Source organism: Arachis ipaensis, chromosome B5, assembly GCF_059453495.1.
Source record: "Arachis ipaensis isolate K30076 ecotype BB chromosome B5, ASM5945349v1, whole genome shotgun sequence".
In the NCBI taxonomy this organism is placed as follows: Eukaryota; Viridiplantae; Streptophyta; class Magnoliopsida; order Fabales; family Fabaceae; genus Arachis; species Arachis ipaensis.
Window position 1 is genome coordinate 64,861,264 of NC_142440.1, and position 72,089 is coordinate 64,933,352.

The window sequence follows — 72,089 nt, forward strand, 5'->3', positions numbered from 1 at the left end:
GCAACCATGTCAATGAGTTCTTGAGCTTCTGCAGGCGTTTTCTTTAGGTGAATGGATCCACCTGCAGAAGTATCCAATGACATCTTAGCTAATTCAGACAGACCATCATAGAATATATCTAGGATGGTCCATTCTGAAAGCATGTCAGAAGGACACTTTTTGGTCAGTTTCTTGTATCTCTCCCAAGCTTCATAGAGGGATTCACCTTCTTTTTGTCTGAAGGTTTGAACATCCACTCTAAGCTTACTCAGCTTTTGAGGAGGAAAGAACTTGGCTAAGAAAGCCTGACCAGCTTATCCCAAGAGTTCAGGCTATCTTTGGGTTGAGAATCCAACCACACTCTAGCTCTGTCTCTTACAGCAAACGGGAAAAGCATGAGCCTGTAGACTTCAGGATCTACTCTATTAGTCTTAACAGTATCACATATCTGCAAGAATTTAGTTAAGAACTGAAAAGGATCTTCAGATGAAAGTCCATGAAACTTGCAGTTTTGTTGCATCAGAGAAACTAATTGAGGCTTAAGCTCAAAATTGTTTGCTCCAATGGTAGGGATGGAGATGCTTCTTCCATGTAAGTTGGAATTTGGTGTAGTAAAGTCACCAAGCATCCTCCTTGCATTATTATTATTTTCGGCTGCCATCTCCTCTTCCTGTTCGAAAATTCCTGTAAGGTTGTCTCTGGATTGTTGTATTTTAGCTTCTCTTATTTTCCTTTTTAGAGTCCTTTCAGGTTCAGGATCTGCTTCAACAAGAATGTTCTTGTCCTTGCTCCTACTCATATGACAAAGAAGGGAATAACAAAGAAAATATGGAATCCTCTATGTCACAGTATAGAAATCCCTTTGTGTCAGTAGAAGAAGAAAAGAATGTAATGTAAGGAAAGAGAAGGGAGGAGAATCCAAACACAAGGGTGAGGAGAGCAGAGATATGAGAGGAAGAGAAGTGTTAGTAAGTAATTAAATAAATATAAGAAGATGAGGGAGAGGGAATTTCGAAAATTTATTTTGAAAAAGAGTTAATGATTTTTGAAAATTAAGATAAAGTTAAAAATAAAATTCAAAATTGAAATAATTAATTAATTAAAAAGAATTTTTGAAAAAGAGGAAGGTATTTTCAAAAATTAAAGGTAAAAAGTTAGTTGGACAGTTTTACTAAAAATAAAAATTAAATAAGAAGTTAAGTGGTTAGTTGAAAAAGATTTGAAAATCAATTTTGAAAAGATAAGAAGATAAGAAGTTAGAAAAGATATTTTAAAATCAAATTTTTGAAAAAGATATGCTTTAAAAAGATATGATAGAAAGATATGATAAAAAATAGTTTTGAAAAAGATTTGATTTTTAAAAATCAAAATTAATTACTTGACTCACAAGTAATCACAAGATATGATTCTAGAACTTAAAGTTTGAATCTTTCTTAACAAGCAAGTAACAAACTTAAAATTTTTGAATCAAAACATTCATTGTTGATGATATTTTCGAAAATATGATATAAAATTAAGAAAAGATTTTTGAAAAATATTTTTAAAATTTTCGAAAATAAATAAGAAAAACGAAAAAGATATTATTTTTGAAAAGGATTTTGAAAAAGATAAGATTTTTAAATTGAAAATTTGATTTGACTCATAAGAAACAACTAAATTTTAAAAAGTTTTGAAAAAGTCAACTCAAATTTTTGAGAATTTATGAGTGAAAAAGGGAAATATATTTTTTTTTTATTTTTGAATTTTTAATGATGAAAGAGAAAAAATGAAAAAGACTCAATGCATGAAAATTTTGGATTAAAACAATGAATGCATGCAAGAATGCTATGAATGTCAAGATGAACACCAAGAACACTTTGAAGATCATGATGAACATCAAGAACATATTTTTGAAAATTTTTATATGCAAAGAAAACATGCAAGACACCAAACTTAGAAATTTTTCATGTATAGACACTATGAATGCAAGAATGCATATGAAAAACAACATACAACACAAAACAATATAATATGAAGATCAATCAAGAAGGGTTATCAAGAACAACTTGAAGATCATGATGAATGCAATGCATGAATGCATTTTTCGAAAAGTGCAAATGGAGATGAAATTGACACCAAACTTACAATTTGACACAAGATTCAAACAAGAAACACAAAATATTTTTGATTTTTATGATTTTAGAATTTTTTTTTTGAATTTTTCGAAAATTATTTGAAAAAGAAAATAAGGATTTCAAAAAATCATCATGAAACACTAGAATTCATTCTTAAAAATTTTGAATAATTTATGAAAACAAAAGGAAATATTTTTTTTTAAAAAGAAAACGAAAAGAAAGTTACCTAATCTGAGCAACAAGATGAACCGTCAGTTGTCCAAACTCAAACAATCCCCGGCATCGGCGCTAAACACTTGGTATGCGAAATTGTTACTCAGAGGTTGTAAAATTTGTTGTTCGTTCTCTCCCTGGCAATGGCGCCAACAACTGGTGCACAATACCATGGTCCAAACATAACTTCACAACTTCGCACAACTAACCAGCAAGTGCACTGGGTCGTCCAAGTAATAAAACCTTACGTGAGTAAGGGTCTATCCCACGGAGATTGTTGGTATGAAGCAAGCTATGGTCACCTTGTAAATCTCAGTCAGGCAGATATCAAATGGTTATAGAGTTTTCGAATAATAATAATAAATAAACAGAAAGTAAAGATAAGAATACTTATGCATATCATTGATGAGAATTTCAGATAAGCGTACAGAGATGCTTTCGTTCCTCTGAATCTCTGCTTTCCTGCTGTCTTCATCCAATCAGTCTTACTCCTTTCCATGGCAAGCTTTCTGTAAGAGCATCACCGTTGTCAATGGCTACATCACATCCTCTCTGTGAAAATGGTCCAAATGCTCTGTCACGGCATGGCTAATCATCTGGAGGTTCTCGATCATACTGGAATAGGATTTACTATCCTTTTGCGTCTGTCACTACGCCCAGCACTCGCGAGTTTGAAGTTCCTCATAGCCATCCCTTCCCAGATCCTACTCGGTATACCACAGACAAGGTTTAGACTTTCCGGATCTCAGGAATGGCCATCCATGGGTTCTAACTTATACCACGAAGATTCTGATTAAGGAATTCAAGAGATACTCATTCAATCTAAGGTAGAACGGAAGTGATTGTCAGGCACGTGTTCATAGGGAATGATGATGACTGTCACGATAATCACATTCATGTTGAAGTGTGAATGGATATCTTAGAAGCGGAATAAGTTGAATTGAATAGAAAAACAGTGGTACTTTGTATTAATTCATGAGGAACAGTAGAGCTCCACACCTTAATCTATGGAGTGCAGAAACTCTACCATTTGAAAATACATAAGTGATAATGGTTCAGGCATGGCCGAATGGCCAGCCCCCATGAAGGTCTAAGATAGCATAAAACTGATCAAATATGATCCCTAGATGAAAATACAATAGTAAAAAGTCCTATTTATACTAAACTAGTTACTAGGGTTTACAAAAGTAAGTAATTGATGCATAAATCCACTTCCGGGGCTCACTTGGTGTGTTCTTGGGCTGAGCTAGAAGTTTACACGTGCAGAGGCTTCTTTTGGAGTTGAACGCCAAGTTGTAACGTGTTTTTGGCGTTCAACTCTGGTTCGTGACGTGTTTCTGGCGTTTAACTCCAGACTGTAGCGTAGAACTGGCGTTCAACGCCCTTTTGCGCCGTCTAAACTCGGCCAAAGTATAGACTATTATATATTTCTGGAAAGCCCTGGATGTCTACTTTCCAACGCAATTAGAAGCGCGCCATGTTGAGTTCTGTAGCTCCAGAAAATCCACTTTGAGTGCAAGGAGGTCAGAATCCAACAGCATCAGCAGTCCTTCTTCTACCTCTGAATCTGATTTTTGCTCAAGTCCCTCAATTTCAGCCAGAAAATACCTGAAATCACAGAAAAACACACAAACTCATAGTAAAGTCCAAAAATGTGAATTTAACATAAAAACTAATAAAAACATCCCTAAAAGTAACTAGATCCTACTAAAAACATACTAAAAACAATGCCAAAAAGTGTATAAATTATCCGCTCATCACGCACGCATAGGTGCCCTGTTTCACAAAAATTTTTTCCTTTCAAAACTAAGGTCCCCTCCTTTAGCATACCAACATACCAACCCCAAATCATATAAACAAGCATAAATTCATGATCCACAAGTAATTCAACTTATTCAGTTAAAAAATACCAAATCAAAACTAAGCTAATCATCATATCACAAGAAGGTAACTAATTCAAAAAAAGTATAAAGAAAAGATAAAGTTGGAATAATGTTACAACGGTGGGGTGTTTCCCACCAAGCACTTTGGTTTATAGTCCTTAAGTTGGACTTTGCATGGCTTCATTGCTCAATTTGAGACCTCTCCAAGGAGGAAAATCTCCAATTCCTTGGCATTCTTTTGTTGATTGTGATCTCTTGAATTAGACTTCTTAGCAGCCTTCTCTTCTTCTTGTTCCTTGCCAACCTTGATCACTTCATCTTCGATTATATCACAGCCAATGATAGAATAGATTTTGAGGATGGGTTTCTTGGATTCCTCCAACGTGAACCATGCTACCTTGCCATCATCCTCAAAAGAATAAACTCCCGAATGTGCATCTAGCTTGAACCGGGATGTCTTTAAAAATGGCCTTCCAAGTAGAATGGATGATGGCTTTTGTCTGAGTCAATGGGAGGAGTCTCCAAGATATGGAAATCTACCAGGAAGAGTAAACCTTGGATGTCAACTAGGACATTTTCTGCAATCTCCACAACTGATACAATGCTCTTATCGGCCAACACGAATCTCGCCCTGGACCTCTTTAGGGGTGACAAGTTCAATCTCTCATAAATGGGGAGTGGCATAATGCTTACGTACGCTCCTAAGTCAGTCCGTGAACTTTATCCCACCAATCAAGCAAGTAACCAAACATGGGCCGGGATCATTGCATTTTTTAGGAATTAAAGAAGAGATAAAATCATCTACCAGCCTTTTGTTGAGTTTGCCAATTTTTTCCTTGTGTGTACAAATATCTTTGAGGAACTTGGCATACTTGGGCACTTGATAAATGGCTTGAAAGAGAGGGCCGGTGACTTCAATATTCTTAAAAATTTCCACCATGTTGGGGTCAATTTTTTCTTGCTTCTTAGCCTTCTTAGCCAAAGTTGGAAATGGGATTGGCCTAGGCTCTTCAAGCGGATTCTTCCTCTTTGGCTCCTCGGCCTTGAGCGGTTCCTCCTCTTCTTTTTCAACATTTTTCTCTTCATCCTTCATCACTCCCACATCATCTCCCACCTCTTCCTTGTGGGCTTCCTCGCTCAAACTTGTAGGTACAATACTAATTTCATCCAACTTGGTGCCGCTTGATGACATGTCACCATGTCATATTTTTCTATGCTTTTTCCTTTGTTTTCAATAGGTTTTATGCACTTTCTTGAGCCTTAAGTAAGCCAATTGGGTAGAATTTCATATTTCCTTTGATTCAATCAACCATGGATGAATTAATACAAGTTCATGAGATTTTGTGCTATAATTGTCATATATTATGAAAGAAACACAATCTCATGATTTGGAGCATAGCTTTGATTGTTTTGATTGATTGATGATAGGTGAAAAGAGTTTTGAAGAAGGTTGAAGAAAGAAGGAATGGCTAGGAGCAAGAGAGAACAAAAGGTTTGAGCTAAAGTTTGCCTCAAACTTTAGCTCAAACTTTTGAAAGAGTTTAAAACACCCTAGAGGAAAAAAGCTTGAGCCAAAGTTTGCCTCAAACTTTCGCTCAAACTTTTGGAAGAATTGAAAACACCCTGGAGGAGAAAAGCTTGCGCCAACGTTTGCCTCAAGCTTTTTGGTAAACGTTGGCGCCACACTTGCACACCCTGGAGTAAAAAGCTTGCGCCAACGTTTGCCTCAAGCTTTTTGGCAAACGTTGGCGCCACACGCCACAACAGCCTGAAGGGGTATACTTCCAACATGAATAACTTGAGCTACAGATCTCCAAATGAGGTGATTCAAAAAGCAATGGAAAGTAGGAATCGAGAGCTTTCCAAGCATATATGGCACTAAAATTGAGGGAGAAAACTGCCCCGAAATGTGCATAAACGAACATGGTGGCAACTTGCAGTGAGACCAACTGACCTCTGCACCTTCGACAGAGTATAACTCGAGCTGTGGAACTCCAAATGATGCGCTTCCAACGGTATTGGAAAGTAGACATTTAGGGCTTTCCAACAATGTATAATAGTATGGGGTGAACAATGTGTTTGAGTCTCCAAAATCTGGCATTTTCGACCACGTTTGAGGCAAACGTCGCCTCAAACGCTGCACACCAAAGCCAGCGACCTTGTCCTCTTCAAAGGAGCATAACTTGAGTTGTAAATGTCCAATTGGGGTGATTCTAAATGGGTTAGAAAGCTGACATTCAGAGATTTCCAACCATATATAATAGTCTATAGTTGGCATAAAATTGGCAACGTTGACAAGAGGACAAAGTAGCGCCACAAGACATGCAAGGGAGGATCCACGTTTGAGCTAAAGTTTGACCTCAAACTTTAAGCCAAACGTGGATGACAGCAAAAGAGCAAGCTTCTACAAAAAGCTTGAGTCAAAGTTTGCCTCAAACTTTGACTCAAACTTTTTTTGGTTCATGGTCCGGTTCAAAGCTTAAATATTTCCCAAGGTCAAGAGCAATCAACAGAGGCTATTTTCAACCCAATTCCATCAAGGCCAAAAGCCCAATTGACATTACTCAAAGGCACAAGAAATAATTTGATTAGGAATCTCATTTTCTTTGTAATTTGCTTTTCGATTTCATTTTCATTTGTCAAGTTTGTAAAAGCCTATAAAAGGGCATCTTTTTCATTTTAGAAGGAAGGCTCGAATAGGGAGAATAGAGGCTGGCTCCACGAGGGAGCATTAGGAATAGAGAACACTCTCTTTAGTTTTTCTCTTTGTTTTGAATCTTGGGTTGAGAATTGAAGGAATTCTGTTTCATTCTCACTTTGAGATTTCTCTTGTTCTTCTTCTACAAAAATTTCAGTGAATTAAGGATTTGAATTCAACACTCTGTTTACTGCTTTCATCTTCATTTCTTTTGCAAATTGTTCTTTATTGGATCAAGGAAGGACTTGAGATATATAATTTTTTTCTAGTCTCATTGAGCCCATGAGATCTTCAATTTCTCATTGAGATTTTGAAATTGAGCCAAGATGCTCTCTGTTTTGATTTTAAAGTGATTTTCCAAATCTATTGAACTTGCTGCATCTTTTACTTCTCTGTTTGATTGTTATTTACACTTCTGTGTTTGATTTCATGAATCCCAGTACCCAATTTCCTTTATTCTTCTTGCAATTTAACTTTCCAGTTACTTGATCTACTGCTTTCTTTTAATTTCTAGCATCCACTCCCCTTTAATTTCATGCAATTTAAGTTTCAGCTATTTTACTTTCTTACTCTTTAAGTTACTTGCAATTTTACTTTCTGCACTTTATAATTCCTGCAAATTTACATTCTGTTGGCTTCAATTGTCACCCAAATCACTCAATGTTAGCTTGACTAAACTAATCACCCACTAAAGTTGCTTGATCCATCAATCCTCGTGGGATCGACCTCACTCACATGAGTTTTACTACTTGATGTGACCCGGTGCACTTGCCGGTTAGTTTTGTGTGTTTGGGATTCGTTTTTTGTTTTCCGAAAATACACATCACCGCTCCTAAGGGTGATAGCATTGATGCTTCTCTTAGGATTTGGTTGAGGTTGTGAGGGCAAGCCACTAGAAGTTGAGGCTTGTTGGGGATTTTGTGTAGTCGGAGGAGAAAGAGTCAAATGGGAGAGAGCCTCGGCAATAGTAGCCATGTATGTTTCTTGTTTCTTGTGAAACTCCCGTTGCTCTTGCATAAAGGTTTGGAGTGTGTCATTCATGTAGGGTTGATTAGGAGGAGGGCCTTGATTGCCTTGAGAGGGGTTAGGTCTACTATGTGGATGTTGATACCTCTCTTGAGGTTGAGATTGTGGTGGTTGTTGGTAGGATTGTTGGTATTTTGGTTGACCTTGAGGAGCTTGATGATAGTAGGCTTGTTGGCTTGGGTAAGGCTGAGCTTGCGGGGCTTGATTCCATCTTTGATTAGAATTATCCCTCCATCCTTGGTTTTGATTTCCTCCATGTTGATTGTAGTTAGGTCTTTGTGGGTATGGACTGGCTACCGCTAATGTAGTGTACTCTTGGAGTTGAGGGCACTCATCAGTGTAATGGTTGTTACAAGCACAAATACCGCATGATTTTGGTGGTCCTTCAATTCTTAGAGGTTGAGGTAGAGGAGATAGCAAGGCTTAGGGAATTTGTTGCCCTTGGGTGATTTGTCTAAACAAAATTGTCATCTCACCGAGGGTCTTTGTCAAAATGGCATCTACGGAAGGAGAAACTTCACTTAAAGCCTTAGGTTGTGAATTTCTTGCCCTTGAGTGTTGAGTGGAGTCCGCCAAGTCCGCTATAATCTCCCAAGCTTCCTCGGCGGTCTTGTTTTTGGTGAGGGATCCTCCACTAGAGGCATCTAGGAGAAGCTTATCTTGGGGGTTCATCCCTTGACGAAAATAGCTAATAAGCACCAACTCGTCAATACGGTGGTGGGGGCAAGCTTCCAACAACTTCTTGAATCTCTCGCAATACTCAGAAAGAGTCTCCCCATCTCTTTGCATAATGCAAGAGATTTCCTTTCGCAGCTTATCTGTTTTCTGTGGTGGATAGAACTTTTCCAGAAATTTCTTACGCAGCAAGTCCCAATTGGAAATCACATCTCCTGGTTGAGTATAAAACCATTCTTTCGCTTTTTCCTCCAAAGAGAAAGGGAAAGCGAACACCAAAACTGCTACTTTATCTGCACCATGTCTTCTCGCAGTGGAGCATACAACTTAAAAAGAATAGGTGGATGTCTCATATCATATCACATCATATCAGAAGATAGAATGGTCCTCCGATGGATGTCTCATGGCTTCATCAATATTAAAGCTCACTTCTCTTCCATCAATATCAAAAGAATATGTGCCCAAAAAAGTATCTAATTTGAACCGGGAGGTCTTCAAAATGGCCTTCCAAGCAAGATAGATGATGTTCTCCCAGAATCACTAGGGGGCATCTCAAGAATATGAAAATCAATCGGAAAGACCAACCCCTTTATACTCACTAGAACATCCTCTGCAATGCCAACTACAGAAATTATGCTTTTATCCGCCAAAACAAACCGGACAGCCGACCGTTTCAATGGTGAAAGCTTCAAGACCTCATAAACAGACAAAGGCATAATGCTCACACAAGCACCTAGATCACACATGCAATCACCAAATTGTACCCCGTCAATAGTGCAAGTGACTAGGCAAGGACCGGGGTCACCACACTTCTTCGGTATATCACCCATTAAAGCAGAAATTGAGCTTCCCAATGGAATAGTTTCTAAATCATGGATATTCTCTTTGTTCATGCATAAATCCTTTAGAAACTTGGCATATTTAGGGACTTGGTGGATAGCATCAAAGAGAGGAATGGTTACCTCAACTTTCTTGAATATCTCCACCATCTTGGGATCTAGCTCCACTTGCTTCTTGGGCTTCCTTGCCAATGTGGAAAATGGAATTGGAGTAGCTTCTTTCAAGACATTTCCATCCTTAGGAATTCCGTCCCTTGGTTGAGCAATTACTTCTTCAACTATCTCTTGTACCTCATGCTCTTCTTCGACTTCTTCTACCTCAACAACATCCTCGTCTTGAGTGACTTCTATTGAGCTTGGCTCTTCGAGACTCCTCTCTTGCAATTTAGTGCTGGACCTCAAGGTGATGGCATTGATGCCATCCTTGGGGTTGGGTAAAAGTTCAGAAGGTAGTGCACTAGAGCTTGAGGGTTGAACATTAGGGGTAGAGGTTGGTTCCATACGGGAAAGAAGGACTTGGATGGTAGAGGTAAGACCATTGATGCTAGAGTTAAGCGAATCTTGAAACTCTTTTTGTCCTTGAAGAATAGAACGGAGTGTCTCGTCTTGGTTGGAGGAAGAAGAAGGGTAAGTAATTTGGGGGATTGTGGTTGGTTGAGTTGAGGTGCTTGCCTTTGATGAGGTGCTTGGTAGGTTTGATAGGTTTTTCCTTGGTTTTGGTGTTGGTATGGAGGGTTTTGTTGGTACCGGTTTTGTTGGTAGTTGTTATTCCACCTTTGGTTCCCACTATTGTCCCTTCCTCCTTGATTATAGTTATCCCTCCATCCTTGGTTGGAATTGTCTTACCAACCTTGATTCTAGTTACCCCCTTGATTATAGTTGCCTCCTTGTTGGTAATACCCTTGGTTTGGACGATTGTAATAGGCATTATTAGCCACCAAGGTATTATCCTCTTGGAGACTTGGACATTCATCGGTGTAATGGGAGTAACAAGAGCAAATTTCGCACACTCGTTGAGGGACCAAGTATTGACATTGTTGTTGTTGAGGAGGTGGAGGTTGTTGTTGATTGAGTTGAAGTTGCTTGAGGATGTTGGTCATCTCTCCCAAGGTCTTGGTAAGGGCAGCAGTCTCACCACTAGAAGAAACTTCATTTATGGCTCTTGGATGATTGTTTTCTTGTCTAGCATGTTGGGTGGACTCAGTCAAATAGGTGATTAGCTGCCATGCTTCCTCCGCCGTTCTATACTTTGTCAAGGAACCATTACTTGAGGCATCCAAAAGGATATTGTCTTGAGGTTTCATTCCTCGGCAAAAGTAGCTAATAAACACTAGAGTGTCAATCACGTGGTGAGGGCATGAGTCAAGAAGCCTCTGAAAATGTTCCTAATACTCGTAAAGAGTTTCCAATTCACCTTGGACAATGCATGAAATCTCTTTCCTTAACCTATCTGTCACCTCTGTAGGAAAGAATTTATCTCAAAACTCCCTTCTAAGCAAATTCCAATCACTAACAATCTCATCGGGCAAAGTGTAGAACCACTCTTTGGCTCTTCCTTCAAGAGAGAATGGAAAAGCAAATAGCCAAATATCAACCTCATCGGAACCCTCCCGCCTTGTTATTGAGAATACACCTTGAAAGTCTCGAAGGCTTTTAATAGGATCTTGAGTGGAAAGTCCATGAAACTTGGGTAGAAGATTAATTAAGGCGGTTTTGAGCTCAAAATTAGCATTCAACTCCGGATGACGCACTTGAAACGGTTGAAGAACAAAGTCCGGAGCACCGACCTCCTTAAGAGTAACTCTTCTTGGAGCGGCCATAGTATCGGTACCTAAATCAATGGAAGAGGTATTAGTAGTATCAATGGAAGAGTAGATAGTTCCTTCCTCAAATGACGCTTCTGATTCAACCTCGGATACGGTTGGTGAAGTGGTAGAAACCCTTTCACCACCTCCAAAGGCTAACCGATGCCGAGCTTGCCTAATATGGAGTAAGGTCCTCTCAATTTCAGGATCAAATGTAGCTAAGCTTGGATCCGGTAGTGAACAGAATCAAGGAAAATGCACTAAACATATTTACACTAACCAACAACATGGCACACATATGCAACTCCCCGGCAACGACGCCATTTTGATACGTGAAATTTTGTCGGTCTAGAATTTATCAATAAATTCTGTCGTTAGTACAGTCTAAACCAACAAGAAATCCCGCATCAAACTTAGAAAATGTGTCACCATAATTCAAAATCAATAACCAGGAGTAGAATCCCGAGTCGTTCTTCCTAGGAGTTGCCCTAAGATGCACATCATTGGTTAGGAGTTCTCTTGGTATTTTTGAGTTGAATACAAGAAAAGTAGATGAGCATGAATTAGGACAATGAACAATTAACAATTGGACTAAGTAAACCAAGAAATTGGACTAACAAGAGCAAATGATAATCAATCAATATAAAATCCTTGGCTAGGGGCGAGAATTGGAATTCCTATCATCATTGCCTCTGTCAATTAAGACAAGAATTGGTTATTGCTCCACTTAGTTAACCTCTAACTATGAAGGAAAGTCAAGTGGAGATAATCAATTTGAGTTCACAAGTCCTAGTCAAATCCTAAGGAAAGACAGCTTTAGTGACATTCAAATCAACTAGCAACTTCCAATTGTCAATCAACAAAAGACTTTGACAATTCAAGTGCCTCCAATTACCCAACCCCCAAGCCAAGAGTAAAAAGCTACTCCATAACTATAGTTGACAATTTCTCAGACACTTGGTAAGCAATAATGAAAGACATTGTGAAATTGAGAAGAAAATTCAAATCAAAGTTATCTACTACAAATAATTAACCACAATCAAGCAATTAACAATAATAAACATGAAATTTCTCAATGCATTAATAGAAATAAAAGTAAACAAGATCGAAATCCAAGATCTACAATACTAGAGTAACAAGAACACTAAAATGAGAGTAGAAGAATGAGATCTACAAATTAGAACAATGTAGAATTGAATTAAATTCAGATCTAACCAAAGGATCCAAGTGAAATTGAAATTGAGCAAGCCAAAACCTAGAGAGAAGTGAGAGTTTCTCTCTCTAGAAACATAAACTAAAAAACTAGCTAAAAAAGTGTCTAATGTCTGAATCCCCCTTCAATCCTTAGTCCCTTTGGGTCTTTTCCCTCCAGAATTCAGCTCAAATTGGGCCTGGAGCTCCTCAGAAAATGCCAACCACGATTTCACTAATGAAGTCACGTGCCGTGCATCACGCATGCGCGTAGGTCATACGTACGCATCGTCTGGGTATTTGCGAACCACGCGTACGCGTCGATGAGATTTCTGACCAGCCACGCAAATGCGTTAACTTTTGTGCGCCTATCCCAGATCCAAGCTCCTACGCGTGCGCGTCGGCCACGCGTGCCCGTCGATGCCAATGCTCTAAAGCTGCATTTTTCATGCTCCTTCCACTTATGCATGCTTCCTTTCCCTCTTCTAGACTATTCTTGCCCCTATAAACTTCTGAAATCACTTAACAAATAGATCACGACATCGAATGGTGATAGAGGGAGATTAAAATATAGCATAGGGCCTAAAAGGTATGTTTTCAACCATTAAGCGAAATTAAGAAGGAAACACAAAACTATGCATTTTATATGGATAAGTGTGATAGAATGTTGATAAAACCCCCTAAATTCCACACAAGATAAACCCTAAAATTGGGATTTATCACGCGTATGCACAAGGCAAAATTTTGGTGGCCACGTATGCAGCACTCTGCTCACGTAAGCGAGACTCCCAGACAGAGGAGAATGCCTGCGTCGTGTGTTACAAGTCGCGTACGCAAGGGTATAAAGTTGAGCTTCTGTGTACACACGCCAGTACCCAAGTACGCAAGATCACTTGGCAGAGTCCAACATCCACGTCGCATGCACTGTTCCACCTATGCATGCACTCCTAGACTTAGAAAATTTTGTAAAGTTGCAGAAATCAAATTTTTATACTGATGACATGTCATCATGTCATGTTTTTCTATGCTTTTTCATAAAAGAAATTGATAATTAATGCTTAAATGTTGCATTCTTTTGTGCTTAAATGGTATATTTCTTTGATCTTTTGATTTGATAAACTTTGTAGGAAATAAGAAGAAAAAGAAGCAAAAAGCACAAAATAAGCTTAAAAAAAGAGTTTTGGGGCACACTTTGAAGTTGGAGCACACTTTGATGCCTTAGGCCACGCTTTTAAAAGCGTGGCCCATGACCATGAATGCAAGAAACAAAGGCCAGCGTTCATTAAAGTAACAGAGCGCTACTTTAAAACTTAAAGAGGAGCGTTACGTTGGAATTTTTCACTTTTTCGGGCTTTTTCTTAGCCTTGTGACAGCATGACCATGCCTCCTTCAAAGGACCATAACTTGAGCTACAAATGTCTAATTGATGTGCTTCTAGTTGCGTTGGAAATTTCACATTCAGAGCTTTCCAATGATATATAACAATCTATATTTAGAATGAAATTTAAGCACAAATGATAGGCATCTTTAAGGCCCAAAAACCAACCAAATATGCTCTCACCAAGGCTCGAAGAGGGGGTCACCAAGAAAAGCAAGGCGCAGCACTCAAAATGGCTTCACCAGGGATCGAAGGTGGAGGAGTGCACATGCAACAAAAGGTGCTACATGAACTTAGTTCACTGAGCGCTATGCTTAACTGAGGAAATTGGCCAAAGTGAAGCCAGCAAGGTTCGAAGAGGGAACCAAGGGAAGCTAAGTGTAGCGCTACGTTAACTAAGTCATCTTTATCGTGACTTTCAAGCTTGGGGAGTAGCCATACACTAAGGAGCGCTCATCAAACCAAGGAGTAGCGCTCAAATATTGAGCGCAGCGCTCACTTAGTGAGCGCTAGTGTGCAACAAGACACCAAGGAGCATGGTACGCACATAAGGCAAGGAGCGCTACGTTGCCTTACATGACCGAGCGCTCCCCTGGAAGGTGCCCACACACCAAACCAACTAGAACCAAGCAACCTTGACCCATGCCTCCGAACCAATTGAACCAAGGCCAACCGGACTCGTCTCTCTTCAAATCCAAAGCAAGCAAAGCCCACATCGTCACTCAAAGGCACAAGAATAAGCTAGATTAGGAATTTCATTTAATTGTAATTTGTTTTCAATTTCAATTTCATTTTTATTTTGTAAATCCTATATAAAGGCATCAATTCTATTTCATTAAGGAGGATGGCTCTATTAGAGAGCAGTAGGAGTAGAATAGAGAGCTATCTCTTTTAATTTTCCTTTTTGAATTTGAGAATTGAGACTGGATCTGAGTTCTTCATTCTGCATTTTCATTTTCTTCTGCAACTTCTGCTATATATTCTTGGAATTTGAATTGAGATTAAAGAACTTCATTGATTCTAAGTTTGAGAATCATCTTTTACCTCTCTTCTCAGTTGTTCTAAGAATTGGATTTGAGTTTAGTTTTCTATTTTCATTTTCTTGCTTCAGCAACTTCTACTTTCTGTTTTGAGTTTTGGATTAAGATTGAAGAAATTTTGTTTCAATTCTTGATCTGAAATTCATCTTTGTTCTTGGTCCACGAAATTGGGATCATCAATGGCGCCAACATCTTGGTACGCACAATTGTAATCTCAACTCTTTGTCACAACTTCGCACAACTAACCAGCAAGTGCACTGGGTTGTCCAAGTAATAAACCTTACGTGAGTAAGGGTCAATCCCATGGAGATTGTCGGCTTGAAGCAAGCTATGTTCATCTTGTAAATCTCAGTCAGGCGGATTCAAATGGTTATGGAGAATTGATAATTAAAATATGAATAAAATATAAAATAGGATAGAGATACTTATGTAATTCATTGGTGAGAATTTCAGATAAGCGTATGAAGATGCTTTGTTCCTTCTGAACCTCTGCTTTCCTATTGTCTTCATCCAATTATTCATACTCCTTTCCATGGCAAGCTGTATGTTGGGTTTCACCGTTGTCAATGGCTACCTCCCGTCCTCTCAGTGAAAATGTTCCAAATGCGCTGTCACCGCACGGCTAATCAGCTGTTGGTTCTCGATCATGTTGGAATAGGATCCATTGATCCTTTTGCGTCTGTCACTACGCCCAACACTCGCGAGTTTGAAGCTCGTCACAGTCATCCCTTCTCAGATCCTACTCGGAATACCACAGACAAGGTTTAAACTTTTCGGATCTCAGAAATGGCCGCCAATGATTCTAGCCTATACCACGAAGGTTCTAATCTTAGATTAGAAACCCAAGAGATACACATTCAAGCTTGTTTGCATGTAGAACGAAAGTGGTTGTCAGGCACGCGTTCATAGGTGAGAATGATGATGACTGTCACAGATCATCACATTCGTCAGGTTGAAGAACGAGTGTATATCTTAGAGAAGAAGTAGGCGTGAATTGAGTAGAAAAATAATAGTACTTTGCATTAATTCATGAGGAACAGCAGAGCTCCACACCATAATCTATGGTGTGTAGAAACTCCACCGTTGAAAATACAAAAGAACAAAAGGTCCAAGCATGGCCGTGAGGCCAGCCCGCTAAACGTGATCAAGTGTGTAAAAGTATATCAAATACAATAGCAAAAGGTCCTATTTGTAGAAAACTAGTAACCTAGGGTTTACAAAAATGAGTAAATGATGCAGAATCCACTTCCGGGCCCACTTGGTGTGTGCTTGGGCTGAGCATTGAAGCTTTCACGTGTAGAGGCTTTTCTTGGAGTTAAACGCCAGCTTTTGTACCAGTTTGGGCATTTAACTCCAGCTTTTATGCCAGTTCTGGCGTTTTGACGCCAGAATTTCTATGCTGAATTGGAATGCCGGTTTGGGCCATCAAATCTCAGGCAAAATATGAACTATTATATATTGCTGGAAAGCCTAGGATGTCTACTTTCCAACGCAATTGAGAGCGCGCCAATTGGGCTTTTGTAGCTCCAGAAAATCTACTTTGAGTGTAGGGAGGTCAGAATCCAACAACATCTGCAGTCCTTTTTCAGCCTCTGAATCAGATTTTTGCTCAAGTCCCTCAATTTCAGCCAGAAAATACCTGAAATCACAGAAAAACACACAAACTCATAGTAAAGTCCAGAAATGTGATTTTTATTTAAAAACTAATAAAAACATAATAAAAACTAACTAAAATATACTAAAAACATACTAAAAACAACGCCAAAAGCGTATAAATTATCCGCTCATTAGTTCTTCTGCATAATTCTGAGAATTAAGGAATTGGATCTAGTTTCAATTGCTGTGTCATTTACATTTCTTCTGCAATTTATTTTCTGTTTGATCAAGGGTGTATTTGAGATCTAGATCTGTGTTCTAATCTCATTGCTCCTCTTAGATCTTTAATTTCTCTTTTAGATTTCATAATTGAGCTGAGTTTTCTTTCTGTTTATGTCTTTAAGTAATTTCTTGTTTCTGTTTAGTTCTTCTGCAAATCTACTTTATCTTCTACTTCTCTACACTTTACAATTCCAGTTTTATTTTGAATCTCAGTCCCCAAATCCTTTATTCTTCAAGCAATTCAAGATTCCCAGCAATTTAGATTCAGCAATTTAAGTTTCTTGCACTTTAAGTTTCAGTCATTTACTTTTCTTGCAATTTAAGTTTCAGCTATTTTACTTTCTTCTTCTTTAAGTTACTTGCAAATTTACCTTCTGCAACTTTAAATTCCCTGTATTTTACATTCTGTTACTCAAATTCACCCAATTCACCAATGTTAGCTTGACTAAACTAATCACCCACTAAAGTTGCTTGATCCATCAATTCCTGTGGGATCGACCTCACTCTTGTGAGTTATTACTACTTGATGTGACCCGGTACGCTTGCCGGTGAGTTTAGGTATAGAAATCTAATTTCCACCCATCAAGTTTTTGGTGCCGTTGCCGAGGATTGATTTAGATCAACAATGATTAAGTGGGTGAGAAGTCTAGATTAAGCATTTTTTTCTTTGTTTTTGTTCTCTGTTGATAAGCAAGGTGTTTGTGTTATTGCCTCACTAAGAAATTCTCATCTTTGATACGAGCAATTTCAATTTTCATTGGTGTTGTGTTTTACAAAATTCAATTAGAGTTCAACTCATCTTGTGATCAAACAAATTTTATGGGATATTACCCACCATCACAAATCTCTAATGGTGGCTGGGAATATCACCAAGAAATTTCAGATCCTGAGCACTCCAATCCATGGAGATATGCTTTAGAACCACAAGATGAGCAAGAGAATCATATGGGATATTTCTCACCACCATAAAATGATTCAAGTCATTATCCTAATGGTGGCTGGGAGTATCACCAAGAAATTGCAAATTCTGAGCACTCCAATCCATAGAGAATTGCTCCAGAGCCACAAATTGATCAAGCTAATCACGAGATATTGTCCAACCTCACCTTCCATTTCTACATTTGAAAATTCTTTATCACTTGACTATGCCTGATAGGCTAGAGAATTTGTTGGTAAAGAATTTCTCAATAAAGTCGCGTTGCAAGTATAGCTCTACCAACAACAATCCTCGAGTATCAAATTTAGAAAGGGATTTGGTTGTCACAAGTTCAACCCCAATTAGAAATAACCGAAGTATTCAAACCTCGTGTCATTTCACAAGGAATGGGCAAACATGTGCTTCAACATTAGTTAGAAATCTGGGGTTATGAGTTATGAGCAAGAAATTAAATGAGAAATCTTAACAAGCAAGTAATCTTAAAATGCAAGAAACTAATTCAATTAACTAAGCAAGATATGAGCAATTCCAAACTAACAAAGTAACATCCAATATAATTCTATTCTAGACTAAACAAGTAACTATAACTAAGACAAGTAATCAAGAATTTTGGATTTTTAAATATGAGTGATAAAAGCAACTCTTGGCTAGGCATGGGAATTGGGGTCACCATCCTTGTCTAATAACCATATCTTGACAATTATGAGGAACCAAACTCATTAAGTCTACTTCTATACTTGAAGTACGTCAAATGGTTAGGTCAACATCAACCCATAAGGTCTAACCTCACTACTAATTAACCTAGTAGTAGGCTAGTGTCAATGGCTATCAAATTGACTACTAAAGGTTCCCAAATCATCAAATCTATTAGACCCAATTACTCAAGTTTACCCAATTTCCTTAGCCTAGGCCAAGAGTAAGAAGAACTACTCCATAATCAACGTAAACAATTCATCAAACACATGGTAAGCATTACTAAAGGACATGTTCAAAATGTAACTAAATTGAAACTAACAAATACCCACTAACAATTATCAACATACAATCACTCAAACAACACAATTAATCATGAAAATCATCAATGTAACATTAACAAATCAAGATTCACAACATTCATGAAATGGGGTATAAAATGACAATTGACAAGAATTCATAAAACTAACACAAGATCTAAGCAAAGTTATAATAGGGAATTCAAATTGAACAATAAAAACTAGTAATCAACAAGATCCAATTCAGAATTTAACAAGGAAAGATCAAATTAAAGCTAGATCTAGAGAGGAACAAGGGTTTCTCTCTCTAGAAGAACAAAGAACCAAAAACTAGCTAAAAATTGTGTCTAGTGTAAAATGAATGATCCCCCCCTTTCCCCCTAGCATCCTTGGGACTTTTCCATGAAGAAGCAGCTTGAATTTGGGCCAAATGAGCCTCAAAAATCCCAAGGCATGATTTCCTTTAATGAGGTCACGTGCAGCTTCCCGCGCGTGCGCGCCATGCGTGCGCGTGCTCTAGTTGCTTTTGTGATCCACCCGTGCGCGCCAGTGCACGTGCACATCGGTGGAGTTTCTCTGACCCGCGCGGATGGGTCCATCCTTTTGTGCCGCTTCCAGTTATCTTCATCCACGCGTGCGCATGAAGTGCGCGTGCGTGTCGGTGCTGAAGTTCCCAAAATCCAAATCTTTATGTTCCTTCCTCTTGTGCATGCTTTCTTTCTCTCTTCTAAACCATTCTTACCCTATTAATCCTGAAATCACTCAACAAATATATCACGGCATCGAATGGCAATAAAAGAGAATCAAAATATAGCAATTTTAAGGCAAAATAAGCATATTTTTCATCATGGAGCAATATTAGGAAAGGAACACAAAACCATGCATTTCTTGTGAATAAGTGCGGAAAATATTGACAAAACCCCTTAAATTGTACACAATATAAACCACAAAATTGAGATTTATCAAATCTTCCCATACTTAAACCAAGCATGTCCTCATGCTTAAAATAAAAATACCAAAGATCATGGTAAGAAAAGAGTTTATGAAATGCAAACTACCTAAGTGAATGCATGCAACTAATGTAAAATCATCTATCTACTTGGTCAAGGGTAAATCTATCCTCCAAGAACACATAAGAGCATATAGGGTGAAAATGATATGTAGTTCATGAATCCTACCAATTTGAACATCACTATGAAGTGTATACAACTTGCTAAATGAACACTTGTGAAAGCCGGGAACAAGGAGTTGAGCATCGAACCCTCACCGGAAGTGTATCTGCTCTATTCGCTCGAGTGTATAGGGTTCGTCACTCAATCCTCCCCTAATCATGCTTTCCAAGATTTGTCTTTCATCTAACAATCAACAATTACTTAATGCATGCTTACAAGTATCATGAGGTCTTATTCATGGGTTGTAACGTGGCTAGGGTGAAAATAAGGATGTATATGGTCAAGTGAGCTTAAAATTTGAGTCCTTGATTAACCTAGAATCTCACTAGACACATAGAACAACCTATACAACTATAATACATTACCTAGGTACCCTTGAGTTTCACTTTTTGCATACTCATGCATTCTTTTCAGTTCACATCCCATATGCATTGTTTTTATTACTTTGTCTTGGGACATCTTTCTCTTTTTTTTTATATTTTTTTCTTTTTCATACATTCTCATATATACACATATAAATTTCTTCTCTCTCTCTCTCTCTCTCTCTTTTTTTCTTTTTGCTCCCCTCTCTTTTTTTCTTGGGGTTTCATGATAAAAAAGTTTCAATGCATATGGTTCAATCATTCAATACATGAGTATGTTCCCAAATTATAGAATTTTTAATTAAACTACAATACACCTCTTTACATCTACCCAAATTCCCAAGCATACCCTCCCATTTGAATGATACACATCCTAACTTACCTAAGCTAATCAAGGATCCAAATTTAGGGACATTCATGGTTTTTCACTTAGGGTTGTTGATGTGCTCTTTTAAGAACAAAAAGGGTTTATCATAGGCTCAAAATTGGTTAGCAATGGTTGATAAAAGGGTTAAGGCCATTTGGAAAATTGACTATTGAAATGATGGCCTCAATCATGTAAATGCATTCATACACAAGTAATGGACATATAGAATCAGACAAAGTAAGGATTACAATTATAGAGAGAGAATAATGCACACAGGAATGGGAAATAATGGTTAGAAGATGTAACCATACAATATGCTCAAAACTTACATGCTTGTGTTCTTAGCTCAATCACTATGTTCCAAAATACATTCTTAAAGCAAGTTTACTGCAAAAAAATTTTCAAAATTTGGTAGGGTACCCCAAAATCACAGTTTCTTGGGGAAGAAGTCATTATTTTGACCAAGCAACTCTATAGAAACTAACTATCATGCAAGGAGCATTTATAAGGAAGACTAACTACACATGCAATGCACTAACTACTAAGCAAAAGATAAATCCGTGGGTATTGAAAGGAAGAGATTGTTACACATGGAGATCGGTCAAACGACCTCCCCACACTTAGAATTTAGCACGGTCCTCCGTGCTACGAACAACGTGCAAAGGGCGGTCGGGACCGAAATCCTCACTATCCTCTCCTTCAGAGCTCCCATCACTTGGGTTTGAGGTGGATGTGAATATTTCGGGTTCCTCCATGCTAGGGGTAACACAACGCAGAAGCTTCTTGATGTAAGTGTATCGGCGTTGGTTGCGCCGCTCATATCTATCAAGCTTCCGGTGTAGATCTTCTATCCTTTGATGTGTGGATCTTTGCCGTGGTGGTGATGACGAGGTGGAAGGAATAGTAGATGGGAGGGCTATGTCAAGGCTTGGGTTGTTCATGGGAAGATGTAAGTATTTTCCGCTTGGGACCACATCGCCCTTAGCCGGAACTATAATCTTCCTGTCCTTGGCTTCCCATGGAACACCCGCAGTAGCAACTAAGTCAGATACTAATGCTGGAAATGGTAAATTATCTCAGGCATGGACTTGGCTCATCGCTTTCTTGACAAGAAACGGAATGTTCACCGGTCTCTCCGTGAGAACACACCAAACAAGCAAGGCGAGGTCTGCCGTGAAGAACGACTTGTGTGTGCTAGGTAGCACATAGTGATATAGGATCTGGGCCCAAGCTCTAGCTTCCACAATGAGAAAGCGAGCGTCAATGCTCTTGGGCCGCATCCGGAGTCGACCATGGATCCAAAATGCCTCTGGTTCAGCAATGACTCGGAGGATCGAGTCCCAATCAAATCCAAACTTTTCTCGCTAACGTAGGACTTCTTGGTAGGCATCCATGTCACTTGGTACCAGTAGGACATTAAGCACTTGCTGAATAGCCTCTTCTGAAACTGAGACTTGCTTCCGGCGCATGTATACCGATTGAAGAGAGGGAAGATGGTAGTTAGTATAGAATTCTTTCACCCAAGAGAGGTTGATCTCCCTTGGTTTTCTTAAAAGAAACTCCCATCCTCGCTGTTCAATGCGGGGTAGAATATAAGGAGCAACCTTGTCTGGCGGAGTGAGTAGATGCTCAGGATGATAGTTCCTCACAGCTATGGAGGGGAACATAAGTTCACAAAAGCGGTTGGAAAACTTTGAAGAATCTTTTGCCGGTTTGCTCTTTTCATTCTCATCAATAGGAGCGGGTATCTTCGCCTTCTTAGATAGGGGTTTGGCTCCTAATGAAGAGTACGCCTTAGAGTTTGGCCTTTGGGGTGCCCTTTTTGTGGCTGGTTTCCTTGGAGCTTTCTCCTTGCCTTTCTTGGTGGCCATCCTGAGAAAAGAAGGGAAATAGAAAAACATTAAACCCAAAGAATTGTTTTAACAAAATTATGCAAGTAAAGGATAGTGCCTAAAATAAGTAGTACAACAAAGTAATCATAGAGACGTGGGTCACAACACTTGGCATGGGATGCAAGAGGAAGTAAAGCATGCAAAATGGCATGAGAAGAATGATCTCAAGCATCCATAACAAAAAGCAAGTCATGTTCAATGAGTATCTAATTAGCAAGCGAAGTGTACTCAATGCATTTAGAAGAAAGCAAGTGAATGGGGAGAAGCACCAAATTGAAGGTACATGATTAAAATAAACCAAAATGGCATTCATGTATTTCCTCGAACACTTGGCGTGCAATGATCAAGCAATGAGCAATTATGAGATACTCAACCAATTTAAAGCCCAAAATGAAACATCAATCATCACATAAACATCACATTTTGGCAAAGATAAGCAAAAATGACAAAATATCTATTAAAGCAAATTAAACTCAAATTCAACATCCATGGAAAAATAAGGAAAAGGAAAAGTAAGCAAACAAAAACATGTGTAGTATAATCAAGCAACTAAAAGAGAAAATAAGTAAATCAACAAGAAGAATCTAACTAGAAGAAGAAATAATACAAAGGAAATAATAGATGAGATATGGAGGAAGTAGAACCTTGAGAAGTGTAAAAGAACAAGGTTGAATTTTCTTTTGTGAAGATAAGAAAGAAATAGAAGAGATGTAGCGCCACCGGAAGAGGTGGTTGTCACTGGTGAGTGGCCGAAGATGGTGGTGGTGGATTGTGGAAGAAGAAGAAGAGAAGGGAGGTTATGGAGAAAGAAGAAGAAAGAAAGAAGAAAAGAAAGGGGTGAGAAAGATAGGGCGTGCAGCTTTAAAACTAGTTCGTGCAACCGGCGCGCGCGCGCACGGTGCACTGGCGCATCGGTGAGAGGTCGGCAAGGGACGCATGCGCGTCATTGGTGTGCTCGCGTGAGGTCAGTTGTGCCCCTGGCATGGAGTTGGCACAAAGTAGGCCTAACTCTCGGGAATTTGTACCAGAGTGGGCAGGTAGCGCAGGCGCGCGGATGCGCACAGTGCGCTAACGCGTGCTTGAGTTAATTGGCGACTGGCGCGGACGCGCGCAGTAGGCGGACGCGTCGGTATGGGCACAGGTTGGGCACAAGTGTGGCACAACTCTCTGGTTTTTGTACCAGAGAGTTCAGATTGTACCATCGGTGCACGCGCGCACAGTGCACTTGCGCGTCGATGGCTAAAGTGCAAAGGGCGCACAGGCGGCAAGCACGCGAATGCGTCGGTGCCTGGCACGAGATGGGCACAAAGTGGCGCAGGAGTTAGAAATGCACCACCGGCATGCGCGCGCACGGTGCACTAGCACGTCGGTACCCATTTTTGCTTTTTCTCTTTTTCCACAACATATAAAGAGATATTCTAACACATTTTGGTAGGTACTTAGGCTAGTAGGCAAGAGAACACTTCACAAATTCATGCATTATTCAAAACATAGGATTCTCTCTACTTCAACAATTCATCCATACCAAAATGATGAAATCTATCTAAACATCCTAGTTACCTAACAAGATCAACAAAACTAGCAATCCTAAGCAATCAACAACATTAAGAAGTCACAAAATATGCAAAAATCTAGAACTAAAAGCAAGATGGTATACACAAGGAAGATCTTACCACGGTGGGGTGCCTCCTACCAAGCAGTTTTTTTTAACGTCCTTAAGTTGGACGGTCAGTCGTTCAAGTTTCTCCTTCTCTAGGTGCATCCTCTAATAGGAAGACCTCTAGCTCTTTTGGGAGCTTGTGGCCATGGTACTTCTTCACTCTATGTCCATTCACCTTAAAAGTTGCTTCACTTTTAGGATCAAACAACTCTACCACTCCATAGGGCTTTATTTCCTTCACCTTGAATGGTCCTTCCCATCTAGAGCGGAGCTTGCCAGGCATGAATCGAAGCCTCGAGTTGTAGAGGAAAATCTCATCACCTTCTTGAAAGTCCTTCTTCCGGATGTGATGGTCATGGAATGCTTTAGTCTTCTCCTTGTAAATCTGGCCATTCTCATACGCCTCGTTCTTCAAACAATCGAGCTCCTCTAGCTGTAATTTTCTGGCCACTCCTGCTTGGGTCAAATCCATATTGCACCGCTTTACTGCCCAATAGGCTTTGTGCTCAATCTCCACCGGAAGGTGGCATGCCTTACCATAGATGATCCGGAAGGGACTCATCCCTAACGGAGTCTTGTAGGCCGTTCTATACGCCCATAGTGCATCTCCTAACCGGAGGCTCCAATCCTTTCTTTGTGGATTGACCACTTTCTCCAAGATTCTCTTAATCTCCCGGTTGGACACTTCCGCTTGTCCATTGGTTTGCGGATGATAAGCAGTAGCAACCTTATGCAACACTCCATAGCACTTGAGCAATGCCTCTACTTTCCTGTTACAAAAGTGGGATCCTTGGTCGCTCACGATTGCTCGTGGCGACCCATAACGGCATACAATGTTATTCCTAATAAAAGAAAGCGGGTAGGTATTGCTTCTACCCACTTTGACATGTAGTCAACCGCTAACAGAATATACAGATACCCACTGGAGTTGGAAAACGGTCCCATAAAGTCAATGCCCCATACATCAAATATCTCACAGAACAACATAGGTTGCTGAGGCATCTCATCCCTTTGGGATGTGTTTCCCGACTTCTGACACTGATGGCAAGACACACATAACTGGTTAGCATCCTTGAATAAGGTTGGCCACCAGAATCTACAATCCAACACCTTTTTAGCGGTCCTTTGTGGGCCAAAGTGGCCACCATATTCGGACGAATGGCAAGCTTCAAGAATAGGTTGGATTTCAGACTCCGGGACACATCTTCGAATTACTTGGTCCACTCCCCTCTTCCACAAGTGAAGGTCATCTCAAATATAGTATTTGGAATCACTCCTCAACTTATCCCTTTGGTGTTTAGAAAAGTTGGGCAGGAAGAGTTTCACAACCAAGTAGTTCGCCATTGGGGCAAACCAAGGAAAGCTATCCGACACAGCATGCAAACTATCCAATGGGAATGAGTCATTGATCGGAAATGGGTCAAATTTTAAATTCTCAATGCGGCTTAAATAATCCGCAACCAAGTTTTGAGATCCACTCCGGTCCCTAATCTCAATGTCGAATTCTTGCAAAAGCAAGATCCAACGTATGAGTCTAGGCTTTGACTCATTCTTTGTCAATAAGTACTTTAAAGCTGCATGATCCATGTATACCACTATCTTTGATCCTAGCAAATAAGATCTGAATTTATCTAAAGCATGAACAATAGCTAGGAGTTCCTTTTCAGTAGTGGTATAATTGGATTGTGCTGCATCCAGCGTTTTAGAAGAGTAGGCAATGACATAAGGGAGTTTACCATCGCGCTGTGCAAACGCGGCACCTATAGCACAATCGGTGCTATGGTAAGAACTCTCCTTAGCTCTTTAAAAGCAAAGCGCTTAGGGCCACGGCCAAGACACAGAAAGTAGCTGCGTTCAAGAATCAACATACTGAACTAGGAGAATCAATAACACTATCTGAATTCTGAGTTCCTATAGATGCCAATCATTCTTAACTTCAAAGGATAAAGTGAGATACCAAAACTGTTAAGAGGCAAAAAGCTACTAGTCCCGCTCATCTGATTGGAGCTAAGTTTCATTGATATTTTGGAATTTATAGTATATTCTCTTCTTTTTATCCTATTTGATTTTTAGTTTCTTGGGGACAAGCAACAATTTAAGTTTGGTTTTGTGATGAGCGGATAATTTATACGCTTTTTGGCATTATTTTTAAGTAGTTTTTAGTATGATTTGATTAGTTTTTATTATATTTTATTAGTTTTTAAACAAAAATCACATTTCTGGACTTTACTAGGAGTTTGTATGTTTTTCTATGATTTCAGGTATTTTCTGACTGAAATTGAAGGACTTGAGCAAAAATCTGATTCAGAGGCTGAAGAAGGACTACAGATGCTGTTGGATTCTGACCTCCCTGCACTCGAAATGGATTTTCTGGAGCTACAGAAACCCAAATGGCTCGCTCTTAATTGCATTGGAAAGTAGACATCCAGAGCTTTCCAGAAATATATAATAGTCTATACTTTGCCCGAGTTTAGATGATGCAAAATGGCGTTTAACGCCAGATTTCTGCTTTATTCTGGTGTTAAACGCCAGAAACAAGTTGCATCAAATCAAAAATGAAAGTGTCACACTAAGATTCTAAGTTTGGTGTGCCACTTACTTCCTATGCAATTTATTCAGCAGCACCACTTGTCTGCATAATCATAATGCTTTGCAGTATTATCTTTCTTTAGACAATGTTAGTTTTCTCTTTGTTTTAGTCATTTCCTTGTTTTTAATGCTTTCTATTATTAACTTTTTTTGTTAATACATCATCAAGAAATCCTTATTCATGACAGATTCTTGGCTTGGTGATTGTATTTAACAAATAACAGTTTCATTTGCTTAGTTTTCATTCAAATAAATTGACATATGATTGCATTCTAAGTTTGCTGTTGCTATGCAATAAAATATGGTTCCAATCCTTACTAGATACTTGCATCAATTCCAAGTGAAAGTGTCACACTAAGTTTGGTGTGTCACTTATCTTATATGCCATGTATCATGCACACCCTCTTATGTTTGCAATCACAATGTCTCTGTCTCTTGTGCCTTGACTGTTATCTTTAATTTTTCTTGCTTTGAACACATGTACTACTAACATTTCATTGTGTAAGACATTCATGATCCATCTTAGCCCCATAGCCATTGTTCTAATTGTTTCTTGAGGATGAGCAAGCATTCTGAGTATTGGTATGGGAAGAAGAAATAATAGAAGGAAAAGGACAACAGTAGAGAAGATGAATTACAAGGTTGTAAAGTTCCTTTTGCTCTCATTTGTTTCTAGCACTTTAAATTGCATGATTGTCTTTGTCTTCTCTGTATACATGTGTGGTATGAATAAGCATAGCCTGAATTTTTTATCGTAACATGTTGCTGTGATATTATGACTACCAACTTGACTTTTGTGAGTTCAAAAGCAATAAAGCATCATGATCATAAACAAACAAGGAATTAAAGAACTTAGCATGTGCATACAAGTATTGGAAAGCTAGTATGGTTAATTGTTGCTCAATTGCATTAGATTTGATTTAATTGAAGTTTTCATCTGGGATATTTTGTGAAATCTTTTGAAATCATGAAAACCTTGAAAAAGTAAATACAGTTACAGCAAGAAAAGCAAAAGGGAAAGAATGAGAAAGCTAAAGGCTCTGAGTACCAATGACAATTCCATTGTTAAGTATTTGTGGTGTTTATGTATCAAGCAAAAAGCTTGAAAACAAAACACTTAGAAGTCAAGGCTAGGCTCAAGTGCAAATGCACTCCCTCAAAGCTCAAGGCTCTGAGCATCAATGATTAGAGAGTTAAGAAAAGAAACAAATGAGCTTAAAGAAGTCCTCTAATTAAATGCTTGTGGTGCTTATGTATCAAGTGGTAATACTTGAAAACAAAGCATTTAGAAGTCGTAGCTTTGTTATCAACTCATGGGGCAAAGCACCCAAAAGGAGAAGCTAATAAGACAATGAAATCTTTTTTCAAGGAAGAAACATAAGGAAAAGATTTCATAAAATGAGCGAGATAGAAGCATCAATCATTTACATTTCTTTTGTGATTGTAGCATGCATAGCAAACTAGCCTACCATGAACATTGAGTTGCTATTCTTCTTACCTTGGATTGTCAATCTTTATTGCATGATTCTTTTCTTGCTTGGGGACAAGCAAGGTTTAAGTTTGGTGTTGTGATGACATGTCATCATGTCATGTTTTTCTATGCTTTTTCATACAAGAAATTGATAATTAGTGCTTAAATGTTGCATTCTTTTGTGTTTAAATGGTATATTTCTTTGATCTTTTGATTTGATAAACTTTGTAGAAAATAAGAAGAAAAAGAAGCAAAAAGCACAAAATAAGCTAAAAAAAAAAAAAGAGTTTTGGGGCACACTTTGAAGTTGGAGCACACTTTGATGCCTTAGGCCACACTTTTAAAAGCGTGGCCCATGACCATGAATGCAAGAAACAAAGGCCAGCGTTCATTAAAGTAACGGAGCGCTACTTTGAAACTTAAAGAGGAGCGCTACGTTGGAATTTTTCACTTTTTTGGGCTTTTTCTTAGCCTTGTGACAACATGACCATGCCTCCTTCAAAGGACCATAACTTGAGCTACAAATGTCCAATTGATGTGCTTTCAGTTGCGTTGGAAAGATGACATTCAAAGCTTTCCAATGATATATAAAAATCTATATTTGGCATGAAATTGAAGTGCAAGTGATAGGCATCTTTAAGGCCTAAAAACCAACCAAATATACTCTCACTAAGGCTCGAAGAGGGGGTCACTAAGAAAAGCAAGGCACAGCACTCAAAATGGCTTCACTAGGGATCGAAGGTGGAGGCATGCACATGCAACAAAGGGCGCTACGTGAACTTAGTTCACTGAGCGCTATGCTTAACTGAGGAAATTGGCCAAAGTGAAGCCAGCAAGGTTTGAAGAGGGAACCAAGGGAAGCTAAGTGTAGCGCTACGTCAACTAAGTCACCTTTATCGTGACTTTCAAGCTTGGGGAGTAGCCATACACTAAGGAGTGCTCATCAAACCAAGGAGTAGCTCTCAAATATTGAGCGCAGCGCTCACTAGTGTGCAACAAGACACCAAGGAGCATGCTACACACACAAGGCAAGGAGCGCTATGTTGCCTTACATGACCGAGCGCTCCCTTGGAAGGTTCCCACACACTAAACCAACTAGAATCAAGCAACCTTGACCCACGCCTCTGAACCAATTGAACCAAGGCCAACCGGACCCATCTCTCTTCAAATCCAAAGCAAGCAAAGCCCACATCATCACTCAAAGGCACAAGAACAAGCTAGATTAGTAATTTCATTTAATTGTAATTTGTTTTCAATTTCAATTTCATTTTCATTTTTTAAAGCCTATATAAAGGCATCAATTCCATTTCATTAAGAAGGCTAGTGGTGTACAAAATTGTAAATCATACTTTTCACAACTCGTACCACTAACCAGCAAGTGCACTGGGTCGTCCAAGTAATACCTTACGTGAGTAAGGGTCGATCCCACGGAGATTGTTGGCTTGAAGCAAGCTATGGTTATCTTGTAACTCTTAGTCAGGATATCAATAATAATTCTCAGTTTTAATTGGAATGAGTAAAAGAACATGGATTAAATAATACTTGTTATGCAGTAATGGAGAGCAGGTTGAGGTTTTGGAGATGCTCTGTCTTCTGAGTCTCTGTTTTCCTACTGTCTTCTTCTTCACGCATGCAAGGCTCCTTTCATGGCGAGCTGTATATTGGTGGATCACCGTTGTCAATGGCTACCATCTGTCCTCTCAGTGAAAATGGTCCAAATGCGCTGTCACCACACGGCTAATCATCTGTCAGTTCTCACTCATGTTGGAATAGGATACATTGATCTTTTTGAGTCTGTCACTACCCCCAATATTTGTGAGTTTGAAGCCCGTCACAGTCATCCCTTCCCGGATCATACTCAGAATACCACAGACAAGGTTTAGACTTTCTGGATCTCAAGAATGCTGCCAATTGGTTCTAGCTTATACCACGAAGACTCTGGTCTCACGGATTCGCATGCTCTGTTGTCAGGAGATGCAATTGAACTCGTGAACCAGGAACCCAAGAGATACACACTCAATCTAATGTAGAATGAAAGTGGTTTTCAGGCACGCGTTCATGGGTTGAGAAAGGTGATGAGTGTCACAGATCATCACATTCATCACGTTGAAATGCGAGTAAATATCTTAGAATAGAAACAAGCGTGATTGAATAGAGAACAGTAGTAATTGCATTAATCCATCAAGACACAGCAGAGCTCCTCACCCCCAACCATGGAGTTTAGAGACTCATGCCGTAGAAAATACAAGTTCTGATGTAAAAAATGTCATGAGATACATAGTAAGTCTCTAACAGTAGTTTTTATACTAAACTAGTGATCTAGGTTTACAGAAAATGAGTAAACTAAGATAGATAGTGCAGAAATCCACTTCCGGGGCCCACTTTGTGTGTGTTTGGGCTGATCATTGAAGCTTTCACGTGCATAGGCTGCTCCTGGCATTTAACTCCAGCTTTTGTGCCAGTTTGGGCATTTAACTCCAACTTTTATGCCAGTTATGGCGTTTAACGCCAGAATAGGGTAGAGACTCGGCGTTAAACGCCAATTTACGTTATCTCAACTCGGGCAAAGTATGGACTATTATATATTGCTGGAAAGCTCAGGATGTCTACTTTCCACGCAATTGAAAGCGCACCAATTGGGCTTCTGTAGCTCCAGAAAATCCATTTCGAGTGCAGGGAGGTCAGAATCCAACAGCATCTGCAGTCCTTTTTCAGTCTCTGAATCAGATTTTTACTCAGGTCCCTCAATTTCAGCCAGAAAATACCTAAAATCACAGAAAAACACACAAACTCGTAGTAAAGTCCAGAATTGTGATTTTTGCATAAAAACTAATAAAAATATACTAAAAGGTAGCTAGATCCTACTAAAAACTATATGAAAATACCCCCAAAAAGCGTATAAAATATCTGCTCATCACAACACCAAACTTAAACTATTGCTTATCCTCAAGCAACTAGATAAATAAAATAGGATAGAAAGAAAATCAAGAGGCAATAACATCTCAGAGTTTTATATGAAGCTCAAATTCTCATTAGATGAGCGGGACTAGTAGCTTTTTGCTTCTGAACAGTTTTGACACCTCAATTTATTCTTTGAAGTTCAGAATGATTGGCATCTATAGGAACTCAGAATTCAGATAGTGTTATTGATTCTCCTAGTTTAGTATGTTGATTCTTGAACACAGCTACTTTATGAGTCTTGGCCGTGACCCTAAGCACTTTATTTTCCAGTATTACCACCGGATACATAAATGCCACAGACACATAACTGGGTGAACCTTTTCAGATTGTGACTTAGATTTGCTAAAGTCCCTAGTTAGAGGTGTCCAAAGTTTTTAAGCACACTCTTTTTGCTTTGGACCACGACTTTAACCGCTCAGTCTCAAGTTTTTCACTTGACACCTTCACGCCACAAGCACATGGTTAGGGACAGTTTGGTTTAGCCGCTTAAGCCAGGATTTTATTCCTTTAGGCCCTCCTATCCATTAATGCTCAAAGTCTTGGATCCTTTTTACATTTGCCTTTTGGTTTAAAGGGCTATTGGATTTTTTTGCTTGCCTTTTCTTTTTCTTTTATTTTTCGCCATTTTTTTTCGCAAGCTTTGTATTCACTGCTTTCTCTTGCTTCAAGAATCAATTTTATGATTTTTCAGATTATCAATAACATTTCTCCTTTTTCATTATTCTTTCAAGAGCCAACAAATTTAACATTCATAAACTTCACTATCAAAATTTATGCACTATTCAAGCATTCATTCAGAAGACAAAAAGTGTTGCCACCATATATAAATAATTTGAATTTTTCTTATTAAGAACTCGAAAATAAAACTGCCTCCTTATTCTAAAAAAATCTACTATTTTATTCATGTTTAATGATGATGAGAGAAATAAATTATAACTTATTTTGAGATAATAAAAATAAAAATAAATATACTAATTACTATTATTCATGTGACTCCTAAGGTAGATCTCTAATAGCAAAAGTTATCACAGAGTTAAGATTAGGACTCAACAACCTTTATTTTGGGAGATGGATGCTCCTTCAATCTGTGGGGTGTCTGGCCCTTCAAGAGACAGCTTCTGGCGCTTCAGCTCCTGTAGCTCACGCCCTTGCTTCTCTTGTTCCTTCAGCAGTTTGCAGAGCATGCTATTTTGAGTTTGCTGTTCTTCTTTCAGTTGATCCATAGCTTCTTGCAGCTTGGTGACAGATGCTTCTAGGCGGGTCCAGTAGTCAATATGAGGGATTTCTGGGAGGAACTCCTGTGCCCTCTTTTTGATGGAGTTATCTTGCACTTGTTGTCCTTCCATTGACTTTTTGGTGATTGGGTGCTCGACTGAGATATACTCATCCACTCCTATCTTTACCCCAGCATCTTTGCATAGCAGAGAGATTAGGCTTGGGTAAGCCAATTTGGCGTCAGTGGAGTTCTTGTTTGCAATTGTGAAAAGCTCACAAGAAATCAGATGATGAATCTCCACTTCATTTCCCAGCATAATGTAGTGGATCATCACTGCTCTTTTGACAGTGATTTTAGAGCGGATGCTGGTGGGCAGTATAGAATGCCCAATGAAGTCCAGCCAGCCCCTAGTAATTGGTTTGAGATCTCCTCTCTTGAGTTGATTTGGGACACCCTTTGTGTTGGTTATCCACTTGGTTCTAGGGATGCATATGTCCTCTAGAACTTGGTCCAAGCGCTTATCAAATCTCACCATTCTCCTATTAAAGGATTACGGATCATCTTGTAGTTGAGGCAGCTTAAAGACCTCTCTTATTTTGTCCAGGTGGAAGTAAATAATCTTCCCTCTGACCATGGTTTGAAAGGGATAGAAGGCGGTTCCAGTTATTCTTTGCTTATCTGTTTACCACAGATTTGAGTAGAATTCCTGAACCATATTTCTACTTACCTTTGTTTTAGCATTAGCTAGAATTTCCCAGCCCCTGTTTCGAATCCACTCTTGGATCTTCAGATATTCATCTTCTTTCAGATCAAATTTAACTTAAGGGATCACTGACCTTAGACCAATTATTTTGTGATAATGGTTTGCATGTTCTTTGGTTAAGAACCTCTCCTGATTCCAAAGTGGTTTTGGAGTGTTATCTTTCTTGCCTCTTGAAGTGGTTTGTTTTCCCTTAGGAGCCATGATCTCAATGAATCTTAGCTCAGTGATCACGAAAAACACACCAAACTTAGAGTTTTGCTTGTCCTCAAGAAAAAAAAGGAAATAAGAGGAATAAAAGGAGAGTCAAATTCGAGTTATGGAGGAGAGGAGGAGGCCGAATGTGAGTTTATAAGGGAGGGGTGGGATCGAAAATTTTTGAAAAAGATATGATAGAGGATATGATTTGTAAAAGATAAATATGATATGAAAAAGATGAAATTTTAAAATTCAAAAGATATGAGAGATTTGAAAAAGATAAATCTGAATTTGAAAAGATAGTATGATGAGTTGAAAAGATTTGAGAAGAAATTAAAAAGATAGATGAGTTTTGAAAAAGATTTGAAAAGAAATTGAAAAAGATTTGAGAAAGATATTTAGGAATAAAGAAGGATTTATTTTTTTAATTTGTTTTATTTTTTTGAAATTGAAATTGAAAGATGATAATTTGTAACATGATGCAAGAAATTTTGGGTGGAACCATGAAAATTTGAAAAAATTTGAGTTGGAAACAAAACTTCCTCCCCTCCACATTCCTGGCGTTAAACGCCCAGAATGGCACCCATTATGGCGTTTAACGCCCATTTGTTGCTTTTTTTGGGCGTTTAACGCCCAGCCAGGTACCCTGGCTGGCGTTAAACGCCAGAAAGCCTTTATCACTGGGCGTTTTTCTAAACGCCCAGGATGCTGCAATTCTGGCGTTAAACACCCAGAATGGTACCCATTCTGGTGTTTAACGGCCAGAAAGGTATCTTTACTGGCGTTAAACGCCCAGAATGGTGCCCATTCTGGCGTTTAACGTCCACAATACCCCTTACTGGCGTTTTTGTGCCAGTGAGCTCCTTTTCTTTGCTTTATGCTCTGAATTCTTCTGTAACTCTGTGAATTCCTGCAATTGATAATTAACCTTGAAGAAAATTTATATCAAACTCCTATAATTATTATTTGAATAACAAATAAACTTTGCCAATGGCTGGGTTGCCTCCCAGCAAGCGCTTCTTTATTGTCTTTAGCTGGACCTTACTGAGATTTTAATCTAGTCTCAGCTTTGAGCATTCTTGCTCAATATTGCCTTCAAGATAATGCTTGACTCTCTGTCCATTAACAATGAACCTCTTATTAGAATTAGTATCTTGAAGCTCCACATAGCCATATGGTGACACACTTGTAATCACATATGGTACTCTCCACCGGGATTTTTATTTCCCAGGGAATAATCTGAGTCTAGAGTTAAATAGCAGGACCTTCTGTCCTGGTTCAAAGACTCTAGATGACAACTTTCTGTCATGCCACCTTTTTGCTTTCTCTTTGTAAATCTTAGCATTTTCGAAAGCATTGAGTCTGAATTCCTCTAGCTCATTCAGCTGGAGCAATCTTTTCTCTTCAGCTAATTTGGCATCAAAGTTTAAGAATCTGGTTGCCCAGTAGCCTTATGCTTCAGTTCCACGGGCAGATGACAGGCTTTACCATACACAAGCTGGTATGAAGAGGTCCCTATAGGAGTCTTGAATGCTGTTCTGTATGCCCACAGAGCATCATCCAAGCTTCTTGCCCAATCCCTTCTACGGGTACTTACAGTCCGTTCCAGGATTCTTTTTAGTTCTCTATTAGAGACTTCAGCCTGCCCATTTGTCTATGGGTGATATGGAGTTGCTACCTTGTGGCTAATTCCATATCATACCATAGCAGAGTAAAGCTGTTTATTGCAGAAGTTAGTGCCCCCATTACTGATTAGTACTCTAGGGACACCAAACCTGCTGAAGATATGTTTCTGGAGGAACTTCAGCACTTAGTATCATTAGTGGGTGTTGCAATGGCCTCTACCCATTTGGATACATAGTCGACTGCCAGCAGAATATAAGTGTTTGAGTATGATGGTGGGAAAGGCCCATGAAGTCAATACCCCATACGTCAAACAACTCAATCTCTAAGATCCCTTGCAGAGGTATGGCGTAACCATGAGGTAGATTACCAGCTCTCTGGCAACTGTCACAGTTACGTACAAACTCTTGAGAGTCTTTATAGAGAATAGGCCAGTAGAAGCCACATTGGAGGACTTTTGTGGCTGTTCGCTCACCTCCGAAATGTCCTCCATATTGTGATCCATGACAATGCCATAAGATCTTCTGTGCTTCTTCTCTTGGTACACACCTACAGATTATTCCGTCTACATATCTCTTAAAGAGATATAGTTCATCCCACAAGTAGTACTTTGCATCTGTAATTAATTTTTTTGCTTGCTGTCTGCTGTACTCTTTGGGTATGAATCTTACCGCTTTATAGTTTGCAATGTCTGCAAACCACGGTACTTCCTGAATGGCAAAGAGTTACTCATCCTGAAAGGTTTCAGAGATCTCAGTAGAGGGGAGGGACGCCCCTTCTACTGGTTCTATTCGGGACAGATGATCATCCACTTGGTTCTCTGTCCCTTTTCTGTCTCTTATTTATATATCAAACTCTTGCAGAAGTAACACCCATCTTATGAGCTTGGGTTTTGAATCCTGCTTTGTGAGTAGATATTTAAGAGCAGCATGGTCAGTGTACACAATCACTTTTGATCCTATTAAGTATGATCTAAACTTGTCAATGGCATAAACCACTGCAAGCAGCTTTTTTTCTGTGGTTGTATAATTTTTTTCTGTGCGTCATTTAGAACACGGCTGGCATAGTAAATGACATGCAGAAGCTTGTTATGCCTCTGTCCCAATACTGCACCAATGGCATGGTCACTAGTATCACACATCAGTTCGAAGGGTAATGTCCAGTCTGGTGCAGAAATAACTGGTGCTGTGACCATCATAGCTTTCAGATTTTCAAACGCCTGCAGACACTTTGTGTCAAACACAAATGGTGTGTCAGCAGCTAGCAGATTGCTCAGAGGTTTTGCAATTTTTGAAAAATCCTTTATAAACCTTCTATAGAATCCTGCATGCCCCAGAAAGCTTCTGATTGCCTTAATATTGGCAGGTGGTGGTAATTTTTCAATTACCTTTACTTTAGCTTGATCCACCTCTATTCCCTTATTTGAAATTTTATGCCCAAGGACTATTCCTTCAGTCACCATAAAGTGACATTTTTCCCAGTTTAAAACTAGGTTGGTCTCTTGGCACCTTTTTAGAATAAGTGCTAAATGGTCAAGGCAGGAGCTGAATGAGTCTCCAAATACTGAGATGTCATCCATGAAGACTTTTAGAAATTTCTCTACCATATCAGAGAAGATAGAGAGCATGCACCTCTGAAAGGTTGCAGGTGCATTGCACAGACCAAAAGGCATCCTTCTGTAGGCAAATACTCCAGAAGGACATATGAATGCTATTTTCTCTTGGTCCTGAGGATCTACTGCAACTTGGTTGTAACCTGAATAGCCATCCAAAAAGCAGTAATATTTATGACCTGCTAGTCTTTCTAGCATCTGGTCTATGAATGGTAAAGGAAAGTGATCCTTCCTGGTGGCTGTATTGAGCCATCTGTAGTCAATACACATACGCCACCCTATAACTGTTCTTGTAGGAACCAGTTCATTCTTTTCATTATGAACCACTGTCATGCCTCTCTTCTTGGGGACAACTTGGACAGGGCTTACCCAAAGGCTATCAGAAATAGGATAAATAATCCCAGCCTCCAGTAACTTGGTGACCTCTTTCTGCACCACCTCCTTCATGGCTGGATTTAGCCGCCTCTGTGGTTGAACCACTGGCTTAGCATCGTCCTCCAATAGGATCTTGTGCATGCATCTTGCTAGGCTGATGCCCTTAAGATTACTTATGGACCACCCAAGAGCTGTCTTGTGTGTCCTTAGCACTTGAAGTAGTGCTTTCTCTTCCTGTGGATTTAAAGCAGAGCTTATGATCATAGGAAAAGTATCACCTTCTCCCAGAAATGCATATTTCAGGGATGGTGGTAGTGGTTTGAGCTCGGGTTTAGGAGGTTTCTCCTCTTCTTGAGGAATTTTCAGAGGTTCTTTTATTTCCTCTGATTCCTCCAAATCAGGCTGAATATCTTTAAAGATGTCTTCTAGCTCTGATTCGAGACTCTCAGCCATGTTGATCTCCTCTATCAGAGAGTCAATAATATCAACACTCATGCAGTCTTTTGATGTGTCTGGATGCTTCATTGCCTTAACAGCATTCAGCCTAAACTCATCCTTATGGACTCTCAAGGTCACCTCCCCTTTTTGGACATCAATGAGGGTTCATCCAGTTGCTAAGAAAGGTCTTCCTAGAATGAGAGTTTCACTCTTGTGCTCCTCCATTTCCAGTACTACAAAGTCAGTGGAAAAGGCAAAGGGCCCAACTGTGACAATCATATCCTCGATTATGTCTGATGGGTATTTAATGGAGCCATCAGCGAGTTGAAGACAGATCTGGGTTGGTTTGACCTCTTCAGTCAAGCCAAGTTTTCTGATAGTGGATGCAGGGATTAGATTGATACTTGCCCCAAGATCACATAGAGCTGTCTTGGTACAAGTACCCTCTAATGTGCATGGTATCATGAAGCTCCCAGGATCCTTAAGCTTTTCTGGTAAGCTCTTTAAAATGACTGCACTACACTCTTCAGTGATGAAGACTTTTCCAGTTTCCCTCCAATCCTTCTTATGACTTAAGATCTCTTTCATGAACTTAGCATAAGAGGGTATTTGCTCAAGTGCCTCTGCAAACGGAAGCTTGATTTCAAGAGTCCTGAGATAGTCTGCAAAATGGGCAAATTGTTTATCCTGTTCTGCTTGGCGGAGTTTCTGAGGATAAGGCATCTTGGCTTTGTATTCTTCAACCTTAGTTGCTGCAGGTTTATTCCCTACAGAGGTGGTTGGAGAAGCCTTCTTAGAGAGGTCACCATCAGCACTTGCAGGTGTCTGATCTCTCATTGGCGTTTGAACGCCAGGCTTGGGGGCTGGATGGGCATTTAACGCGAGATTCCTTCCCCTTTCTGGCTTTTGAACGCCAGAACTGGACATGGACTGGGCGTTTAACGCCAGGTTTTCACCCTTTTTCTGGCGTTTGAACGCAAGAGTTATTCCTCTCTGGGCTCTTACTGTCCTCAGAGGGATTTTGGGTAGCAGTTTGCTCGTCCTCTATCAACTGTTCTTTTGTTGGCTTTCTGCTACTTTGAGTTGAGGTATTTAATATTTTTCCACTTCTTAATTGAACTTCTTTGCACTCTTCTTTTATCTGTTTTGATAACTATCGTTTTGTCTGATTCAATTGTGACTCCATATCCTTGTTAGCATTTTTGGTTTCTTGTAGCATCTCCTTAAATTCTGCTAACTGCCTTGTTATAGAAGATAGTTGCTGATTGAGTTCAGCAACTTGTTCCTGAGGACTAAAGTCAGTTGATACTGCCTTAGCTTATTCTTTCATGGAGGACTCACTACTTATGTACAGATGCTGATTTCTAGCAACTGTATCAATAAGTTCTTGAGCCTCTTCAATATTCTTTCTCATGTGTATAGATCCACCAGCTGAGTGGTCTAGAGATATCTGAGCTTTTTCTGTAAGCCCGTAGTAGAAGATGTCTAACTGCACCCACTCTGAAAACATTTCAGAGGGGCATTTCCTTAGCATCCATCTATACCTCTCCCAGGCGTTATAAAGGGATTCATCATCCTCTTGTTTAAAGCCTTGGATGTCCAGCCTTAGCTGTGTCATCCTTTTTGGAGGGAATATTGATTTAGGAATTTGTCTGATAACTGTTTCCATGTTCTTATGCTTGCTGTGGGTTGGTTATTTAACCACCTCTTAGCTTGCTCTTTTACAGCAAATGGAAACAGTAATAACCTGTAGACATCCTGATCTACTTCCTTGTCATGTACTGTGTCAGTAATTTACAAGAACTGTGCCAGAAACTTAGTAGGTTCTTCCTGTGGAAGACTGGAATACTGGCAATTTTGCTACACCATGACAATGAGCTGAGGATTTAGCTCAAAACTGCTCGCTTTGATGGGAGGTATACAGATGCTACTCCCATATGCAGCAGTAATGGGGTTAGCATATGACCCCAGAGTCCTTCTAGACTGTTCATTTCCACTTTGGTCCATGATGGAGAAAAGGGAATTGATGTGAATTGCAAATAAAATATATTTTTATTTTTATTTTATTTAATTAAAAACAAACCGCATAAATAAATAAAAAAAATAAGATGAAATAAAATAATTGGAAATTAAAATATAAATTTTGAAAACTAACAGAAAAAAGGAAAAAAAATAAATTCGAAAACTAGAATAATTACTTAATTAAGAAGATTTTTGAAAAAGATTTTGAATTTTGAAATTTCAAAACTAAGATAAGACAGAATAAGAAGTTTTAAATTAAAAATCTGAATTTTTAAAGGCAGAATTCGAAAATTAATTAAAATAAATGAAAAATATATTTTTGAATTTAATAAAGAAAGAGAAAAACAGGAAAAATGACACCAAACTTAAAATTTTTAGATCAAAACAAAGAAAACAAACAAGGAAGCTTTGAATATCAAAATGAACACTAAGAGCAACTCTTGAAAAATTTTTAATAAAATAGAAACATAAAAGACACCAAACTTAAAAATTTTTATATTCTGAGCACTGATAATTCGAAAAAAAATGAAAGAAAAATAAACTTATGCAAAGGACACCAAACTTAAAATATAAAACTAAACTCAAACGGAAGACTCTAAACCAAAAAGAAAAATTTTTCCTAATCTAAGCAACAAAATAAACCGTCAGTTATCCAAACTCGAACAATCCCCGGCAACGGCACCAAAAACTTGGTGTACAAAATTGCAAATCACACTTTTCACAACTCGTACCACTAACCAGCAAGTGCACTGGGTCGTCCAAGTAATACCTTACGTGAGTAAGGGTCGATCCCACGGAGATTGTCAGCTTGAAGCAAGCTATGGTTATCTTGTAACTCTTAGTAAGGATATCAAAAATAATTCTCAATTTTAATTGGAATGAGTAAAAGAACATGGATTAAATAATACTTGTTATGCAGTAATGGAGAGCAGGTTGAGGTTTTGGAGATGCTCTGTCTTCTGAGTCTCTGCTTTCCTACTATCTTCTTCTTCACGCACGCAAGGCTCCTTCCATGGCAAGCTGTATGTTGGTGGATCACCGTTGTTAATGGCTACCATCCCTCCTCTCAGTGAAAATGGTCCAAATGCGCTGTCACCGCACGGCTAATCATCTGTCGGTTCCCACTCATGTTGGAATAGGATCCATTGATCCTTTTGCGTCTGTCACTATGCCCAATATTTGTGAGTTTGAACCTCGTCACAGTCATCCCTTCCCGGATCCTACTCGGAATACCATAGACAAGGTTTAGACTTTTCGGATCTCAAGAATGCTGCCAATTGGTTCTTGCTTATACCACGAAGACTCTGGTCTCACGGATTCGCATGCTCTGTTGTCAGGAGATGCAATTGAACTCGTGAACCAGGAACCCAAGAGATACACACTCAATCTAATGTAGAACGGAAGTGGTTGTCAGGCATGCGTTCATGGGTTGAGAATGGTGATGAGTGTCAGAGATCATCACATTCATCACGTTGAAATGTGAGTAAATATCTTTGAATAGAAACAAGCATGATTGAATGGAGAACAGTAGTAATTGCATTAATCCATTGGTGCACGAAATTGTGATCTAAGGCAACGGCACCAAAAACTCTGTACGCACGTCTTAATAAATCATTTTTTTCATTCACAACTTCGATACAACTAACCAGCAAGTGCACTGGGTCGTCCAAGTAATAAACCTTACGTGAGTAAGGGTCGATCCCACGAAGATTGTTGGTATGAAGCAAGCTATGGTCATCTTGTAGATCTCAGTCAGGCGGATATCAAATGGTTATGGAGTTTTCAAAAATAGATAAGAAATAAACAGAGAATAAAGATAGAAATACTTATGTATATCATTGGTGAGAATTTTAGATAAACGTATAGAGATGCTTTCGTCCCTCTGAACTTCTGCTTTCCTGCTGTCTTCATCCAATCAGTCCTACTCCTTTCCATGGCTGGCTTTATGTAAGGACATCACCATTGTCAATGGCTACCTTTCATCTTCTCTGTGAAAATGGTCCGATGCGCTGTCACTGCATGGCTAATCATCTAGAGGCATCACCGTGGTCAATGGCTGCATCCTATCCTCTTGTGAAAATGGTCCAAATGCTCTGTCACAGCATGGCTAATCATCTGAGGTTCTCGATCATACTGGAATAGGATTCACCCTCCTTTTGCGTCTGTCACTACGCCCAGCACTCGTGAATTTGAAGTTCGTCACAGTCATTCAATCCCAGAATCCTACTCGGAATACCACAGACAAGGTTTAGACTTTCCGTACTCTCATGAATGTTGCCATCAATCTAGCTTATACTACGAAGATTCTGACTAAGAGATCAGAGATACTCATTCAATCGAAGGTAGAACGGAAGTGGTTGTCAGGCACGCGTTCATAGGGAATGATGATGATTGTCACATTCATCACATTCATGTTGAAGTGCGAATGAATATCTTAGAAGCGAAATAAGTTGAATTGAATATAAAATAGTAGTACTTTGCATTAAATCATGAGGAACAGTACAGCTCCACACCTTAATCTATGGAGTACAGAAACTCTACCGTTGAAAAATACATAAGTGAATTCAGGGTAAGCATGGCCGAGTGGCCAGCCTCCCATGGAGGTCTAGAGATCTAAAAATGATCAAAAGATGATCCCCCCAGATCATAAGATGTCTAATACAATAGTAAAAAGTCCTATTTATACTAAACTAGTTACTAGGGTTTACAGAAGTAAGTAATTGATGCATAAATCCACTTCCGCGGCCCACTTGGTGTGTGATTGGGCTGAGCTTGAATGTTACACGTGCAGAGGCTCTTTCTGGAGTTGAACGCCAGGTTGTAACGTGTTTCTGGCGTCTAACTCTCGTTCGTGACGTGTTTCTGGCGTTTAACTCCAGACTGCAGCGTAGAACTGACGTTCAACGCCCTTTTGCGTCGTCTAAACTCGGCCAAAGTATGGACTATTATATATTGATGGAAAGCCCTGGATGTCTACTTTCCAACGCAATTGGAAGCGCGCCATTTTGAGTTTTGTAGCTCCAGAAAATCTACTTTGAGTGCAGGGAGGTCAGAATCCAACAGCATCAGCAGTGCTTCTTCAACCTCTGAATCTGATTTTTGCTCAAGTCCCTCAATTTCAGCCAGAAAATATCTGAAATCACAGAAAAACACACAAACTCATAGTAAAGTCCAGAAATGTAAATTTAACATAAAAACTAATGAAAACATCCCTAAAAGTAACTAGATCATACTAAAAACATACTAAAAATAATGCCAAAAAGCGTATAAATTATCCGCTCATCACAACACCAAACTTAAATTGTTGCTTGTCCCCAAGCAACTGAAAATCAAATAGGATAAAAAGAAGAGAATATACTATAAATTCTAAACTATCAATGAAACATAGCTCCAATCAGATGAGCGGGACTTGTAGCTTTTTGCCTCTTGAATAGTTTTGGCATCTCACTTTATCCATTGAGGTTCAGAATGATTGGCATCTATATGAACTCAAAGTTCAGATAGTGTTATTGATTCTCCTAGTTCAGTATGATGATTCTTGAACACAGCTACTTTATGAGTCCTGGCCGTGGCCCTAAGCACTTTGTTTTCCAGTATTACCACCGGATACATAAATGCCACAGACACATAATTGGGTGAACCTTTTCAGATTGTGACTCAGCTTTGCTAAAGTCCCCAATTAGAGGTGTCCATGGTTCTTAAGAATACTCTTCTTTTTCTTTGGACCTTGACTTTAACCGCTCAGTCTCAAGTTTTCACTTGACACCTTCACGCCACAAGCACATGGTTAGGGACAGCTTGTTTTAGCCGCTTAGGCCAGGATTTTATTCCTTTAAGCCCTCCTATCCACTGATGCTCAAAGCCTTGGGATCCTTTTTATTTACCCTTGCCTTTTGATTTTAAGAGCTATTGGCTTTTTTCTCTTTCCTTTTGGTTTTAAGAGCTTTGGCTTTTTTTGCTTGCTTTTTCTTTTTCTTTCTATTATTTTTTTCGCTATTTTTTTTCTTTTTTTTTTTTCTGCAAGCTTTGTTCTTTGCTACTTTTTCTTGCTTCAAGAATCATTTTTATGATTTTTCAGATTATCAAATAACATGTCTCCTTGTCGTCATTCTTTCAAGAGCCAACATATTTAACATTCTTAAACAACAACTTCAAAAGACATATGCACTGTTCAAGCATTCATTCAGAAAACAAAAAGTATTGTCACCACATCAATATAATTAAACTAAGTTCAAGGATAAATTCGAAACTCATGTACTTCTTGTTCTTTTGAATTAAAACATTTTTTCATTTAAGAGAGGTGATGGATTCATAGGACATTCATAACTTTAAGACATAGTTACTAAATACTAATGATCATGTAATAAGACACAAACATGGATAAGCACTTAACATAAAGAAAATGAAAAACAGAGAATGTAAGAACAAGGAATGAATCCACCTTAGTGATGGTGGCGTTTCCTTCTTGAGGAACCAATGATGTCCTTGAGCTCTTCTATGTCTCTTCCTTGTCTTTGTTGCTCCTCTCTCATTGCTTTTTGATCTTCTCTAATTTCATGAAGGATGATGGAGTGCTCTTGATGTTCCACCCTTAATTGTCCCATGTTGGAACTTAATTCTCCTAGGGAGGTGTTGATTTGCTCCCAATAGTTTTGTGGAGGAAAATGCATTTGAGGCATCTCTGGGATCTCATGGTGATGATCTTCATGCGTCTCTTGAGCTCCATGAATGGGCTCTCTTGTTTGCTCCATCCTTTTCTTAGTGATGGGCTTCTCTTCCTCAATGGGAATGTCTCCTTCTATGTCAATCCCAGCCGAATTGCATAGATGGCAAATGAGGTGAGGAAAAGCTAACCTTGCCATAGTGGAGGACTTGTCAGCCACCTTGTAGAGTTCTTGAGGTATAATCTCATGAACCTCCACCTCTTCTCCAATCATGATGCTATAGATCATGATGGCCCGGTCTAAAGTAACTTCAGATCGGTTGCTAGTGGGAATGATTGAGCGTTGAATGAACTCCAACCATCCTCTAGCTACAGGCTTAAGGTCCAGTCTTCTCAGTTGAACCGGTTTGCCTTTTGAGTCAATCTTCCATTGAGCTCCTTCTACACATATGTCCATGAGGACTAGGTCCAACCTTTGATCAAAGTTGACTCTCCTTGTGTAGGGGCGTGCGTTCTCTTCCATCATTGGCAAGTTGAACGCCAACCTTACATTTTCCAGACTAAAATCTAAGTAATTCCCCCGAACCATGGTGAGATAATTCTTTGGGTTCGGGTTCTTACTTTGATCATGGTTCCTTGTGATCCATGCATTAGCATAGAACTCTTGAACCATTAGAATTCCGACTTGTTGGATGGGGTTTGTTAGAACTTCCCAACCTCTTCTATGGATCTCATGTCGGATCTCCGGATACTCATTTCTCTTGAGTTTGAAAGGGACTTCGGGGATCACCTTCTTCTTGGCCACAACATCATAGAAGTGGTCTTGATGAGCTTTGGAGATGAATCTTTCCATCTCCCATGACTCGGAGGTGGAAGCTTTTGTCTTCCCTTTCCTTTTTCTAGAGGATTCTCCGGTCTTGGGTGCCATCAATGGTAATGGAAAAACAAAAAGCTTATGCTTTTACCACACCAAACTTAGAATATTGCTCGCCCTCGAGCAAGAGAAGAAAGAATAGATGAAGAAGAAGAAGAAAATATGGAGGAGAGGAGGGAGAGGTGTATTCGGCCAAGAAGAGAAGAGAGGGTTGTGTTGTGTGAAAATGAGGAAGAATGGAGGGCTTTATATAGGGAGGGGAGGGGGGTTAATTTCGGCCATATAGGGTGGGTTTTGGTGGGAAATTGATTTTGAATTTTGAAGGTAGGTGGAGTTTATGAGGTAGGTTTATGGGGAAGAGTGGATGGATGTGAGTGGTGAAGTAGTGATAGGGAAGAGAGATTGAGGTGATTGGTGAAGAGTTTTGGGGAAGAGTGTTTATTGGGAAGAGAGGATGAACATTGAGAAGAGGGAAGAGAGTGAGTGGAGGTAGGTGGGGATCCTGTGGGGTCCACAGATGCTGAGTTGATCCTATGGGGTCCACAGATCCTGAGGTGTCAAGGATTTGCATCCCTGCACCCATTAGGCATGTAAAATGCCTTTGCATGCAATTCTGGCGTTTAAACGCCGAACTGATGCTTGTTCTGGGCGTTCAACGCCCAGATGCAGCATATTTCTGGCGTTCAGCGCCAGCTCTTCTTTACTGTGCATTTCTGGCGTCTGGACGCCAGGATGCTGCTTGTTTTTGGCATTCAACGCCAGATGCTCCTTACTGGCGTTTAAACGCCAGTAAGATCCTCTTCCTGGGTGTGATTTTTCTTCTGCTGTTTTTGCTTCTGTTTTTAATTTTTTGATTTATTTTGTGACTCCACATGATCATGAACCTATAAGGACATATAACTAATAAAAATATAATTAAATAAAAATTGGGTTGCCTCCCAACAAGCGCTTCTTTGATGTCAATAGCTTGACAGTGGGCTCTCATGGAGCCTCACAGATGTTCAGAGCATTGTTGAGACTCCCCAACACCAAACTTAGAGTTTGGATATGGGAGTTCAACACCAAACTTAGAATTTGGTTGTGGCCTCCCAACATCAAACTTAGAGTTTGACTGTGGGAGCTCTAGTTGACTCTGTTTTGAGAGAAGCTTACTGTGCCTCTTTTCCATGTTTACAGAAGGATGTCCTTGAGTTTTAAACTCAAGGGAGTCCTCATTCAATTGAAGGATTAGTTCACCTCTGTTAACATCAATCACAGCTCTTGTTGTGGCTAGGAAGGGTCTTCCAAGGATGATGGATTTATCCTCATCCTTCCCAGTATCTAGGATTATGAAATCAATAGGGATGTAAAGGCCTTCAACCTTTACTAATATGTCCTCTACTTGTCCATAAGCCTATTTTCTGGAATTGTCTGCCATCTCTAATGAGATTTTAGCAGCTTGTACCTCAAAGATTCCCAGTTTCTCCATTACAGAGAGTGGCATGAGGTTTATTCCTGACCCCAGGTCACATAGAGCCTTCTAAAAGGTCATGGTGCCTATGGTACAAGGTATCAGGAACTTTCCAGGATCCTGTTTCTTCTGAGGCAATCTCAGTTGATCCAATGCATTCAGTTCATTGGTGAACAGGGGAGGTTCATCTCTCCAAGTCTCATTACCAAATAAATTGGCATTCAGCTTCATGATTGCACCAAGGAACTTGGCAACTTGCTCTTCAGTAACATCTTCATTCTCTTCAGAAGAGGAGTACTCTTCAGAGCTCATGAATGGCATAAGGAGGTTCAATGGAATCTCTATGGTCTCTAGATGAGCCTCAGATTCCTTTGGTTCCTCAAAGGGAAACTCCTTATTGATCACTGGACATCCCAGGAGATCTTCCTCCTTGGGATTCACGTCCTCCCCTTCCTCTTTGGATTCGGCCATGATGGTTATATCAATGGCCTTGCACTCTCCTTTTGGATTTTCTTCTGTATTGCTTGGGAGAGTACTAGGAGGGATTTCAATGATCCTTTTACTCAGCTGGCCCACTTGTGCCTCCAAATTTCTAATGGAGGACCTTATTTCATTCATGAAACTCACAGTGGCCTTAGATAGATCAGAGAGTAAGTTTGCTAAATTAGAGGTATTTTGTTTAGAGTTCTCTGTCTGTTGCTGAGTGGATGATGGAAAAGGTTTACTATTGTTAAACTATTTCTTCCACCATTATTAAAGCCTTGTTGAGGCTTTTGTTGATCCTTCCATGAGAGATTTGGATGATTTCTCCATGAGGGGTTATAGGTGTTTCCATAAGGTTCACCCATATAATTCACCTCTACTATTGCAGGGTTTTAAGGATCATAAGCTTCTTCTCCAGAAGACGCCTCTTGAGTACTGTTGGATGCAGCTTGCATTCCATTCAGACTCTGAGAAATCATATTGACTTGCTGAGTCAATATTTTATTCTGATCCAATATGACATTCAGAGTATCAATTTCAAGAACTCTCTTCTTCTGAGGCGTCCCATTACTCACAGGATTCCTCTCAGAAGTGTACATGAACTGGTTATTAGCAACCATGTCAATGAGTTCTTGAGCTTCTGCAGGCATTTTCTTTAGGTGAATGGATCCACTGCAGAAGTATCCAATAACATCTTAGCTAATTCAGACAGACCATCATAGAATATATCCAGGATGGTCCATTCTGAAAGCATGTCAGAAGGACACTTTTTGGTCAGTTGCTTGTATCTCTCCCAATCTTCATAGAGGGATTCACCTTCTTTCTGTCTGAAGGTTTGAACATCCACTCTAAGCTTGCTCAGCTTTTGAGGAGGAAAGAACTTGGCTAAGAAAGCTGTGACCAGCTTATCCCAAGATTTTAGGCTATCTTTGGGTTAAGAGTCCAACCACACTCTAGCTCTGTCTCTTACAGCAAAAGGGAAAAGCATGAGCCTGTAGACTTCAAGATCTACGCCATTAGTCTTAACAGTATCACAGATCTGCAAGAATTCAGTTAAGAACTGAAAAGGATCTTCAGATGGAAGTCCATGAAACTTGCAATTTTGTTGCATTAGAGAAACTAATTGAGGTTTAAGATCAAAAATGTTTGCTCCAATGGTAGTGATGGAGATGCTTCTTACATGTAAATTAGAATTAGGTGCAGTAATGTCACCAAGCATCCTTGACGTCGGGATTTTTGCCAGTAAAGAATGTCATAAAAACAGTCGCGTTGTAGATATAGTCTCTAAACCGACAGAAATCCCTTCGTACAAATGTTTGGGTGTCACAAGTAACAAACCCCTTTGAAATTGATAACCGAGTATTCAAACCTCGGGTCGTCTTCTCAAGGAACTGCGAGGAAGTGTGTTCTTATTATTGGTTATAAGGGTTGTAATCGGGGTTTAGAAGGTGAGAAGCAAGTAATTTAAATGACGAGTGAATTAAATGGCAAGTAAAAATAAATAATAACTGTAAAACAACTTTTGGCAAGATAAGGGAAATTAGAAGTCCAACTTAGTTATCCTTCTCAACAATAATGAAAGTTGTATCTTAATTCCACTTGGTCAACCTTTACCAGAGCAAAGGAAAGTCAAGGGACTAATTAAATTGACCTTTGAATCCTAATTATTTCCTAAGAAAAGGTTGGGATTATTTAAGTTCAACTCGATTAGCAAGGTAACGATTATCAATTATGTTGAGTTTAATAAATGTTGAGTTACTGAATTCTTAACCAAAACCAAAAGGGGAAAAAGTAAATCGCTGAGATAATAAAAGTGTCCTTAGATGGGAAGCAATGGCAACTTAAATCAAAGAGAATAATCATAAACTAAAAATACCTCAAATTATCATTAATTCAATTAGAAATCTGTAACATGGAATAATTCATAAATTATAATAATCAATTCAAATGTTGGAATAAATAAATAAAAGTAAAACTAAAAGAACATTAAACCTGGATCCAGAGTTACTCCCAAAACAAGAAGAAATCCTAAATCCTAAAAGAGAGAGAGAGAAAATCTCCCTCTCAACTAAATCTAAATCATTGAAAGGTGAAAATATGCGAGCTCTCTTTGAATGGAAGCATTCCCACACATTATAACCTCTGGTCTATGCTGTCTGTACTTGGATCTGGGCCAAAAAGGGCTTCAAAATTTGCTGGGGGCGTATTCTGTAATTTCTGGTGCGTGGCCTCTATCACGCGTCCGCGTGGGTCACACAGTCGCGTCATTCGGAGCTTTTCCTTGCCGCGCGGTCGCGTCAGTCATGCGGCCGCGTCGCTGCTGATTTGTGCTTGGCACGCGATCGCGTCATCCATGCGATCGCGTGGATACCGGTTTCTTTAAAGCTCCGTTTTGCTTTCTCCTTCCATTTTAGTATGTTTCCTTTTTCATCCTTTAAGTCATTCTGCTTTAGAAAATCTGAAACTACTCAACACACTAATCACGGCATCGAATGGAAATAAAGGTAATTAAAATAATTAATTTTTAATGCTTAGGAAACACGTTTTTCACAACATGACATAATAAGGAAGGGAAAGTAAAACCATGCAATTAATGTGAATAAGTAGGTGAAGAGTTGAATAAATCACTCTAATTAAGCACAAAAGAACTCTGAAATATGGGTTTATCAATCCTCCTTGCATTATTATTATTTTCGGCTGCCATCTCCTCTTCCTGTTTGAAAATTCCTGTAAGGTTGTCTCTGGATTGTTGTATTTTAACTTCTCTTAGTTTCCTTTTTAGAGTCCTTTCAGGTTCAGGATTTGCTTCAACAAGAATGTTCTTGTCCTTGCTCCTGTTCATATGACAAAGAAGGGAATAACAAAAAAAATATGGAATCCTCTATGTTACAGTATAGAGATTCCTTTGTGTGAGTAGAAGAAAAGAATGTAATGTAAGAAAAGAGAAGGGAGGAGAATCCAAACACAAGGGTGAGGAGAGCAGAGATATGAGATGAAGAGAAGTGTTAGTAAATAAATAAATAAATAGAATAAGATGAGAGAGGAAGAAATTTCGAAAAATAAATTTTGAAAAGGAGTTAATGGTTTTCGAAAATTAAGATAAAATTAAAATTAAAATTAAAATTGAAACAATTAATTAATTAAAAAGAATTTTTTTTGAAAAAGAGGGAGGTATTTTCGAAAATTAGAGAGGGATAGTTAGTTAGGTAGTTTTGAAAAAGATAATAAGCAAACAAAAAGTCAATTAGTTAGTTGAAACAAATTTTGAAAATCAATTTTTAAAAGATAAGAAGATAAGAAGTTAGAAAAGCTATTTGAAAAAGATATGATATGAAAAGGTATGATTAAAAAGATATGATTTTGAAAAAGATAAGATAAAAAGATATTTTTGAAAAGATATGATTGAAATTAGTTTTGAAAAAGATTTGATTTTTAAAATCACAATTAATAACTTGATTCACAAGAAATCACAAGATATGATTCTAGAACTTAAAGTTTGAATCTTTCTTAACAAGTAAGTAACAAACTTGAAATTTTTGAATCAAAACATTAATTGTTGATGATATTTTCGAAAATAAATAAGAAAAATGAAAAAGATATGATTTTTGAAAAAGATTTTGAAAAAGATAAGATTTTTAAATTGAAAATTTGATTTGACTCATAAGAAACAACTAACTTTTAAAAAGTTTTGAAAAAGTCAATCCAAATTTTCGAAATTTTAAGAGAGAAAAAGGGAAAGATATTTTTTTGATTTTTTGAATTTTTAATGATGAAAGAGAAAAACATGAAAAAGACTCAATGCATGAAAATTTTGGATCAAAACATGTGATGCATGCAAGAACACTATGAATGTCAAGATGAACACCAAGAACACTTTGAATGTCAAGATGAACACCAAGAACTTATTTTTGAAAAATTTTTAAGAAAAGAAAAACATGCAAGACACCAAACTTAGAAATTTTTAATGCTTAGACAATATGAATGCAAGAATGCATATGAAAAACACCATATAACACAAAACAATATAATATGAAGATCAATCAAGAAGGTTTATCAAAAACAACTTGAAGATCATGATGAATGCAATGCATGAATGCAATTTTCGAAAAATGCAAGATGAGTATGCAATTGACACCAAACTTAAAAATTGACTCAAGACTCAAACAAGAAACACAAAATATTTTTTTATTTTTATGATTTTATGATTTTTTTTTTGGATTTTTTTCGAAAATTATTTGAAAAAGGAAATAAGCATTTCAAAATTTTTAATATGAATCCCAAGAATCTTTCAATGTTAGCCCAAAGCTCCAATCAAAGGGTTGGACATGGCTTAATAGCCAGCCAAGCTTCAGCAGTACAAGCAATTCCCTAACATGTGGAGGCCTCAGTCCAAAAGAATTTAGACATGGCTCTACAGCCAGCCAGGCTTCAACATGCTTGATGAAACTCTAGAATTCATTCTTAAAAATTCTGAAGAACAATATATTTTTGAAAAGATTTATAATTTTTTTTTTCGAAAATAAAGGAAAAATTTTTGAAAAATTTTTGAAATTTTTTTTTTTTGAAAATTTTTTTTGAAAACAAAATAAGAAGAAAATTACCTAATCTGAGCAACATGATGAACCGTCAGTTGTCCAAACTCGAACAATCCCCGGCAACGGTGCCAAAAACTTGGTGCACGAAATTGTGATCTAAGGCAACGGCGCCAAAAACTCTGTACGCACGTCTTAATAAATCATTTTTTTTTCATTCACAACTTCGATACAACTAACCAGCAAGTGCACTGGGTCGTCCAAGTAATAAACCTTACGTGAGTAAGGGTCGATCCCACGGAGATTGTTGGTATGAAGCAAGCTATGGTCATCTTGTAGATCTCAGTCAGGCGGATATCAAATGGTTATGGAGTTTTCGAAAATAGATAAGAAATAAACAGAGAATAAAGATAGAAATACTTATGTATATCATGGGTGAGAATTTCAGATAAACATATAGAGATGCTTTCGTCCCTCTGAACATCTGCTTTCCTGCTGTCCTCATCCAATCAGTCCTACTCCTTTCCATGGCTGGCTTTATGTAAGGACATCACCATTGTCAATGGCTACTTTTCATCCTCTCTGTGATAATGGTCCGATGCGCTGTCACTGCATGGCTAATCATCTGGAGGCATCACCGTGGTCAATGGCTGCATCCTATCCTCTTGTGAAAATGGTCCAAATGCTCTGTCACAGCACGGCTAATCATCTGAGGTTCTCGATCATACTGGAATAAGATTCACCCTCCTTTTGCGTCTGTCACTACGCCCACTACTCGCGAGTTTGAAGTTCGTCACAGTCATTCAATCCCAGAATCCTACTCAGAATACCAAAGACAAGGTTTAGACTTTCTGGATTCTCATGAATGCCGCCATCAATCTAGCTTATACCACGAAGATTCTGACTAAGAGATCCAAGAGATACTCATTCAATCGAAGGTAGAACGGAAGTGGTTGTCAGGCACGCGTTCATAGGGAATGATGATGATTGTCACATTCATCACATTCATGTTAAAGTGCGAATGAATATCTTAGAAGCAAAATAAGTTGAATTGAATATAAAACAGTAGTACTTTGCATTAAATCATGAGGAACAGCAGAGCTCCACACCTTAATCTATGGAGTGCAGAAACTCTATCGTTGAAAAATACATAAGTGAATTCAGGGTAAGCATGGCCGAGTGTCCAGCCTCCCGTGGAGGTCTAGAGATCTAAAAATTATCAAAAGATGATCCCCCCAGATCATAAGATGTCTAATACAATAGTAAAAATTCCTATTTATACTAAACTAGTTACTAGGGTTTACAGAAGTAAGTAATTGATGCATAAATCCACTTCCGGGGCCCACTTGGTGTGTGCTTGGGCTGAGCTTGAATGTTACACGTGTAGAGGCTCTTTCTGGAGTTGAACGCCAGGTTGTAACGTGTTTCTGGCGTTCAACTCTGGTTCGTGACGTGTTTCTGGCGTTTAACTCCAGACTGCAGCGTAGAACTGGCGTTCAACGCCCTTTTGCATCATCTAAACTCGGCCAAAGTATGGACTATTATATAATGCTGGAAAGCCCTGGATGTCTACTTTCCAACGCAATTGGAAGCGCACCATTTTGAGTTTTGTAGCTCCAGAAAATCCACTTTGAGTGCAGGGAGGTCAGAATCCAACAGCATCGGCAGTCCTTCTTCAACCTCTGAATCTGATTTTTGCTCAAGTCCCTCAATTTCAGCCAGAAAATACCTGAAATCATAGAAAAACACACAAACTCATAGTAAAGTCCAGAAATGTGAATTTAACATAAAAACTAATGAAAACATCCCTAAAAGTAACTAGATCCTACTAAAAACATACTAAAAATAATGCCAAAAAGCGTATAAATTATCCGCTCATCATCCATCAAGACACAGCAGAGCTCCTCACCCCCAACCATGGAGTTTAGAGACTCATGCCATAGAAAATACAAGTTCTGATATAAAAAATGTCATGAGGTACATAGTAAGTCTCTAACAGTAGTTTTTATACTAAACTAGTGATCTAGGTTTACAGAAAATGAGTAAACTAAGATAGATAGTGCAGAAATCCACTTCCGGGTCCCACCTGGTGTGTGTTTGGGCTGAGCATTGAAGCTTTCACGTGTATAGGCTGCTCCTAGCAGTTAACTCCTGCTTTTGTGCCAGTTTGGGCATTTAACTCCAACTTTTATGCCAGTTCTGGCGTTTAACGCCAGAATAGGGTAGAGACTTGGCGTTAAACGCCAGTTTGCGTGATCTCAACTCAAAAAAAGTATGGACTATTAAATATTGCTGGAAAGCCCATGATATCTACTTTCCAACGCAATTGAGAGCACGCCAATTGGGTTTCTATATCTCCAAAAAATCCATTTCGAGTGAAGGGAGGTCAGAATCCAACAACATCTGCAGTCCTTTTTCAGCCTCTGAATCAGATTTTTGCTCAGGTCCCTCAATTTCAGCCAGAAAATACCTGAAATCACAGAAAAATACATAAACTCATAGTAAAGTCCAGAATTGTGTTTTTTGCATAAAAAATAATAAAAATATACTAAAAAGTAGCTAGATCCTACTAAAAACTATATGAAAATACTCCCAAAAAGCGTAGAAAATATCCGCTCATCAGCTGGCTCTACTAGAGAGCAGTAGAAGTAGAATAGAGAGCTCTCTCTTTTAATTTTCCTTTTTGAATTTGAGAATTGAGATTGGATCTGAGTTTTTCATTCTGCATTTTCATTTTCTTTTGCAACTTCTGCTATCTATTCTTGGAATTTGAATTGAGATTGAAGAACTTCTTTGATTCTAAGTTTGAGAATCATCTTTTACCTCTCTTCTCAATTGTTCTAAGAATTAGATTTGAATTTAGTTTTCTGTTTTCATTTTCTTGCTTCAGCAACTTCTACTTTCTGTTTTGAGTTTTGGATTGAGATTGAAGAAATTCTGTTTCAATTCTTGATCTGAAATTCATCTTTGTTCTTCTTCTGCATAATTCTGATAATTAAGGAATTGGATCTAGTTTCATTTGCTGTGTTATTTACATTTCTTCTGCAATTTATTTTCTGTTTGATCAAGGGTGTAATTGAGATCTAGATCTGTGTCCTAATCTTATTGCTCCTCTTAGATCTTCAATTTCTCTTTTAGATTTCATAATTGAGCTGAGTTTTCTTTCTGTTTATGTCTTCAAGTAATTTCTTGTTTCTGTTTAGTTCTTCTGCAAATCTACTTCATCTTCTACTTCTCTGCACTTTACAATTCCAGTTTTATTTTGAATCTCAGTCCCCAAATCCTTTATTTATCAAGCATTTTAAGATTCCCAACAATTTAGATTCAGCAATTTAAGTTTCTTGCACTTTAAGTTTCAGTCATTTACTTTTCTTGTAATTTAAGTTTCAGCTATTTTACATTCTTGTTCTTTTAGTTACTTGCAAATTTACCTTCTGCAACTTTAAATTCCCTGCATTTTACATTCTGTTACTCAAATTCACCCAATTCACTAATGTTAGCTTGACTAAACTAATCACCCAGTAAAGTTGCTTGATCCATCAATCCCTGTGGGATCGACCTCACTCTTGTGAGTTATTACTACTTGATGCGATCCGGTACACTTGCCGGTGAGTTTAGGTGTGGAAATCTAATTTCCACCCATCATATACCTAAATTCAAACACACATAAATTTTTTGTTTTAAACATTTTCCGTTCCTTTTTCAAATGTCTTAAAGCTCTCAGATCCAGCTTTAATTTAAATAAAATTTCATAAAAAATAAAGGTCCGAAGGCCAATTTATGCCTCACCGTAGTTCATCAAAATCAAGTTTTACAAAATGTGACAAGTTCTCTAGTTTTTCCAAAACTTCAAACCAAACCAAACCAAAACCATTCAAAACAGCTCAAGTATCCATAGTAGACACTCTCAATCCATTTCTCATTCATTCACTATCAAAACCACTTAATTCTTACCAATCTACTTAAATTCCTATGAACTTCATCATCATAAATCATCATCACTAAATCTAAATCAATAATTATTCTTATCTATCAATTCAATCAATCATCAAAATTCACCATTCACCACCATTTAATAAAAACATCAATCACAAGGTTCAATACCTAATATCATCATCAACATTTATCATCAAACATTAACTATCACCATCATAATTCATCAAAATCATTACAATCATCAAAATCATCATACATCATTAGTTCAACAATTATCAACAACCAATTCAATCCTATCCTAAGGTCCATGGTGCACGAAATTGTGATTCACACTTTTCACAACTCCGGTGCAACTCACCAGCAAGTGCATTGGGTCGTCCAAGTAATAAACCTTACGTGAGTAAGGGTCGATCCCACGGAGATTGTCGGCTTGAAGAAAGCTATGGTCATCCTTGTAAATCTCAGTCAGGCGGATTCAAATGGTTATGAGGTTTTAATAATTAAAAGATAAATAAAACATAAAATAAAATAAAGTTACTTATGTAATTCATTGATGGGAATTTTAGATAAGCGTCTGGAGATGCTTTGTTACTTCTGAACCACTGCTTTCCTACTGCCTTCTTCCAACCATGTGTGCTTCCTTCCACGGCAAGCTGTAGGATCCTCTAAGTGAAAATGGTCCTCTACGGTTTCTGCACGGCTAATCAACTGTCGAATTTTTCGTCTCGGATGAAAAATACCAGGCATAGCTACCGCATGGCTAATCATCTGTCGGTTCCCGCTAGCGTCGGAATAGGATCTATTGTTCCTTTTGCACACAGTCACTGTGCCCAACATTCGCAGGTTTGAAGCTCGTCACAGTCATCCCTTCCCGGATTCTACTCAGAATACCACAGGCAAGGCTTAGACTTTTCGAATCCCAGGAATGCTACCAATGGTTCTAGACTATACCACGAAGATACTAATCTCACGGACTCGGTCCATGTATTAGATACCCAAGAGAATATACTTCGGCTGTCATCCAATAACTACGTTGAACATCATGTAGACTGCTTGTGGTTGTCAGGCACGCGGATCTTGGCTAAGCGAGTAACGAAGATAGCGGGTGATTGTCCCGGGTCACCCCTTCATTCTGACTTAACTGAATTAAGTACAAGAGTATATCTTGGAGAAGAAATAGGCATGAATTGAAGGAAAAACAATAGTAATTGCATTAATTCATGAAGAACAGCAGAGCTCCACACCTTAATTTATGGGGTGTAGAAACTCCACCGTTGAAAATACATAAGTGAAAGAGGGTTAGGCATGGCCAAATGGCCAGCCTCCCATGGAGGTCTCAAAGTGCCAAGGTTACATGATATGATCCAAAGATATAAAATAAATCTCTAAAACTAGTTTTTATACTATACTAGTTACTAGGGTTTACAGAAAATGAGTTACAAAGTGCAGATAGTGCAGAAATGCACTTCCGGGTCCCACTTGATGTGTGCTTGGACTGAGCATTGATGCTTTTTCGTGCTTAGGCTGTTCTTGGAGTTAAACGCCTGCTTTGGTGCCAGTTTGGGCGTTTTACGCCAGAAGGTTTTAAGCTGACTTTGAACGCCAGTTTGGGCCATCAAATCTCGAGCAAAGTATGGAATATTATATATTGCTGGAAAGCCCAAGATGTCTACTTTCCAACGCAATTAAGAGCGCACCAATTCGGTTTCTATAGCTCTAGAAAATCTAATTCGAATGCAGGAGGGTCAGAATCCAATAGCATCTGCAGTCCTTTTTCAGCCTCTGAATCAAATTTTTGCTCAGGTCCCTCAATTTCAGACAGAAAATACCTGAAATCACAGAAAAACACACAAACTCTTAGTAAAGTCCAGAAATGTGATTTTGAATCAAAACTAATAAAAATATAATAAAAACTAACTAAAACATACTAAAAACTATGTAAAAATAATGCCCAAAAGGGTATAAATTATCCGCTCATCACAGCACCAAACTTAAATTATTGCTTGTCCCCAAGAAACTAAAATCAAAAGAGGAAAAATAGAAGAGAATATACAATAAATTCCAAATATCAATGAAGCTCAGTTCCAATTAGATGAGCGGGACAAGTAACTTTTTGCTTCTGAACAGTTTTGGCATCTCACTTTATCCTTTGCAGTTCAGAATGAATGGCATCTATAGGAACTGAGAATTCAGATAGTGTTATTGATTCTCCTAGTTCAGTATGTTGATTCTTGAACACAGCTACTTTATGAGTCTTGGTCGTGACCCTAAGCATTTTGTTTTCCAGTATTACCACCGGATACATAAATGCCACAGACACATAACTGGGTGAACCTTTTCAGATTGTGACTCAGCTTTGTTAGAGTCCCCAGTTATAGGTGCCCAGAGCTCTTAAGCACACTCTTTTTGCATTGGACCACGACTTTAACCACTCAGTCTCAAGCTTTTCACTTGACACCTTCACACCACAAGCACATGGTTAGGGACAGCTTGGTTTAGCCGCTTAGGCCAGGATTTTATTCCTTTAGGCCCTCCTATCCATTAATGCTCAAAGCCTTGGATCCTTTTTATCCTTGCCTTTTGGTTTAAAGGGCTATTGGCGTTTTCTGCTTGCTTTTTCTTTTCTTTTTTTTCTTTCTTTTTTGTTTATAATTCTTTTTCCGCCATTTTCCTTTTTTTTCACAAGCTTTGTTTTTCACTACTTTTTCTTGCTTCAAGAATCAATTTTATGATTTTTCAGATCATCAATAACATTTCTCTTTTTTCATTATTCTGTCAAGAGCCAACAATTTTAACATTCATAAACAACAATATAAAAAATATGCATTGTTCAAGTATTCATTCAAAAAATAAAAAGTATTGCCACCACATCAAAATAATTAGATTATTTTCAAGATATAATTCGAAATTCATGTACTTCTTTTTCTTTTTCAGAAAACACTTTTCATTTAAGAAAGGTGAAGGATTCATAGGACATTCATAGCTTTAAGACATAGACACTAAACACTAATGATCATGTAATAAAGACACATAGATAAAACATAAAGCATAGAATCGAAAAACAGAAAATTAAGAACAAAGAAACTAAAGAACGGGTCCACCTTAGTGATAGCGGCTAGTTCTTCCTATTGAAGATCTTATGGAGTACTTGAGCTCCTCAATATCTCTTCCTTGCCTTTGTTGCTCCTTTCTTTTGGCCTTTTGGTCCTCTCTGATTTCATGGAGAATGATGGAGTACTCTTGGTGCTCCATTCTTAGTTGTTCCATGTTGGAACTCAAGTCTCCTAAAGAGGTGTTGAGTTGCTCCCAATAGTTATGTGGAGGAAAGTGCATCCCTTGAGGCATCTCAGGGATTTCTTGATGAGGAATTTCCTCATGCTCTTGTTGAGGTCCATGAGTGGGCTCTCTTGTTTGCTCCATCCTCTTTCTAGTGATGGGCTTTTGAGATGAATCTCTCAATCTCTCATGACTCAGAGGTAGAAGTAATTGCCTTCCCTTTCCTCTTTCTAGAGTTTTCTCCGGCCTTAGGTGCCATTAATGGCTATGGAAAAAAATAAAAAAGCAGAGCTTTTTCCACACCAAACATAAAATGTTTGCTTGTCCTCGAGCAAAAGAAGAAAGAAAGGAGGAGAAGAAGAAGAAATGGAGGAGATGGAGGTGAGGAGTGGGTTCGGCCAAGGGGGGTAAGTGTGTATGATGTGTGAAATGGAAGGTGGGGAGGAGGGGTATTTATAGGGTAAGAGGGAGAGGGAATTCGGTTATGAAGGGATGAGTTTGGAAAGGAAATAGTTTGAATTTGAATGGTGAGGTAGGTGGGGTTTTATGATGGATGGATGTGAGTGGTGAAGAGAGTGTGGATAAGAGGGTAAGATTTGATAAGTGAAGGGTATTTGGGGAAGAGGTATTGATTGGATTGGTCAAGGGTATTTGGGGAAGAGTGTTATGGAAAGTTGTGAAGAGGAGAGAAGAAGATGTGGGGTAGGTGGGGATCCTGTGGGGTCCACAGATCCTGAGATATCAAGGAATTTGGGTCCCTGCACCATTCTAGCGTTTGAATGCCTATTGTGTGCCAATTCTGGCATTTAATGCCAGCTCTGCTACCTTTCTTGGCGTTAAACGCCGGTCTGCTACCCCCTTTCTGGCGTTTAACGCCAGCCAGACACCCTTTTCTGGCGTTAAACGCCAGTCTGTCTGTCATTTTTGGCGTTTAACGCTAGCCAGATGCCAGACACCCTTTTCTGGCGTTAAACGCCCATTTTGCTTTTCTTACTGGCGTTTAAACGCCAGTAAACCTGTCCTCCAGGGTGTGCTATTTTGAATGCTGTTTTTGATTTTACTTTAATTCTATAGTTATTTTTGTGACTTCACATGATCATCAACTTAAAGAAAACATAAAATAACAATGGAAAACAATTATATAAATATAATTAAATAACATTGGGTTGCCTCCCAATAAGCGCTTCTTTAATGTCAATAGCTTGACAGTGAGCTCTTAGAGAGCCTCACAGAGATTCAGAGCTTAATGGTGGCCTCCCAACACCAAACATAGATGTTGAGTGTGGGGGCTCTGTTTGACTCTGTATTAAGAGAAGCTTTTCATGCTTCCTCTCCATGGTTACAGAAGAAGATCCTTGAGCCTTAAACACAAGGTAGTCCTTATTCAATTGAAGGACTAACTCTCCTCTGTCCACATCAATCATAGCTCTTGCTGTGGCTAGGAAGGGTCTTCCAAGGATAATAGATTCATCTTCATCCTTCCTAGTGTCTAGGATTATGAAGTTAGCAGGGATGTAAAGGCCTTCAACCTTCACTAAGACATCCTCTACAAGTCCATAAGCCTGTTTTCTTGATTTGTCTACCAATTCTAGTGAGATTCTTGTAGCTTATTTCTCAAAGATCCCTAGTTTCTCCATTACAGAGAGTGGCATGAGGTTTATTCCTGACCCCAGGTCATACAGAGCCTTCTCAAAGGTCATGGTGCCTATGGTACAGGGTATTAAGAACATTCCAGGATCCTGTTTCTTTTGAGGTAATTTCAGTTGAACCAGATCATTTAGTTCATTGATAAGCAATGGAGGTTCATCCTCCCAAGTCTCATTACCAAATAGCTTGGCATTCATCTTCATGATTGCTCCTAGATACTGAGCAACTTGCTCTTCAGCAATATCTTCATCCTCTTCAGAGGAAGAATACTCATTAGAGCTCATGATTGGCAACAGTAAGTTCAGTGGAATCTCTATGGTCTCTATATGAGCCTCAGATTCCTTTGGTTCCTTATTAGGGAACTCCTTAGGGGCCAGTGGACGTCCATTGAAATCTTTCTCACTGGAAATCACTGCCTTTCCCACCTCTACAGGTTCGGCCATGTTGGACGTGTTGATGGCCTTGCACTCTCTCTTTGGATTCTCTTATGTATTGCTTGGGAGAGTACTTGGAGGGAGTTCAGTAACTCTTTTACTCAGCTGACACTTGTGCCTCCAAATTTCTAATGGAGAACCTTGTTTCAGTCATGAAATTGTGAGTGGTCTTACTTAGATCAGACATTATGGTTGCTAAGTCAGAGAGACTCTGCTTAGAATTCTCTGTCTGTTGCTCAGAAGATGATGGAAAAGGCTTGCTATTGCGAAACGTATTTCTCCCACCATTATTATTATTAAAGCCTTGTTGAGACTTCTGTTGATCCTTCTATAAGAGATTTGGATGATTCCTCCATGAAGGATTGTAAGTGTTTCCATAGGATTCTCCCATGTAATTTACTTCTTCCATTCCAGGATTCTCAGGGTCATAGGTTTCTTCTTCAGAGGAAGCTTCTTTAGTATTGCCGGATGCAGCTTGTATTCCAGTCAGACCCTGAGAAATCATATTGACCTGCTGAGTCAATATTTTATTCTGAGCGAATATGGCATTCAGAGTATCAATCTCCAGAACTCCTTTCTTCTGAGTCATCCCGTTATTCACAGGATTTCTTTCAAAAGTGTACATGAACTGGTTATTTGCAACCATTTCAATGAGTTCCTGGGCTTCTTCAAGCGTCTTCTTCAGATGAAGAGATCCACCAGTAGAATGGTCCAATGACATCTTAGACAATTCAGACAGACCATCATTGAATATACATAAGATGCTCCATTCTGAAAGCATGTCAGAAGGACACCTTCTGATTAATTGCTTGTATCTTTTCCAAGCTTCATAGAGGGATTCACCTTCCTTCTGTCTGAAGGTTTGGACTTCCACTCTAAGCTTACTCAACTTTTGAGGTGGAAAAAACTTGGCCAAGAAAGCATTGACCAGTTTTTCTCAAGAGTTCAGGCTTTCTTTAGGTTGTGAGTCCAACCATGTCCTAGCTTTGTCTCTAACAGCAAAAGGGAAAAGCATAAGTCTGTAGACCTCGGGATTAACTCCATTGGTCTTAACAGTGTCACATATTTGCAAGAACTCAGCTAAGAACTGACGAGGATCTTCCAATGGAAGTCCATGAAACTTGCAATTCAGTTGCATTAGAGAAACTAATTGAGGCTTAAACTCAAAGTTGTTTGCTCCAATTGCAGGGATTGAGACACTTTTCCCATAGAAGTCAGAAGAGGGTGCAGTAAAGTCACCAAGCATCTTTCTTGCATCTCCACCATTGTTGTTATTTTCGGCTGCCATAACGTCTTCTTTTTTGAAAATTTCTGTAAGGTTCTCTCCAGAGAGTTGTGATTTAGCTTCTCTTAGCTTCCTCTTCAGAGTCCTTTCAGGTTCAGGATCAGCTTCAACAAGAATATCTTTATCCTTGTTCCTGCTCATATGAAAAAGAAGAGAACAGAAAATAAGAGGAATCCTCTAGTATAGAGATTCCTTTATGTGAGTAGAAGAATAAAAGAATGAGGTAGAGAGAAAGTAAGAAGAATTCGAACACAGAGAGAGGGTGAGGGTTCGAATTATAAGAAGAGAAGTGTTAGTAAATAAATAAAATAAATAGAAAGAGATGAGAGGGGGAAGAATTTCGAATTTTGAAAGAGAGAGAAGAAAAATATTTTTATTTTTATTTAATTAATTAAGCTAGAATTCGAAAATTAAGAAAAGAAATAAAAGTAATATTCAAACTAAAAAATTAAGTAATTAAAAAGATTTTTGAAAAAGTTGTTAGTTGGTTTTCGAAAATTAGAGAGAGAAATAGTAAACTTTTAAAATCAAACGAAAAAAAATCAAGTGGTTAATTGAAAAAGATTTGAAAATCAATTTTGAAAAGATAAGGAGTTAGAAAAGATTTTGAAATTGAATTTTGAAAAAGATATGATTGAAATTTATTTTGAAAAAGATTTGAAAAGGAAATTAAAAAGAATTGATTTTTTTTTTTGAAATTAAAGTTGATGACTTGACTAAAAAGAAACTAAACGATATTATTCTAGAATTTAAAGATTGAACCTTTCTTAATAGGCAAGTAACAACTTGAAATTTTTGACTCAAAACATTAAATGTTAGCAATTAATTTCGAAAATATGAAACAAAAATAAGAAAAAGATTTTGAAAATCAATTTTGAAATTTTTGAAAATGTTAAGAAAAAAATGAAAAAGATTTGATTTTTGAAAAAGATTTGAAAAGATAGAATTTTTAAATTGAAATTTTGACTTGACTAATAAGAAACAATTAAATTTTTAAAATTTTTGACTAAGTCAATCCAAAATTTCAAAATTTATGAGACAAAAAAAGGAAAGATATTTTTTGGATTTTTGAATCTTTAATGAGGAGAGAGAAAAACAACTAAATGACTCAAGACATAAAAATTATGAATCAAAACAAGAGAAATATGCAAGAATACCTTGAATGTCAAGATGAACACCAAGAACACTTTGAATGTCAAGATGAACACCAAGAATACATTTTTGAAAATTTTTAAGGAAAAAAAATGCAAGACACCAAACTTAAAAATTTTTAAACTTTAGGCACTAAGAATTAAAAAATGCATATGAAAAACAAGAAAAGACACAAAACAAGAAAATGTAAAGATCAAATAAAGAAAATCATCAAGAACAACTTGAAGATCATGAAAAACGCATGCATGAACTTTCAAAAATTTAAAGAAAAATTAAAAAGATGCAGTTGACACCAAACTTAAAATTTGACACTAGACTCAAATAAGAAACATAAAATTTTTGGTTTTTATGGTTTTATTAATTTTTTTGTATTTTTCGAAAATTATTTTGAAAAGGAAAATAAAGAAATTCAAAATTTTTAATAAGATTTCCAGGCTTTCGGTAATGTTAGTCTAAAGCTTCGGTCCAAAAGATTAGACATCGCCAATAGCCAGCGAAGCTTCAGCATACAAATATAGACATGTCCTTTTTGCAATGGAAAGTAAGAACCTCGGTCCAAAAGATTAGACATGGCTTAACAACTCCGATGCAACTAACCAGCAAGTGCACTGGGTCGTCCAAGTAATAAACCTTACGTGAGTAAGGGTCGATCCCACGGAGATTGTCGGCTTGAAGCAAGCTTTGGTCATCCTTGTAAATCTCAGTCAGGCGGATTCAAATGGTTATTAGGTTTTAATAATTAAAAGATAAATAAAACATAAAATAAAATAAAGTTACTTATGTAATTCATTGGTGGGAATTTCAGATAAGCGTCTGGAGATGCTTTGTTGCTTCTGAACCTCTGCTTTCCTATTGCCTTCTTCCAACCATGCGTGCTCCCTTGCATGGCAAGATGTAGGATCCTCATAGTGAAAATGGTCCTCTACGGTTTCTGCACGGCTAATCAACTGTCAAATTTCTCGTCTCGGATGAAAAATACCAGACACAGCTAACGCATGGCTAATCATCTGTCGGTTCTCGCTAGCATCGGAATAGGATCCATTGATCCTTTTGCACACTGTCACTGTGCCCAATATTCGTAGGTTTGAAGCTCGTCACAGTCATCCCTTCCCGGATCCTACTCGGAATACCACAGACAAGGTTTAGACTTTCTGGATCCCAGGAATGCTGCCAATGGTTCTAGCCTATACCACGAAGATACTAATCTGACGGACTTGGTCCGTGTATTAGATACCCAAGAGAATATACTCCGGCTGTCGTCCAATGACTGCGTTGAACATCATGTAGACCGCTTGTGGTTGTTAGGCACGCGGATCTTGGCTAAGTGAGTAACGAAGATAGCGGGTGATTGTCACGGGTCACCCCTTCATTCTGACTTAACTGAATTAAGTACAAGAGTATATCTTGGAGAAGAAGTAGGCGTGAATTGAAGGAAAAACAATAGTACTTTCATTAATTCATGAAGAACAGCAGAGCTCCACACCTTAATATATGGGGTGTAGAAACTTCACCGTTGAAAATACATAAGTGAAAGAAGGTTAGGTATGGCCGAATGTCCAGCCTCCCATCGAGGTCTCAAAGTGCCAAGGTTACATGATATGATCCAAAGATATAAAATAAATCTCTAAAAGTAGTTTTTATACTATACTAGTTACTAGGGTTTAGAAAAAATGAGTAACAAAGTGCAGATAGTGCAAAAATGCACTTCCGGGTCCCACTTGGTGTGTGCTTGGGCTGAGCATTGAAGCTTTTTCGTGCTTAGGCTGTTCTTGGAGTTAAATGCCAGCTTTGGTGCCAGTTTGGGCGTTTAACTCCAATTCTAGTGCCAGTTTGGGCATTTTACGCCAGAAGGTTTTAGGCTGACTTTGAACACCAGTTTGGGCCATCAAATCTCGGGCAAAGTATGGACTCTTATATATTTCTAGAAAGCCCAGGATGTCTACTTTCCAATACAATTGAGAGCGCCCCAATTAGGCTTCTGTAACTCGAGAAAATCCACTTTTAGTGCAGGAGGGTCAGAATCCAACAGCATCTGCAGTCCTTTTTCAGCCTCTGAATCAGATTTTTGCTCAGGTCCCTCAATTTCAGCCAAAAAATACCTGAAATCACAAAAAAATACACAAACTCATAGTAAAGTACAGAAATGTGATTTTTGAATAAAAACTAATAAAAATATAGTAAAAACTAACTAAAACATACTAAAAACTATGTAAAAACAATGCCAAAAGGGTATAAATTATCCGCTCATCAGTCCACTAGCCCAAGCTTCACGAAATATTATACATTACATAGAGAAAACTGAAACGATACTTTGGCTGGTTTCCAATATGCACCTAACACCAAGATTCGAATCCAACAAGCTTTCACAAAGTCTCAACCACTAACACCACTTCCAATAATCACCAAATATCAAGCTACACACACATAATATAGCAATTTAATATCTAGGGTTCACAATATACCAAGCCACAAGGGTTTTTAAGAAACCTTACCTTAACCACAGAAATTAGGGATGAAACCCAATGATTCTTCACCGATGGTTGGCACGTAAACAACCATATAAAAAAATCCACTAAAAAACAAACCTAAATTTCAAAATTTACATAGAGCAGAGAAAAAGAGTATGAAACTCGAAATCTTATCAGCAAAGCTTAGTTAGAACTGACGGGCTCAGTGAGAGCTTCGCATGCCACAAACGGGACGTGAATCGGAGCACTGTAACTCGAGTTACAAGAGAAAAAAGAAGATGATGAATAGTAACTTCTTCGTCTCCACTCTCTCAATTCTCAGCTGCACATTTCCCCTTTTGTGTGTTATAATCTGAAATGGATTCATTAATGTGCTTTTATATGTTGGGCTTGGGCCCAACTTGGGCCCAGTCTAACCGTTAGCATTTTTGGCTCGTTTGGCCCAACTTTGGGCCAAACTTTTAGAATTTGTGTCTGGTTTTTAATTCTAAATATTTTCTTAAGTTTTTCTATAGTTTTTATTATTCTCATGCAGAACTGAAGAGACATAAGCCGGCACTGCCGATTAATTTACCAGTACGTGCTTTTACGAAGTTTTCTGCAGAAAATCACATTTTCTCGCTCGGAAAAATCTGCTGAATTTAAATCTCACCCTTAATTTTACAAATTAAGAATTCTAAATCTTGAACCTATTGCAGTTAATTTATTATTTTATTTTATTTTAAGCGATAATTTAGCTACCGGTTCTGACATTCTCCCCACCAATTTAGAAATTTTACCCTTAAAATTTAGTGATTACCTGAGAATAACTATGGAATATCCTTCCGCATTTCGGACTCCAACTCCCAAGTGTGCTCTTCTGTTTTGGCTCTTCTCCAAGCTACTTTGACCAACTGAACTTCCTTTAGATGCAGCTTCTTTACACTAGTGTCATCAATCCGCACTAGTGTGACTTGAAAAGTCAGATTCTCCTTCAACTCAACCGACTCGGGCTCTAACACATGAGCTGCATCCGATGTGTACTTTCAAAGTTATGACACATGGAACACGTCATGTAGGTTAGACAAATGCGGCACAAAGCTACTTGTAAGCCACTGAAAAACCTCAATTTTGTGGTTTATCTTGTGTTAAATTTACGGGATTTTATCAACTTATCTCACATTTATTCACTAAAATAGCATAGTTTGGTAATTCTCCCTAATTTATGATTAAGAGTTAAAAACATGCTTTTTTGGACTTTAATTAGCTAAATTTGATCCACTTTAATTCCATTCGATGCCTTGATATATTTGTTGAGTGATTTTAGGCTTATAAGGCAAGGATTGTATGGAAGAAGTGAAGAGAAGAGCATGCAAAGTGGAGAATTCATGAAGAAATGAGCATTTGGAGGACTCAACGCCACGTGCACACGTCATCCACGCGTATGCGTGAGGAGGGAATTTGCCAGCGACGTGCATGCGTTGATCACGCGCACGCGTGATGCTGATCACATGGCCTCGTTAAAGTGAATACGTTGGGGGTGATTTCTGAGCTTTCCAGGCCAAAATCCAACTCATTTCTGAGGCTATTTCATGTAGAATTCAAGATGGGTCAAAGGGGGGAGCAATTAGATTAGCTTAGGACCATGTAGGATAGTTTTCTAGAGAGAGAAGCTCCCTCTTCTCTCTAGAATTAGGGTTTTTGCTTAATTCATGTTTATTTCATCTTAGATTTAGGGTTTAATTCATGTTTTCATCTTGTTTTCTTTACAATTTCTTGTTCTATTGTCTTGATTTCCCTATTTCTTCTTGTTAATTTCTCATTTTGGTTACTTTTATGTTCATGTACTCTTGTTAATTTTCATTCTCTTTAATGAAATTTTGAGGTATTTCCTATTTAATGTGCTTTCCTTAGTTGTTACTGTTAATTTCTTGCTTTGGGTAGTTGTAGATTTACTATTTCTTGCAATTTACCATGCTTTCCTTTTATGCCTTCCAAGTGTTTGACAAAATGCTTGGTTGGATGTCAGAGTAGTTTTTGAGCATTCTTAGCTTGGAAAGAGAAATTAGGTGCTTTTGAGTTATTAACACCCAACCTATGTTGGTGATCTAGAGATGTTAGTTAATATTGTTTCCATTGACTCTAATCTCTTGCTAATTCAATTAGTAAGTTGATTAAGACTTTTGGATTGAGATTAACTAGTCCTATTTGACTTTCTTCCTATGTTGAAGATAACATTGTACCTTCTTCCGATATTGGAGATGACTAAATAGGATTAGCTCTTGGCCTCTTGTTAATTATTGTATCATGATTAATGACTAGGATAGAAAGCCTATATTCTCAATCCTTACCATGAGTGCCTCTCTTTAGTATTTGTTATCTTTAGTTGTTACCTTTATTTTCTTGTCATTTATTTTCTTGTGTCTTTATCAACCCAACCCGTGAATCCCATAACCAATAATTAAGCACTCGATTGTGATTCCTAGGGAGAACGATCTGGGACTAACACTCTCAGTTATTTTTATTGGGTTGGACTTGTGACAACCAAAACAAAACTTTGATGGAGGATTGGTTGTTGGTCTAGGCAATACATGCAACGAAGTGATTCAATTTTATTGAGGAATTCTAGATCAACACAAAAACCTTACATCAAGTTTTTGGTGTCGTTGCTGGGGAATTGCAATGTGTGCTTGTTATTGGTTATTGTATATATGTTAATATTGTGAATAGCTTGATTTTTGGTTTATTTGCTAGTTTTTGTTAGTCTTATGATTTGGTTTTCTTTGTTTCTTGCTAGTTTTTATTTTCATTTTCTCTTTTTACCATGAATTCTCACGCTTTTGGCTTTGAGTTTAGTTCAAACTATGTTGTAGGAAATGAAAGCTTCAATGGAGGTTTGCATCAAGGATTTGGAAGTCAAAGGTGGGAGGAGCCTCAAGCATATGGATACTCTTCTTGGCAACAACCTCCTCCAGTTTCTTATTGGTATAATCCAACTCCCAATGCTTACCAACCTAATGTATGTAGTGACCCTTATTATCCTCAACATAGCCCTGAACAAACCTACTTACAAGCCCCATACCACCATTCACCTCCATATGGTCCTAATCCATATCCACCATGCCAACCACCATATGAACCATACCTAGAGCCACCACCATTCCAACACCAATACTCCCAAAAACCACCATTTTCTTATACACCACCTCAAGACTTCTATCAATATGAACCACCTTCCAACTATGACACTCTCCCTCCAACTAATGAACCCTCTCTTACACCACAACCTTCATTGGACGAATCTCTCCAACCCCTAATGCAAGAACAACAAGAACTTCCAACTCGTTGCCAAAAGCAAGGGGAAGTCGTGGCTAGCTTAACCGAAGTGAGGAGCCAGTTGACATCATTGTTCTCAACTATCCAAGACACCCTTATTGTTAAATATGGAGGATTAGTTGAGGAGCACAATGAGAAGGAGAATTTGGAGCTTCAAGGTGAAGAAGAGGAGTTGAGGGAAGAAGTGCAACAAGAGGATGAAATAGAGATAATTGAACAAAAAGGAGTGGTTGAAGATTTAGGAGATGTTGAATGCAAAGAGGAATCTCAAGTTGAAGAGCCTTCTTCCATAGAGTGTGAAATTAATATTGAGGAGGATAGTGCACATCCTCCAAGGCATGTTGTGAGTGAAGAATTGGAAGAAGTGGGGGCAAGCAACAAGTCCTCCTATCTATGATGATTCTGCATCAACATATGATCCTTTTGAGATTGATGAATCCTTCCCTATTGGACTTGGAATTGATGTTGAGGTAGATTTCACTCAACCTCTTATTTATAACTTGAGTGATGGGGAAGAGCTAGAAAAAATTGGTGAAGAAGAATGTGAACTTAAGGAAGCTTGGCAAGAGATAGAGCTTGAAGACACTTGTTAAGTGGTAGAAGCCCTTAGAAGATGATGGACGAGAGTGGAATGTGCTCCATCAAGATCATTGAAAACTCCTCTACCTAGGCCGCCATTTAATATTTCATTTGAGTAGGTAAAACTTGTCACTCTTAGTTTTATTATCCCACTTGAATTTGGTTTGCTAGAAACGGATGACCAACTTAAGGCGCTTTGTGGAATAAAGCGTAAGAGAAGGATGTTTAGTGGTTGGCATTGTAAATCTAGGCTCATTATGGTTGGAAACTAAAAATTGAGGAGTGATGGTTGGACTAGTGCTCAAATGGATAGGTCTAGGAGGATAGTTTAGTGCCTAATTGAGAATTCAGATCACATGCCACCCAGAAGAAATTACCATGATCAACTTGAAGACGGGTGTGAAAAGAAAGTGTGGGAATCCGGATAACACAAAGAGAATCAATTTTGGGAGCTCATGGTTTGTGAAGAACTCCATCAAAGTTTGGAGCTATTAATTTTGAATGATGGAGCTTATTAGAGATTTAAGCATTGGTAGAAGTTCAAGGATGAATTCAAGCACAGGCCACCTTGATGAGAGCTCCCCATAAGTCCAATGTCTGAATAGTCCTTTTTACTGTCTGTTTGTTTGTGGATGATACACTGTGATGAGACATAGTTTCATACCAAAAGCTCTTTGGAAAACTCCCCAAAACCTTGACGTGAATTGGGGGTCTCGGTCTGAAATTATCGTCATTGGCACACCGTGCAACCTCACAATCTCCTTGATGTACAACCTCGCCAATTCCTCCAAAGAATAGTTTGCTTGGATAGGCAGAAAGTGAGCAGACTTGGTTAATGATTCACAGTGACCCTAACCGTATCAAATCCTGACCTAATCCTCGACAAACCAGTTACAAAGTCTATTGCAACTCCTTCCCACTTCCACTGAGGAATCTCAAGTGGCTGTAACATTCTTGACGGTCTTTGGTGCTCTATCTTCAAGTGTAGCAACATCACACTTCATCTTAGGCCACCAGAACATCTTCTTCAAATCGTGATACATTTTCATACATCCTAGATGAATAGAGAATCTGCCGTTATGAGCTTCTGACAACAATTCTTGTCTTAAACTTCTTACATCTGGCACACAACTCCCCCCTTATACCTCCATATTCATTCACTATCCTTAGTGAATTCTCCGTGTCTTTCTTTACCAATCGGTTGGAACATCTTCTGAAGTTCTTGCTCATCTTACTAGGCCCTCTGAATTTCTGTATTGAAAGTACTTAAAATGCACAACTGATTCAAATAGGCTTTTCCATTAACTTCACCAATATCCAACTTAAGTTCCTCAAACATATTCACCAACCCCCCTCTTTAATCTACATCCACACAATAGTCAAAAACTTCTTACTCAAGGCATCCGCTACAACATTAGCCTTTCTGGGGTGATAACTTAGTTCAAAGTTGTAATCCTTCAGTATCTCCATCTACCTCCTTTAACGCATATTGAGCTCTTTCTGGTCAAAGATGTACTTGAGACTCTTGCGATAAAAAAAGACTTTAAACATCACTTCGTACAAGTAGTGCCTCCAAATCTTTCACGCAGACACAACCGCCACCAATTCTAAGTCATGAGTTGGGTAATTCACCTCACGTGGTCTTATCTGACGCGAAGCATAAGCTACCCATATTCTGATGCTGCATTAATACACAACCAAAACTCTGTAACGAGGAGTCACAGTAAACCTCAAATGGTTCATGTGGTTCAGGTAGAATTAGGACTGGCGCTAAAGTCAACTTCTCCTACGAGGTTTGAAAACTGTGCCCACATTCTGATGTCCACACAAAAGGTGCATCCTTCCAAGTTAACTTAGTCATTGGCAAAGCGATTTGCAAAAATCCATGGATGAATCTTCGGTAATACCCGGCTAACCCCAAGAAGCTCCTAACTTCAGTCACTGATGTCGGTCTTTCCCATTCCATTATCGCCTCAACCTTTGATGGATCCACTACAATCACTCCTTTACTTACCACATGACCTAAGAATTTCACTTCCTCCTTCCAGAATTTACACTTGGACAATTTTGCATACAATTTTTGCTCCTTCAAGATTTGCAATACAATCTTCAGGTGCTCTTCATGCTCCTCCGCTGACTTTGAATAAATTAGGATGTCCTCTATGAATGCTACCACAAACTTATCCAAAAAGGGATGAAATGCTCTGTTAATGTAATCCATGAACACAGCAGGTACATTCGAAAACCCAAAGGACATTACCGCGTATTCATAGTGACCATAACGTGTTCTAAATGCTATCTTCTGAATGCCATCCTCCTTTACCCTTATCTGATGGTAACCGGATCTCAAATCAATCTTCGAAAACACTCCATCTCCTTGCAACTGATCCATTAAGTCATCAATCCTAGGCAACGGGTACTTGTTCTTCACAATCACTTTGTTCAACTGCGGGTAATCTATGCAAAGTCGCATTCCTCCATCTTTTTTCTCACTAATAAAACTGGCGCTCCCCACGGAGATACACTCGGTCGAATGAACCTTTTGTTCAGAATCTCTTCCAACTGAATCTTAAGTTCAACCAACTCTATTGGAGCCATTATGTACAGTGCAATTGACACTGGTCCAGCT

General features: G+C 38.5%; 3 non-coding genes and 1 pseudogene across 3 annotated transcripts; 3 read left to right on the forward strand and 1 right to left on the reverse strand.

Annotated features, from left to right (window-relative positions):
• Nucleotides 1–137: 137 nt before the first annotated feature.
• On the forward strand, nucleotides 138–245 carry LOC148564465 (small nucleolar RNA R71). Its single transcript, XR_015884039.1, has one exon. It is a non-coding gene; the product is annotated as a small nucleolar RNA R71 (small nucleolar RNA).
• Nucleotides 246–8,622: 8,377 nt separating this feature from the next.
• LOC148564466 (small nucleolar RNA R71) lies at nucleotides 8,623–8,729 on the forward strand. Its single transcript, XR_015885510.1, has one exon. It is a non-coding gene; the product is annotated as a small nucleolar RNA R71 (small nucleolar RNA).
• Nucleotides 8,730–10,905: 2,176 nt separating this feature from the next.
• Nucleotides 10,906–38,271, reverse strand: LOC148564467 (uncharacterized; annotated as a pseudogene).
• Nucleotides 38,272–47,584: 9,313 nt separating this feature from the next.
• Nucleotides 47,585–47,692, forward strand: LOC148564468 (small nucleolar RNA R71). Its single transcript, XR_015885188.1, has one exon. It is a non-coding gene; the product is annotated as a small nucleolar RNA R71 (small nucleolar RNA).
• The last annotated feature ends 24,397 nt before the right edge of the window (nucleotides 47,693–72,089 follow it).